The following is a 60,948-nucleotide window of genomic DNA, read 5'->3' on the forward strand; positions in this document are numbered from 1 at the left end:
AGAGAGAGAGAGAGAGATAGATAGATAGATAGATAGATAGAGAGATAGATAGAGAGAGATAGATAGATAGATAGATAGATAGATAGATAGATAGATAGATAGATAGATAGATAGATAGATAGATAGATAGATAGATAGATAGATAGATAGATAGATAGATAGATAGATAGATAGATAGATAGACAGACAGACAGACAGACATACAGATAGATACATAGATAGATAGGTAAGAAGAAAGGTAGACAGATAACTGATGGATGGTCATACGATACATACATACATACATACATACATACATACATACATACATACATACATACATACATACATACATACATACATAGATACATAGATACATAGATACAATACATACTACATACATACATACATACATACATACATACATACATACATACATACATACATACATACATACATACATACATACATACATACATACATACATGTTTTATCTTAAAAGATAAGAGACAATATTACTTGTTTTGATATTTGGTCTCGTTTTACTTTAGCGTGTGCAGTTTGTTGAAAGCAGTACCTTTCAATGTGTATATTTCTCGTGGTTTATGAAGTCAATGCTTTCTGTAGCTGTTCAGTCGTCTTTCATCGGCCGATCTGTCAGGATTATAAACACTATAGGCCCTACCTTATTTTTGAAATCATGTGACACTCTTAAAGTTAAGGGGACATCTCTTTATCAAGTAGCTGGCAATCATGAAACTAGGAAAAGGCATTGGACTTGTCATTCACTGACTCGTGACAAGGACATCTCTCGTGCCCTCGAAAATTGTTGACGTCACGGCATTTAGCAAAAACACAGCACCCGTACCCGTCGCCTGTTATGCAACCTCGGTGCGTTAAAGCACAGTCCCTCCACCAAATATCAAGGTCAAGACTATGTCACTCTGCATCGAGTCGACATGGGCAAATTCGAATAGGACACCAGCAAAGGGGCCCTTGACATATGTGTGACTTGTGGTATATTTTGGGCTTGTACTTGACTTTGAAATCACCCTCCCTTAGCATGCTCAGGGCAAAGAGAACCAAGAGAAAGTAATCGGCGATGTGGATTTGTATAATGAGTATACCGTTGTTAGTACAACAAAGCAATACATGTATCTGTTGTGTCGAATTAATTTAAACACCAAGAAAATTATTATGCTTGTTGAAATACATCATAGCATGCCAAAACAGTATCTAAAAATATCACAAATTAGAGCTACCCCCACCTCAAAAAGCAGAGAAAGCTTCCCTGGCTTCGTGGACTTAGTGATGTCATTGGATGTGCAATCACCCTACACCTGAGCAAAATACATCAACTCGACATATTGCAAGGCAATAATGGGTTAATGTGCTGACCTTGAAGAATGTTTACGGGTATGTGTTATATTGGCAAGGGTTGTGTTGAAATACTTTCAAACTACTTCTTGATAGGCACGTGCACATGGCTAGCTTAAAGTATATGTGATAGTCTGGTTCATGTAATTTCACAATTTTATCCCGTTGAGTTCCATATGGACCGATAAACACACGCATACACAATAAACCTCGCGATATATCACAAACTGTCATTGTCATTTGTCATTTGATTTGGAGCATGCGTGATAGAATCATACTCACATATGGCCAACGACCTGAAGGTGCACGGTGGCGCTATCGTTATCTATAGAAACATATTTATTTGCGTGAATTCACAACACTGTGTTCTACGGTTAATTTGAAACCCTATAGTGGACAGTTTATAAGAGCAAATATGTAAAAATGTGTTTCTTTGTTAGAAAACCTATTTTCGACAACAACAATATCAAAAAATGGCAATAGCAGGAACTGATAATTGATCGGTAAAGTTTAGACATATGAGATAAGGGAGCCGTCATTATTTACGGTCCTGATTTGAGTAACTCCCCTCTTTTACTCAGAAATTTTGACTGACCCCCGAGAAAACTTAAATACCAATACATGTATTTGTAAAATTTACAAAAAATACAGTAAATACCTTTCAAATCCTGATGTACCCTGCTAGTTTATCATCGGTTACCTCATGACGGTTGATAAAGGTGAAACCAACAATACAAAGTGACATCAAAATACGTATACGTATACAGTTATAACAGATCCAGTATCCAACCGTTTAGAATTGTTCAATTTGAATGGTATCATGACAGCTGTAGGAGGGTTTTGACTAGGATATCTAACTGGGAAGAATTTGAAAGTACAGGGGGAGAGCACGCGAGAGGCTCAGGGGGGTGAGTGTTAGACAGTGTCCCCTATCTGGCGTGGAAAATTTTGAAAAATTGATGTGTGCAATGGTGCAGTCTGGGGCAATCTGAGAGGTGTTTTCCAATTTGCTTTTTACTAGTAAAACTGTTAGAACACCCTACGCGGAGAGTGCGAGAGGGGGTGTCCCCCCTCTCGCATCGAAAGTTTTGAGAAATTGATGTGTGCAATGGTGAAATCTGAGAGGTTATTCTATTTATTTCGCACCAAAAATTGAGTAACCTCCCCTTCTTCCTCTCCACATTTTGAACAACCTCCTAAATTTTCAATTTTTTGAGTAACCCCCTCACATTCCGTAAATAATGACAGCTCCCTAAACGTAGGAACAAAATTCCAAATCTTATCTAGTAAATATACTCAATATAACTGAATCTCATCATTAAGTGTCGTTCTTGCCTGACCGTAGGATGAAAGTGTGTGATCTTTGGAGCGTATGTTGTGCGATTTCATCGATAAACACATCGCAGCTGAGATATCTTTCTTCTTGGCCTCAATACTTTTTTCAGTAGTATCCAAAACACGAAAATCAAAAGTGACTGTTATTTTTCTTTCGCCATGTTTCAGGTAAGATCAAATCAACTAAAGTTTCATCAAATAAATATCCTAGAGATCTTTAAAGATTGTCACAGAGCTCTAACTTTTACAGTTTATGTCAGAAACAAAATACACGTGCAATAATTGTAGCCTGGAAAAAAGTTTGTACTCAAATTATAATACGACAGAGAATTCATAAATCACTTGGTTTCGATAAGAAAGGACAAGACAATATGAGAGACAGATATGGTGCGGCGATCAGCAGCCATTTCCCAAAGGGGTTCTGATATTTTGTCAACTTTTCCCCATCGCTCCGCGACGATATGACGAAGTGAAATACACACCAATTTTATCAGTTCGCTAGGGCTACATTGTGCTCTTCGTGCGTTCTCAAGATTATGGGTTCTTAGTCAATACTATAGCGAAACCCATGGTGCGACGAATACCGCGTCTGACTTCACGAAAGTACACCGAACCAGAAACGAACAAATCTGAAGTAGCAAGAGGTTTCTCAGGGGAGGAATTTGATGTTTCTCTATTGTCATGCTTTTGCGGAGATTATGTGGAGAACGCGTAGAAGGTCTTTGTGTTGAACACGATGTACTTGAGATGGGCAAATATAACAGTGTGTGTAAACCTGGGTCCTCTGTGGATAGTATTGTCAAGAATTCGACTCAATATTTGAGTTGAGGCTGTAGTTTGGCTAAGAATAGGTCATGGTATTGTACACCAGTCAAGGTAACTCGTCAATTGACCTGTTTCCTTTTTTGCAGAGAGCGTAAAGTCAACATCACTTTCACTGACAAAGGAAGCATGCACCAGCTACAGCAAGTAATGTGTGATTTAAGCGGTTTAGTACGAGGAGGTCCTTCAAATGCTCCGGTCTGTCTGTATCTGTTTCGCAAAACTCGTCCTACTCGTACTCGTATAGTCGACAGATGCCTCTGCAAATTGACGGAAAAAACTTCCTTCAAAGTGCTAAGATATTGGAGAAGTCTAAGTTATCACAACTATACTTTACAAGAAACGAGTGAGAAACGAGTGCGTGGCATCACGGGAAGGCAAGGCGTGACCATCATCAAGACACTCAATTCGATGAGTCACGTTGGAACGCTGGCATGATGCAACGCATCGAGCAAGTTTGGCTCATTTGCAATATTGTATACGGTGCGATTACTCACGATAAAGGTGCGAACCGTACTGGCTTTCGTAAAGGGTACCAAAAAGACCACTGTGGGCGCAATACATCTATAAACAAAGGCTTTACAATACCCATACTCGAGCAAGTAAAAACTGTCCAATTGTTTAGAAAAATCTCTAAGAAAGTACAAAAAACATTATTTTGCGTGGAAAATAAATGTCATTATTTTCCCCACGGAACAATAGGTTTATGGACATCAAAACAAAAAAAAGCGATTTGTCTAAAAGCCGCTTGTGTTGATTGTTGTATGCGTTGGCAGAGGACCTTACAGCTCTTTGTAGAATCCCAACTCGTTACTGGTATGTAGAATCTCACACTAGCTGGAACTACAGAGCGCGTCAAGTATTTCAGGCAAAGATCTGTAAACGCAAATATATACTCGACATCGTACAGGTATACGTCCACACTATAAGACAAAGTGTATTTAATGCCAGTCCTCAGAGAGTGTGACTTAAGCACAGCACTTCACAAATTTGGTGCCCTACTCAACACGTTTTGTGTTACATTTCCAACAGAAATGAAAATTACGTGAAAAAAGACACATAGCTTCAATGAAACTTCGTTTTCTGAACTTATATTTTCACATCCCTTTGCTTCGAAAATGTGGGCCAAATTGATTGCTATCACGCAAATATAAGTAAAAAAACAAACATCGTCAACACACTATTCATCAATGTTTACTATGTAAAAAGTTGGATGAATACCTCCGATATTGACTGCACATAACAAGTTGTCTCGAATTTAGCTTTCTTTACGAAGACATCCTTGGGGTATGGACTGTTTACATGCCGCGTGTATTGATCTGGTGTGTTTTATTTACCTAATGGACGGATGTTGTCCGTGTTTTGGTGTTTTGTATGTGCAGCAGTCACAACGTCTACGATAACTTAAATTAAAGCTTGTACCAGAGTCAACAGGCAATTCGAAGAATAAAGTCTTCCTTCTGGCGTTTCAGAGATAACGAGATACGCCACCTAGGATGCTGATAACTGATATGCTGGGTACACTTGGGCCTGACCGTCATCGCAGACATCGTGGGCTTCGTATGCTTTCATCTCTGCTTGGTTGTTGAATATTTTTCTTTCATACTTTTCGTCATTCAACGAAGCAATGGATAACATCGTAATCTGAGGGCAAAATTTTTAATGCTACAACCATCACTAACACGAAAATTATTTTATTCTTTAATCATGATACATACATACATACATACATACATACATACATACATACATACTATCTTCTAAGCAACCCCCCCCCCCCAAAAAAAAAAAACCCATAAAAATCTACGAAAACAAATTTTCTTGGATTGTGCTATAATTTGACGACGCCCCGGCGATTGAATTGAAATGATTGAGACTCGCTGTGAAATACTGTCCGCTGAGCTGTCACTGCCAGGCACACTTGACTGATAGATCAAGATCAGAGTTCAATAATGTGTAACTGATTACATCACAGAAAAAAATCTGACAACGAGCAGTTTTGTATTGTATGTATGAAGTACAGTGATTGGTATGTTAACAAATAGATTATAATTTGATTTAAATGATAATTTGTGTACTTTTTACTGATAGCAGATGTAACAAATTTACTTTTGTAAACCCACCCTAACTTTGAGAGGTGTACCTTGTCTTAATAATGCTTCGAATTTACATTTCACATTCTCCGACTTTGTGACGATATAGAACATATACAATAACGTCATAATGAAAGTTCAACAGTCCTTAAAACAGCACCCCTCTGTTTGCCATCTCGTCCTGTCTTGTGTCCACACGTTCGCTGTCGGGTTCCCACGAACGCAGACAAAGGTAGCTTGGACCGGTGCTTTTTTTACCAACAAGCCTGTACACGACAAGCGTACATTCAACAAAACACGGTATAACATGTGGGCTGAGCATTCTAAAGGAGATTACAGCCGTTGAAAAGCAGCGATTAAGAAGTTCTTGATTCCAGTGTAGGAAAAATGAAGTTTTGTTAAAAGTTGCCCCGAGGAAAACCAAACAATTTCCTTGGACGATTATCGAGGAGAATAGTGAGGACGATTGGATAAGCTGGAGATTTTCTCCGTCAACCAACGTTCTGCATGGTATCCACTGCTGTTACGTTAATTCTCTCTTTGTTGTTGAACGTGAGGAAGAAAAAAGATACTCCAATTAACTGTAACGGGGAACAGCTACTACACGCTATCAAAGCGCCGCCATTGTTGCACAACAATTGCCATGGCTCACGAAGCTTGCACAGGATACCATATGCTTCCATTCAGATGCTTATGTTTTAACGACATTTGCCATTGAATGTGTATTCATGCAGACTTCAATGACTGTTTCTTTAGTGGGAAAAGCCAGAGAATATGATAAATGAAGGTCGAAATGATATTTCTGTTTCACCATTATGGTGGCGCTCTACTAGAGTGGTGATGTAGCTGTCCGTAAAACCTATGGCTTTCTGTAGCATCAATAGTGGTGAAACTTAAAACACAAGAACATTTCACAATAACAACAGTTGTATTTTAAGAACATACGTAACCACTTACATACATACTTATCCACAGCTCTACCTACCTCCTTCTCTCCCTCCCTCCCTCCTTCTCTCCCTCCATTCATCCGTACTTACACACATCCATCCATCCATCCATCCATCCATCCATCTATCCATCGATGGATGGATGGATGGATGGATGGATGGATGGATGATAGATAGATAGATAGATAGATAGATAGATAGATAGATAGATAGATAGATAGATAGATAGATACACACATACATACATACATACATACATACATACATACATACATACATACATACATACATACACACACACACACACACACACACACACACACACACACACACACACACACACACACACACATACATACATACATACATACATACATACATACATACATACATACATACATACATACATACATACATACATACATACATACATACATAGTGTTGCAGAGTACATTATGTTCACTACCATGACGACACCTTAGCTGCACACATCTGTGTAATCTTTAGCATGAGAAGCGAAATGAAGTAATGTTCAAGGCAACAAGGTTAGTATATCTTCTGACAAATAAGCTAATTGCTGTTTACTAGTATTTAGAAATATGTTAAATTTGAAAAAGCCACCTTTGGTGTGTCGCGGTAAAGTTCCATTGCGCCACCTTCACCCATAACACAGCCTGCTAATAGTGAAAGCGCCGTTGTTTACTGACAGTTAATAATGGGATCGGATGCATATACTCGTTCAGTAAGAAAAGAAATCTACACGGTAGACCGAACTGACGTAAACCGTTATCATCATTACCTATCGCATTAATCGTCCCTAGCCAATAAAACGCTTCGATCATCGTGCGATCGCAAGATTGCGTTTAAATTAGAAATCCTTTGCGCTAAACAGCACTTGGAATGAACACCTGCGTTCAATCAACCAATACCAGATTTAATTGTGTGGAAATACTCGTTAAACCATCCAAAGAAAAGATAGAGGAGGCTAAAATTTATTAAAACGTGTCAACAGCGACATTTAAGGGAGTGGAAATCTTACAGCGGGAATTACACTTCGATCGGTGCCTGAAAGGGCGTCGATCAACTGGCTTTACGGTGGTCCAATTCAGTCATCCTTTCGTTAAAGTACTGTACTTTTCAGCCAAGATGTCGGAAAGGTTTCAATGGTGGAGAAATATTGATGGAGCTCGATTATCGAATGAAGTATGGCGGTTTCACAGTCCTTTAAGTATACAGTAAGGTCAGGTGATTCAGTCTTGGATACCTGCTTGAAGTGATAGAGCTCTAAACTCTGACATTTGACACTCCTTCGCAGTCCACTAGCCCTTCAATCATCGAGCCCACCAGCCGTTTCAACGACCCTCCACGTGTATTTGCTGACGGCCACGGCCGATGGCCATCCAGCAAACAGGACAAATGACCCGTTTCTGTCGAACACTCCACCGTTGTCGGTTCAATTGTTCCCCGTGAAGAGGTCCGTGTACATTCCACTTTTCCTCGTGCTTTGAAGGAACACTCATTCAGGCGGCCCCCCTGATGAAGTGTTTTCTTTACCCGTTCAATACATGGGAAGAACATGCATTTCCAGAATACCACGACTCCAGGTGAATTTTTGACATTGTTTCGTATAGAATGGGCCCTGGGCAATTTCTGTGCACCGTGTTTTCCGCTGTCTAAACATCAGCTTAGCTTATGACCTAAATAGATTTAACGTTTGCATTGTACCGACAAATAACTTGTCTAGAACTGTTTATTAACTTCTCCCGTTGAAGTATTTCTTTCCAAACTGCCACCTGGTTTTTTATTTGACACCTGAATACCTACATTGTAAAAATATGTCGTGGACAAGAAGTTACTCAAATAAAACTCAAATAGAGCCCTTATTTTGTTTTACCGTTATCATGACCATGTAAAAGTCAAACAGCATAGAATTAGAATTAAGATTATTTATGTAAAGGTTTCTCGAAGTCGATTCGCGACTATGGCATGGGTCGATCTCCCTACCATGAATTGCTCAGCCATAACGCTGGTCGGTGGGAGGACAATACAACTAAACGCCATAGATATAATATGACTACTACTGCGAAAATGATTTGTTTTTATGGATTTCTGTTTTAATTAAGTATTGATCCTCTGGCTGTGAAAGCTTCGCAAAACTTTCATTTATTGTCTGTGTGAAAATAGTATCAGCTGGTCCTCGAGCACATGTATAATAATTGAATCTTACCGTTGAGGGCGTAGTTTCTTGAATTTCCACAAGTCAGTAGAAGCAATGAAGTTCTTTCTTTGCGTAACTTGTACGCAAAACAACATTTCCAGCAGGAGTCCAAGCTTATTAGCATGTGCCGTTTAATCTCATACACGTTAATCACAATATCCATTAGTGGCTAATGTTTTCTCAAGTCTCTAAAACAAACTGATTAATGAACGTAGCATTGCTTGAGGTTAAGGGTTAGTCAATAATTTGAAAATTCCGATTACCCCTGATTGGTTATATACACACAATACGGTAACGCTCAATGCGTTAATGAGTGCTGCTGATTTAGCGTTCTCAAATGATGAAATAATTTCACGTGCAAGTGATTGCTGATTGATGAAATAGCCTGGGACATGATATTGTAAATGAACTATGTGGGGTATCGGGTGTCATCAATGCTATCTCGATTAAGACAATTAATATGGCGAAATGAAGTGCCAACTCACAAAATACTGATATTGATATGTTCTTACAGACACACGATATTTCTAAACGAGTAAGATAGTTTTACACTAGTCAACTTGACACAGCGTAGCTACACTTTCTCTCAAATTATCACGAATGAAAGTCACGTACATAGCTGCATCACTTATGGTGCACATTTCTAAATAACTAGCCGTTTAACTTTAACTAGTTTACACCCAATAGATATTTCAAAATTTCAAATTTCTAGTTACTCAAAAAATCTCCCAGGAGAATCGTATAAGAATTTAATTTTTATGAAAAAATGAGAGTTATAAAATTTCATATAAAATGCCATACAGCAATTGGACAATGTTTCCGATTCGTTCAAAAATAAGTCGATACTGTGTTTTTAGCAAGATTATTCAGCGAACCACACGACGTTAGGTTAGGAGTAAATTCGTGTATTATTTCTAGGAAAGCGTCCCTTAAATAGTCGAACCGTTACCACGCAGGATAGCAGTACCAAGTGGGTCGACAGGTGTCACTACGGCGAAAACATTGATCATGCTGTATTATAATAAGAGTCCTTCATTTCAAAAACAATTTCTTGTACGACTAGAACACTCCAACGCTCGTAGCCGTATCACATGCGGCTAATCGTGTTGTAGAATTTAAGTGATGGAAAATTTGATTGTGGACATGATGAAAAATGGAATCAATGAATTACTAAAATAGTTACCAAAAAACTGTGACGTCTGGAGATAGCTATCAGCCTCCTTGTCTGTGACAAGAGAAAACATTTCGAATACAAAGGAGGAACCAAAGTGGCCTTTTCCTTTTTTGCGACTCTTGTAATCACAACATATTCTTCTTCAGTCACCTGGTCACGCCATTGTGGTGGGAAAAAGAATGAAAAGGCATAATTTACATTTTAACCCGCAAAATACCTGTCATTATGGGTCTGTCTGTTTTTCTCCATGTCTGTGGTTTTAGTTAGACTCTATGAAATCACCGGTGCATGTTTACATTTCTCGTACAGTGATCAGAATTGAATTGTGTTCTTTGGCACTCTACAGCAGCAACCTGAAAAGGGGAAACAAAATAAGTTTTGTTGAATTTGGATAAATGGAAATGACAAGGAAAAAAGCACCGGATTGTTTTCTTCTTCTCACTTCTAGGTCAGCATAGGTCCGAATCTTTTCCGTCTGCACATGAAAATATGCAAATCGGAAGTGATTAAATATGTTAATTACAAAAACATGGAGTAAATACTAAACAAAAACAAATACACATCAGCAGTGGAGTTGGTATGGACATGCAGCTTGGTATGGACATGCAGCTTGTCAATATCAACCATGCTACTACTTTGGAGTATGTATACATTTCAAGACTATGCAAACTTACCCGTTGGTGGCGTCTTCTGAACACATCTTCTGCCTTCATGGTTGAATCATTCTTCTCACTCTGAAGTAGCAACATAAAAAGGAAACAATAATCGGAAAGTACATTAGGTTTGTGTAAAACTAAATAAATATTCAGAAATGACATGGAAAAGAGGGCGCATTACAAGATATTTTTCTCCTCTATTCAAAGGTGAGCGTTGGTCCAAATCTTATCCGTCTTCCACCTGAAAAATATGGAAAATGGGAGTGATTAAATATGACGGTTTTAAACATATGAATTAATATTCGATAAAACAAATAAAAACCAGTTGTACAGTTGATATGGACAGCTGGCATGTACATATCAACAATACTACTAGTTGTAAAAATATAATTTTTTTATGAATACTGCAACCTTACTGGTTTGTTGGCGTCTTCTAAACACTTTTTCTATATCCATGGTTTGGTCATTCTTCTCTCTCCATCAGTGACCTAACGAGACAGAAAATTGGAAACAATGTTAATATATATAGATAGAAAAATGGAAAGACATAGAAAAACACATATCAGATTTTTTCTTTCTTCAGTGCTAGGTGGCTGTGCCTTCTATAATGTATTGTAATTATGTGACGCAAATTGGTATGCACGTGTCATAGTACATCATCCTTGGACAGAATTTGTCTGCATTATGGCTCTTGATGTACAAATTTGACAGAAGAAAGAGACATCCAGGCGGCCATATGGCAGTGGCAATACAAACCGTCAACCATAATCACTGTATGTTGGCCTTGCTGAAATCAGTCTGGACATATCTGTGTAAAGGCCCTGGACATGAAAAATGCAACAAAATGGACCCACAAACTTGCTCTTCGGTAGTCATCTCCGTTATCTCCAGTTGGTGACATCTATCCTGGCATCGGTTCAAATCCACTCTGTAATCAACCTGAAAAGTATACAGATTGGAACTGATTAGATATTAAGGTTTTACACGTATAAATACATAAAATATGCCTCTCACTCCATATGCATCAGTAACCCGAAGATTGAATAAAAAGTTTATCAGACAACGGACGAATACACCAATTGCAAAACATGTTGATATTTTGATCTGTTATGGATACAAAGGTGCGGCAGTTCATCTCTAAAAGGACTGGTAAAAAATCATTTGCTGAGTGGAAGAAGGGGATTCATAGTACAAACAGTTTGTTCACTTGTAACAGTTTTTAATTCACTTTAATTCCCAAAATGTATTACTATTTTAAACCTATGCCTGCTCATATTTGTTCTGATATTTATTCTTTATTTATATATTTTTCTGATAGTCTAGTAGACCCACATTACATGTAAGATAAGCACAAAAATTAACTCGATGACTACTTTTCACGCATAATAAAGAGTAAGTTGATCCCAGGTTAACATAACATCGAGTTTAACAAACTGACAACAAAATATGCACTAGGAATGACCAATACTATACATATGTCATTTATTTTTTACCGAAATCTGCACAAACCTAAACGGGCTAGTATAAACCTGGACTCCATCGAGATCGAACCCGACTCACAACGCCATCTATGAGGCCCATGCGTGCGCCCTCAACGAGCAGACGAGGGTTCCCTGCACTAACACAGTAACATATAGAAATAGTTCATAAAAACAGGATACAGAAATATCTGGAGAGCATTATAAGCACGACAAAGTGTACATTCCAACTACAAACTCTTTTTGATCATAATTTTTACAATACTGCAGACATAAATAGTTGTCTGTGCCATTTGTATAAATCATGATCAACGTGCGTAATCGGAGAAATTTCCGAAAATTATATATAATGTGAAATTAGTTTAGAATAAAATAGACATGTGAGAATAAATGTTTTTCATAACACTAAAACCGTTTGTTCGGAAGAACGTGATTAACATCTGCTATGGTGTGTTATCAGCTTTCATGAGAGACGCGAGACGCGGAGACGTTACGATAATTTGCTATGACATCACAAGGTTACGGTAAAATTCTGAAAAAAGCGCGTTGGAGATTTTAAATGTTGATATAATTGACCTTGACAATGTATTTCAGTATAAGGCATTAAAGGTTCATGTCATTTGACACAGGGGATCTCAGGATTATTGAAAATGCCAGGGTAAGGAAATTGTTATCCAAGGGACCTAATTTTAGGGAGCCAAGGACAGTCAACTATTCTCAGTGTGTTAGGTTTATTGAGTCATCTCTCAAGGACTTCATTCCATCCATGGCCGCCAAATATGATGTTGACATCACAACTTTCGATGAATGGAAAAGTAAGGTGATGGATGCGGTAAATGCAAATGTTCAAAAATTGAAGAAACGTAAAAAACAAGGAAAACATCTCCAGTACTTAAAGACCCTACGGCAGTCGCCTGTCTCGAAAACCTACACCGTAAATATGTTGTGGTACCAATAGATAAAGCTGCAAACAATATTGCATTTGTGTGCAAATCATTCTATATAAAGCGTCTCCTTACTGAAGTGGGTATCATGAACGGAGGGTCAGACACATACACAATATCAACAAAAGATGTGACATCTGTTATCACGAACAACATTGCAGTATGTGACAGATTTGGACTTAAAGTATCAGAGAAAGAACAAAAACTACCGGGTACCACTAATGTACTGGATGCCCAAGATGCATAAGAACCCATCCAGAGCTCGCTTTATTGTAGCATCAAGCACTTGCAGCACTAAAACCACTCAGTAAGCGGTTTCTAGTGTCTTTAAAGTAATTTTTGAACAAGTACACAGATTCCATCTGAAAAGAATATTTTACAGCAACATCAAAACTTTCTGGGTTGTGAAAAATTCTTTTCCAGTAATTGAAAAGTTGAACGTCATCAACACTAGGAAAAAGGCCAAATGCATCTCAACATTCGATTTCAGTACACTATACACCAAAATTGAACATAAGGATCTACTGAAAGAATTGTACAACGTAGTTGACTTTGTATTTGAGGGTGGAACTAAACGATATATTGATTTCTCTTCTTCTAAGGCATTTTGGCGCAAAGAGAAACAAAGTCTTTGTTTTTCTCAGGCATCACTAAAGTCTGCTATAAAACATCTCATAGTTGAAAGCTATTTCCAGATAGGCAACATACTCCTTTTACAAAACACAGGCATTCCTATGGGTATTGATCCAGCACCATTTTGGGCAAATTTATATCTACACAGGCATGAGTATAGATTCATGTCAAAACTCATTCATACCGATATAGCTCGTGCTCGAAAATTTCATGGATGCGCACGATTCATCGATGACATATGTCTTCTAAATGATGGTGGAGAGTTTTGTAGATCATACGAGCAAATATATCCTGCAGAGCTCACGTTGAAGTGTGAGCATAATGGACAACATGCTACATTTCTCGAATTGGACATATCTATAGTAGATGGAATATTCGTCTATAAACTCTTTGACAAGCGCGATGATTTCAAGTTTTCTATTGTGCGAATGCCAGATCGCGAAAGTAACATTCCCCCGTATATTTTTTTCATTTTTATTGTCAGAATATCTTCGCATTGCTTGCGCAACACTTCTAACAGAAGATTTTCTTCCAAGAGTTGCCAGCCTGTACAACAGGATGTTGTCTCAAGGAGGACAACAACCTAAAATTATCAGACAGTTTCATAAAGCTATGTCAAGACATCCTCAACTTTTTGAAAAATTCAATGTAACACCGAAAGACATCATATATAACATCAGACTCAGAATAACTTAAGGTGTGGTGGTACCTGATCAGTACTGCTTGGGGAGCCAAGGCAGTTTACTGTATTGTTTTCAAATCCCCGAAACAGTCGCCTTGGTAAATAACTGATGAACACCTAGGAGATTTTGATGATGTTATTTCTTTGCTGTATATTAATTGTTATAAACTAATCCTGCTGATGTCATATCTTCATCATTCATATGACACAATCATAGAGAACCCATAATGATCTATTGCTTGCACTTTCATGACGTTACTTTACATCATTGCTGTATTTATTTCCATCCCAGTGAATTTAAACTGTTTAACTACTTTTGACTATATATATATATATATATATATATATATATATATATGCAGAGGAACCATAAAACAATAAGATGTCCATCGAGACAAAACTATTAATTGGCATCCTTTTTCTTTCCACAAGGGAGCGTTAAGTCATAACACAGCTGAAGGCTAAAGAAATTTTATTGTAGGGAATGTCAGTATGAACAAACGTACCCTTTGACGAGGGTGACATTCGGCAAAACGTAGTTTTCACATTTGCCAATCGTATGATAAATGCGAGTTCTCAATGCATTGTTCAGGAAACGTTTTTACATCAGATCAATCCTCTTATCATTGCAATAGATCTCCCTCTATGCAATGCATAAATTACTCGTAAACCCAATCAGTTCCATGCATGTCACGGTGTTTTCTGTAAATGACACACGAACGACGTTACTGTAACAGGAAACCAAGAACACGTGTACGCTGTACAAAACAGTATAAAACAGATAGATAGATAGATAGATAGATAGATAGATAGATAGATAGATAGATAGATAGATAGATAGATGAAGAGATAGATAAAGAGATAGATGGAGATATAGATATAGATTTTGATTCTACCAGCTACAAACTTCTTATGAGCGAATACATGAGCTGGCCGATGGAAGGGAACTCAGAAAAAAAGAAAGGTAAAACTTTTAGAGCTGTAAAAAGTCTTGGACAACAGAAGCTAGAATCAGGCAGCAGCATAAGCAAACAGCAGTCACACGGTTGAAGAAGAAGATGATGATGTCAACCGTAATGGCGATGATGATGATGATGATGATGATGATGATGATGATGATGATGATGGCAATGATGATGTCAAAGAAATGGAAATTTAAAATGCAACGGTTTGTCGTGACTTCTATTTGAAGTAATTTGTTTTGAAATAGGTGGAGTGTTTCCAAAACGACAAATCGTTGCCGTAGAGTGGAAGCAAGTTAAGCGAACTATGTGATACATATTTATGTTAGCCATTGTAGTTTGTGCGAAATGATTCATTCCTCTCGTTTGACCCATATAGATGGTTTGTTATTAACCGTCAGGATCTGGTCCCGCACAAGTTGCGCATCAAACTACCTGCTACCAGCTGAGTTGACACTATGGATATATTTTCAGCGTGGTTTGAAAAGGAAATAGTCATTGATGTTCAAAAATACAAATGGTAAAAAATAATAAACAGTCGCAGCTACTTGCCCTTTAATCATAGACGGGTAGCATTCAGAATAAAGAAGGAAGCTTGATTATATTACGTCATTCTTAGTTACTTACTAACTTTACCTAAACGAAAGAATTGGGTTACATGGTAGTATAAGGCGCAGTTTGAAAGGAAGTCGCGTGCTGCATTTTGGGAAGGATTTTCAAATACGCATGTGCAGTAACTTTATTCAAATTTTTCAACGAAATTTTCTTAGGCGAAAAGCCTCATCGATATATGTTAAATATTCGTTATTTTTTGCTTAATTTTTCGTGAACCGTATTTTGTACTTTGGATTTTGAAGTTCGATTGATGTGTGCATAGATACACCGCGTCGCCAAAATGTCGTTGAGTGCTTTGAAAGTGGGCCAGAGCGTCGACATCCAACGGACTGACGGTAAAGTTGAATGTTTGCGATTCATTCTGTTGTCAATCTTATTTCCATGCCGGCGATTTTGTTTTCCATCGTGACATTAGCGATAAACTGTGAACGTTCGCCCCGTCAAGGTTTAAATATCTACATGTGATCAGAATTTTCACTAGGCATTTATTTGAGTTTCTGCTTTGAAAGTGGCTACCGGCTCACGGTATCATAAAAATAACACGGTGCTATTGACAGGTAACGTATCCCCAGCAATGCTTGTCGACGATGTCATGTGTTTATTTATGAGTCACCTATGATGTCATTGTAATTCGTAAAATGGTGTGTTGTCGTGGTTTTCATGGAGCATCAGATCGCCTCGATGAAGTCTAGCCAGTGATGGCAACATGAAGGCACCGACAACGTGGCAATGTGAGAATGCTGCCGGTTTCGTCATTCGGTTTACTGTTCACGGTGACAGCGACTTGTAGCTACCGGTCTTTTGAATGAATACCCGGCCTAGACGGGATGTTTTTTTGAATTATTGTCCTTTTCGGGCTGACAACATCCCCTCTCTCAGCAAACTTGCCGTAGCATGTAAAACCATATTTCAGTATTGATATAGACTGAAAATTATTTCGATGGAGCTTGCATGACAGTTCAAAATCCAAAATCACATGTGACGATTATAATAGTGTGGGTGGTTGTGTCGGTAAACAGCTCGGTCAATTTAGGGTCAATGCATTCAGCATGACAATGTGTATGAAATGGCCTTCAGCCTCTCCCGCCAAAAGCGAAGAAAAGAGATGTCGAACCACAATGAATAATGCTTATATCACTAACCTTCATGTCGAGAGCAAATAACTCGGACATGTCTGAACAGTGAATGTCAAACCATGGAGGTTCTTTATACCTCCATGGTCAAACATTGACGTTAGCTTGACAGTGGCCATGACTCAGTGGTATTTCTTTATGAAAAATATCTGTATAAAGTAACTTGTTTTCATGCAGTGAAGTCATTCACACATGTACAGTATGATTATTTTAGTTAAACCTTGCCAATCATCAGGGAATTGGTAGACGTGTGCTGTCTTTGTTGCCAATTTGTCCTCATGCATAGAGAAACCTTGATGATCATCTTTTAATTGTTGAATACAGCTGCAAGCTGTATGAGAATGGTTTCACTAATGTACACAGTTGCAAAGAAATGCCACCTATACCACAGAAGTTTATCCATCGTGTGGTCAGTTTCCTGGGACACCCAACATTTGGTGTAAAATATCAGTTTAAAATAATGATATGTGTAAGTGAAGGACAGTTTAACTGTGTGAATAGCACTGTTTACACGTTATAGGGCATCGTTATCATATCAATGCAGACTACCAAATTGTTGTGTGGAATTCCAACATGTTCTGGATGTATGGTTAGCCAGGACACACTTCATGTCACCATTTGGTCTACGCAAGGATTAGGAATAGATGCAAGAATGAAAATTCCTGATTGTGATAATTTGTTGAAATAATTATCAACCCTTTCCCCTCTGAGAGATTTGACTACTGACTTAGAACTACCATATAAAATAATGATCTAACTGATATACATGAACAGCTATGGTCAGAATTTGACAGTTTCTTGATTATTACTGTAACAATGTATATCTTAGGTTTTTTGTCACTACAGTGGCTGTAAGGTGTAATATATACCACAGGTGATATCTATTTCATGTATGACACAAGGAGAAGGGGTATCGTTCACTCACAAGTCAGACATCTGTTGAATTAAAAAATATCCTAGCAATGACTTGGCCAGTTCACAGACTATCTGTCTGTGAACTGGCTGAGTCCATATTGTAGGCAGTTCTTATACTATTGCTTTTGAACATAGAATCAGGAATTGGCAAAGCAACTAACCCAATCTCATGGAATACAGTCTACAGTACCATGATATTTTTTATAGTCAGGCTGGTAGCTTTTTTCCCAACAGACAAATGAATTATTCAGTGAACGAATGAAATGTTGACTAGTGGGCGATTGCAATCAGGGGCTTGGCTAGTGATCCGTTTTGGATACTAGCCCATAGGCTGGTGAATCTGACAATGATGTGCTCACCCCAGCATTGATCAATGGGACAGGGAATATAGTCCACAATACAGTATTATAGCTACTGACTAAGTTTTTATCATGGATGAAATCTTAAATTTAGACAAGGTCATGAAGTAAAGTTTCATTTCCCTTGTGATTGAATGGCAGTGACTCTTCCATCGAAAGTAAATCTCAAGTCTGGTCATGAGGGGTCATGTTGATAAAAGACAGCTGTTTCCTCATAGACAAAGATCATGCACCATAGAAAACAAAGAGGACATCATGCTGTCTAATCTGAATGATGTCATGGGGTCATGTAAGTTCACCTTTATACACATCCTCAGGGTCAAATGCTCATCTGATGTGTGTATCACTGATTAATATGTACATGTATCTCTTTTATAAGAAAAGTTGACAAAATACAGCCATAGAATAATCACAATTGCCTATGACGATTGTTATGTTCTATAGTTTTAATATTCTCATATAATATTCATAAGAAACAAACGTCTTCAAGAAATTTGTGGGGATATTATGCAGTATAGGAACTATACAACATTCATTTTTTTTCTTTATATTCCAATTTGGTATGCTTTACATTAAATGTACTTTATGAAGTTTTGTAGATGGGTGACTTTGATTTTTGTCTCAAAATGGACTAACACAATCTTTTTTAAAAAAATTTTCAAAAGCAGTGTCTTAAATTATAATTTTTGTGAGAAGAGAAGTATATTTTTCACAATTTCAGTGTAGATTTTTTTAGAGAAAATTCTGTATACCGTATCTGTATAATAGGAGTATAGTACTGAATGAAGATCTCATGTTAAATGTAAAGGTCGTGATTCATCAAATGGTTCCATTAGATGTTATTTGAATAACAATATTGAATTAAATTGTATAGTGGAGAATATTTAATACAAAATCAATAGCTTTTGTCATCCCTGGAGTGTCCATTGATATCCTGGATCAATTGGTTTTTGTGGGATTTCAATAATTGCAGAACAAATAAATGTATCTGTGTGGTTCCCTGTTGCAGTTCATTTAATGAATTTTGTTGCAAAGTTCAAATTTCCTACACATTACTACAACAGTAGTTGTGGACACATAGGTATGAAATGGAAGGAAGTGTGTTCATCACAAAATCAGCTTTCCTGGGATATTTGGATAGTACAATGGTACATGATTAACCCTTTTCCTTTGCCTGCTTAGTTTTGTAACACTGAAAAGTAGCATGTTGAGAGGGAGGGGGTTCAATGACCTGAGTGTGTGTGAAAGTACATGTAGTCCCTGGTATGTGGGTTGTGGACATTGGTGAGAATCCACATGTGCACTTGTGCTGTAGACATTGCCGCTGACTTCTCACCATTACTCCAGTTGTGGCTATCCATCATGTGGAAATCTTCAAGTTCATGATGTGATCTTCACAATTGAACAGCTGTATCTGTACAGTTGAAGTAATTATAATTTGAAGGGACAACAGCTGCAATATCTAATAATATTTTCATTAATTTTGTTCAATCAAACTAATAACTTTTTAGCTCCGCTGTCAGCGACGCAGGCTTATCAAATAGGTTGATTTTCCGTCGTCGTCGTCGTCGTCGTCCGTCGTCGTCGTCCGTCAACAATAGCCTTCTCCTCTGAAACCGCAAGTCCAATTGCTTTGAAATTTTATATGCAGTTCACTTGGGGTGACCTCACTTAAGTTTGTTCAAATCATGGTGAAATTTGCATATTTGTATTTTTGGGGCATTTTTTGCTGTTTTTGGTAAAAAAATCTTCTTCTCTGAAACCGCTTGTCCGATTTCTTTGAAATTTAATATGCAGTTTACTGAGGGTGACCTCATTTAGATTTGTTCAAATCTTGGTGAAATTTGCATATTTGTATTTTTTAAGGCAATTTTTGTCATTTTTGGTAAAAAATCTTTAAAAATCTTCTTCTTCAAAACTACCAGTCAGATAGCTTTGATATTTGGTACATATGTCCTTAGGGATGATCTTTTTCAGATTTGTTCAAATTGTGCAGAAATATGCAAATTTGCATTTTTAAGGCAATTTTTGCCATTTTTGGTCAAAAAATGTATTTCTCAAAAGGTGCTGGTCTGATAGTTTTGAAATTTGGTATACAGGTTTCTACAGATGAGCTAAGTAATATATATTGAAATTATTGTGAAATCTGTAATTTTGTATTTTTGGGGCAATTTTTGCCGTTTTTGGTTAAAAAATGTGTATTTCCAAAACTACTCATTTGATAGCTTTGAAATTTGGTATACAGGTTCCTACAGATGAACTAAATTATATTTATTGAAATTATGATGAAATCTGCAATTTTGTACTTTTGGGGCAATTTTTTCCGTTTTTGGTCAAAAAATGTGTATTTCCAAAACCACTCATCTGATAGCTTTGCAATTTGGTATACAAGTTCCTACAGATCACTTTAATGATATTTATTGAAATTATGATGAAATCTGCAATTTTGTAATTTGGGGGCAATTTTGCCATTTTTGGTCAAAAAATATGTATTTCCAAAACTACTCATCTGATAGCTTTGAAATTTGGTATACAGGTTTCTATAGATTAACTAAATGATATTTATTGAAATGATGATGAAATCTGCAATTTTTATTTTTGGGGGCAATTGTTGCCATTTTTGGTCAGAAAATTTTATTCTCAAAAAAACTACTCATCAGATAGCTTTGGTTGACATGTTCTTAGGGATGATCCGATGTGATATATTCAAAGTATGATGAAATCTTCAATTGTGTATTTTTGCAGCTATTTTAGCCACTTTTCTCTGGCCACTGCATTGAGCTATCAAAGATTTCCACCTTCTTCATCAACATGTGTCAAAAATAGTTATTCTCTACATAAACACAACGGAGCTATATCGGCACGCTAGGTCGCTTGTTTGTACTTCTCTTCAATGTTGAAGTACAAAGTCTTTTCCATGCTGATTTGTGTACAATGCCATTGTAGGAATCTTTATCCAGACTAAACAATAACACCATCACTTTTGATGTTATGTATAGGGCTGTGGTGTTGACAGGTTCAATGCCAGCCATTTTGACATCAGTTTTTGGAGTAGAGCAAAAGAAACTACTTGAAACAGCATGAAAATACTGGCAATTATATCATACCAGTATATTGATGATGCAAATACAGCGATCTAATTGGTCGAGACACGAAAAGAACCATGGTATATTTGCGATATACCATGATTGGCACAAGCACGAACTTTCGGCAAGAGCAAAAATCTTATTTTTTTGATGTTCCATGCAAGAATTGCAATATACTAACTGTTATGATATAAATAGCAATAAATCACACCCAGAGAAGGTATACCACTCGGTTTTGACCAGTCCACTTCATATATGCACCCGCTGTGCTCATGCATATGTGTCGTAAACTGGTCAAAATCTCCTGGTATACCGTCGCTGGGTGTGCCTTATTGCTTAAATACATCGAAATGTACACCTACTGGAGTCTTTACACCTACTGGAGTCAATGTAAATGTGCACCCTTTTCCCTGGTAATACATGTATTGACAGCTGAGCAGTAGGTCAAGTATTGAAGTAGCCCTTTTATTACTCTGAATGCTAATATTCACTGCTGAAGTATGCACAGGCTCTAGTCTCCTATAAACGTCTTTTAATGATCTCTGACATCAGGGCTTAGGCCCTTACTCCACTCAATGTAGGTCATATAAATTGTGATTCATAATTGGATCATATCCTGTTCATGCAAGATAGCTGATTATTTTTATCATTTTTACACATCTAACTGTCTTTTAGGACTGATTTCTGCAGCTACATTTGTATTTTTGCCAACTGCACCCCATCTTTGATTCATCAGAAATTAAAATATGTGCATGCCTATAAATTTATGTTTGCAGGAAGTTTTTATGAATAAGACAGTTCACTGTAAAATTAATGTACATATACTTATGCAAAGTTGTTGGATACTGTTACAAACTTCAAAAAGGTCACACTAGTATAGTCAGGCATAGTAAAAACAGGCCTGTGGTAGACCTTTGGTATCCGTTGTGTACCGGGCAATTTTTTAGCTCCCATAGCCATATGTATATATGGCAATGGAAGCTATTCTTATAGGCTAGGGAAATGTCTGTATGTATGTATGTCTGTATGTCTGTATGTCTGTACGTCTGTATGTCTGTATGTCTGTATGTCTGTCCGTCAACATCAAAAACTCCAAAACCGCTGCATATTTCATCTTGATATTTGGTGTGTACATGGATGATGGGCTGTAGATGAGATTTTGTTCAAATGAAGTTGTCATTGCCAAAAATATGCAAATTAGTGCCAAAAAAGGCGTTTTTGGTAAAAAATCTCAACCGCTGGTCAGACAGCTTTGATATTTGGTATACAGGTCTCTAGGGATAACCCAACTTGGATTTGTTCAAATTGTGATGAAATATGCAAATCTGTATTTTTAAGGAATTTTTTTGTCATTTTTGGTCAAAAATTTATTTCATCAAAACCGCTTGTCTGACAGCTTTGATGTTTGGTATACAGGTCCCTAGGGATAACCCAACTTGGATTTGTTCAAATTGTAATGAAATAAGCAAATCTGTATTTTTAAGGAATTTTTTTGTCATTTTTGGTCAAAAATTTATTTCATCAAAAGCGCTTGTCTGACAGCTTTGATATTTGGTATACAGGTCCCTAGGGATAACCCAACGTGGATTTGTTTAAATTGTAATGAAATAAGCAAATCTGTATTTTTAAGGAATTTTTTTGTCATTTTTGGTCAAAAATTTATTTCATCAAAAGCGCTTGTCTGACAGCTTTGATATTTGGTATACAGGTCCCTAGGGATAACCCCAACTTGGATTGTTTCAAATTGTGATGAAATAAGCAAATCTGTATTTTTAAGGAATTTTTTCTCATTTTTGGTCAAAAATTTATTTCATCAAAACCGCTTGTCTGACAGCTTTGATATTTAATATACAGGTTCCTACAGATGAACTGAATATGATATACGGAATATATGATGAAATCTGCAATTTTGTATTTTTGGTGCAATTTTTGCCATTTTTGGTCAAAAAATGTGTTTCTCAAAAACTACTTGTCTGATGCCTTTGATATTTGGTATACAGGTTCCTGGGGGTTCTCTTAGTGTGATATAGTGAAATTTGATGAAATCTTCAATTTTTGTATTTTTGGGTCAGTTTTTGCCGTTTTTGGTCAAAATATTTGTTTCTCAAAAGTTACTCATGTGATAGCTTTGATATTTGGTATACATTTTTATACATAATTATGATGAAATCATCAATTTTGTATTTTGCAGCTAATTTTGCCATTTTAGGTCAGGCCATCCTGAAATGAGCTATCAAAGATCTCAACCTTCTTCATCAATACATATGTCACAAAACGTTGCTCTCTACATAACACAGCAGAGCTCTGTCGACCATTGGGTCGCTTGTTAGCTCTCATAGCCGTATGTATATATGTTTACTAGTTTACATTTTATTGAAAATCTCAATAGCCACTGAGCAGATTAGATGAAAAATTAGCATGTAAGTACTTTGGGCTGACCTGAAATGATTGTGCACATCTTGGGTCAGTATCTTGGACTTGCTATTTTTCATGAATTTTTTTGTAATTTTCTCCCATTTTTGGTCAAAAAATCTTCTTCTCTGAAACCACAAGTCTGATTGATTTGAAACTTGGTATGGAAGTGCATAGGAGTGACCTTTCCCAAATCTGGGCAAATCGTGGTGAACTTTGCATATTTGCATTTTTTGGCTATTTTTTTCATTTTTGATCAAAATTTTTTTTTTAACTCTGAAACCACACGTCCGATTGAGTTGAAACTTAGTGTAGAGGTTTTTACGGGTGACGTCAGTAAGATTTGATCAAATTCTGGTGAAATTTGCATAATTTTATTTTATTGGGGGAATTGTTTCTATTTGTGATAAAAAAATCTTTTAGCTTGATTTTAGCTTGTTTTGATAACTATATGGGAGCGACCAGTGACATTGTCACTATTTTTTTGTTATAGTGTTTGTGTATCAGTCTCTGATTCTCAACGTAGTGTAAATAATATTTCATGTAAAAACCATGTCATCATTCATTTTAAAATCTACTTATTATTATCTGGCAATACCTATTTTTAATAATATGTACATATTGGCCATGGCTGATATAAGCATTGTCCACTTCTGATATTTTTTTGACATTTATATGCACATATAGTAGGAAACATTCAAATTTTTGAAAGGTAAAGTCGGTAATGGGGCACTAGATCATGATAGATTGATTACTGTGTATGTTTACAGGTGCATTTTAAAAACTGATAATTGGTCATTTTTATTCAGACCACGTGTTTAATCGACTTTTTTAAACTCTTGTGCACAAAAGAGATTAGTGAGAAGCCATATAGGCTTTAATGGACATTTTAATAAAAACAAATCAGTTTTGCCTGGAAGATAAATGGGTGTCAGACTTGCATTTATTTGAACAGGTTGACTGTGAGGTGAGGGCAATTTGCAGCTGTAGTGCACTTCATAGTTCATATACACTTGATGACATTGATACTTCAGACAGACACATTATTGAACCTTCACTATATACTCAGCAGTAGTGATCATTTATACATTATGTGGTAAAATTAATTGTAGAAATATAGAGTGTATTGAAGTCGATGACACCTGTCTGCAGACGGGCAAAAAGTGTGCGTTGTTTGTGTTTCGCTTAAATTTAAGGAATGTCTTGTTCATGTTTTAATATAAGGTGATAAGATAGTATTGATATTGACTGCTAGCAAAGTAGTTCTTTTACTTGCATAATCTGTGATGTTATCATGCTTGCACTGTATACGTAATTAATCTTTCTTCTTGACGTTCATAAATTTTTCCATCACGTGGCTAGGCCATTGAACTGATCTACTTGTAAAGGCCAAAAAAATTACATTTTATTGAATGTAAGTTTAATGTCCAACACTTATGCCACAGTCTGTGATGTAGCCCACATCAACAAGAACATCTTGTCTAACCTGGTTTCAGATTGAATGGAAGTAAGTACAGTGAAATGAAATTTCATAATGGAGACAAAATCCAAGATCATAATTCAAGCACAGGGAAGGCTTCACACAGGAATTACTCTGTGCCTTCAAATTCAGTTTGGAACAGCTCTGTAATGTATCAAAACAGTTATAATCTTAAATGCCAAATGTGTATAATGATATCATTTTATTCCCAGGAAAATATTTTCATTTAAATAATTCAACTTTAAAGTTCTGTGTCATGTACAGAGTAGTGCATCAGTAAGGCACAGGCTTTTGAGCTTTGTGGGTCATTGGAGGTCACATAAATCTATATTACTTGCTTGTCACAACTTGCCTGTCTGAATGTTTGGCTCTTCCTAAGACAGAGCTCACAGTCATGAGTTTAAATATTAGATTAGTAGTTTGTCAGATTACATTGCAGTCTATGTACGCCTGCATCTGTTATATGGTAATGCTGGTACGTTTTGTCCACTACCACCATGCGCCGTGTGTACAGTTTGATTGTACGATTTCAAAAAGTAAACAGACGTTGTTGTTTCTATGGAGATGTGTTTAAGGTCAGCTGGCTGTGTAGTTTATGGATAGTTTATTGGCATTGTGAAGGGATCAATATCTCAGTGTGTTTTGACTGGTTAGAGCTACATAACTTTATATCCATGCATATTCTGCCCATATTTCCATGAACAGGCTCAGTTATCACCAGATTGTAGACACCGCAACTGTTCTATCTCATTCTAGATATTTGAGAGTGATATCTCAAATTTGTCATCAATTTGCTAATTAACAAATCATACTAACAACTTAGATCTTGAAATTATGATAAACGTGTTCATGTTTCCCTGCTTTATGAATTATAATCATCATTATGTGCTAGACTCTGAAAGCGAAAAGTTGCTGGTTTTCAAAGTCACATGCAACTGATATATTTCAAAGGGTCAGAGTGACCCTCTGTTACATGTATTTTCAATTTTGAATTATTCTTCAAGTCAGCTATGTTGAGCAGTGCTGTGGAACAGAATGGTGGACAAATCTTTCCAATTAATAACTCCAATTATTATAAATAGGTAAAAAATCAGGGATAGAAATACTTTTTTATTTCTTGTGGCAAAAGTTTGCTACCGGATACAAAATCAGGTGGCAATTATGAAAAATCTGGTGGCAGTTTAACACATCATGTGATCAGTAAAATACAACATTTTGTCATTGCCACATACTCATTCTAATTTATAAATTCTTGAAAATATATGGTGAGTACACGTCACAAAAAATCAACCCATACTGCAGGCCTCGAAAAAAATTTTTCAAACTTACCAACCGTGGGACACGTGAATTTCACTTGCCCGACAGGAAAAATTACTTGCCATAAATTTCTAATAACTGTACTAGTAATTTGTAACAGAAAGCAAGAGTTTGGCCATATGAAGTGAATTCAAAGAGGGAAAAAACAGATTCAAACATGAACTACATTCTTGTTAAAATGAAGGACTATTACCAAATCTGAAATGTCGCAGAAGAAATGTGAGAATACTTTAGTTTTTTTCTGTAGATTTGGCCATCTAGAAAACATCTTTGAATTTGGAATTTTTCCACAACCTAATCCAAATTAAAATCTTTGCATAAGAGTAATAAGATTGTGTGATTTACAATGTGCATGGCTGGCAGCTGCTCTTTATTATCAAGCTGAGATCACAAACAACTGCTCTGCTAGTGTTTATCTGCCAATGCATACGCACATGTACATCTGCAACCCTTTTACCTATTTACATGTTTACTCACTGAGCACAGCCGTCTTTCAAAGTTTTATTTTGATAAATGTATTCGTCAAGAGAGCAGATTCAAGTTTCGTTTTCGTTACTCTTCAGTGCAGATTTGTTTTCTGTAAGTGAGAGCCGATCCCTAACAACCAAGGTCACGTAATTTGAAACTGTCTGCATCTCACGCACTACGTAGCTGCATATTAATGTGGCCTCCTTGGTCGACTGAGCCCGTTTCGACTACGATGTAAACTTGTACTTTTTCATCTGGGTGTTGATTTACGTTTAACAGTAAGCATTGCCGAGATCCATGGCTTCGAATAAGTTTACATCCGTTTACCAAGCACAGGGTGCAATTACACTATCGCGTGAAGCCGATCGACTGTCATACGACTCATGCTGCACTTGCACAAAGAGAATGGCAACCACTGTCAAGAGCATACCACTTTACGGCACACATACAAAACAGTGAGTTCACTCCGTGTCGTCGGAGATAACATGTCGCAAAACTGTATTTTTACGACTTTTTGTGTTTTACAACAGCAAGAACGATTATTTTGCGATGCCTGGCGGATTTTCAAGGGTTTTCAGAAAAAAACTTTTGAGAGTTGAAGGACTTACAATGATTGTAGGCGTGTACAGACTATATGAAATACGTTTTCAAGCTTGAATTTTCCAGAGCTTAGTAACTACATGTAGTTAATTCAACCGCTGGTGCACTTGCCCGTCGGACGGGAAGCATATTGATTTTACTTGCCCGAACGCAAAATCGTCCCTAGCCACGGGCGTCGGGCGATAGGAATTTTTAAGCCCTGTACTGGCTAACGAATTGCAAGTATTTATTGTTATTTAATTCATGCAGGCTGCAGTTTGGCTTTGTTTTCAAAATGTCACAACATGCTTTTATCTTGTGCCGTATGACTGCTGCATGCGGCTATCACAGAGGGCAACAACATGTCCAGTGTACAAAAGCTGCTGTCATCGATATGGAGATTAGCCAATCAAAAGTTTGGATTCATTCATGCCAAAATGTCGCAATTAGTTTGGGGTTTTTTTTTTGGCTAAAGAGTTTTTTCCGCCGTCGGACAACGTGTGTTCCTTCAGACTAGTGTTCCTTCATTCAAGCCGTAGGATCGATGACATGATGACCCAAAATTTAGTGGCAGAAAAATACCACCAGAAAAAAATTTTAGTGGCAGATTGACAGTTTTTGGTGGCAAATGCCACCATTGCCACCGATTATTTCGATCACTGAGGTTTAAAAAAAAGGCAAAATGTCTGTCCAGGAATACATCACGCTGATGAGCTTATGACTAGTTCTAATGAAACAAACCTAGGTAGATACTAGTACATTTACAATCAGAACATGCCCTTGACTGATCATATACCCATCGCTGTCATTTACCACAAACTTCACGGTTGATTCTAAAATCGTATTCTTGACAAAAAAATAACCAAAATAGTGCAACTTCCTATGTTCATATCTGTTCAGAGCTTTTTACCATTCTTCAGACTTGCTTCATAATATAACTTGCTATAAATTATTCATAATTACTTTCTCAATATATAAGTTGAACTAATTTTAGATGCACTAAATCAGGAACTGAGGTTGAAAGCCTTAAAATGTTCAATAATTTATTTCTGCAAATGAAGAACATGCATGTCATGATATATAAAATTCATCACATTATCAGTTCTAATTATTGACAGACACTCATTACACAGTGTTGTGAATATAGAAATATTCTGTGCTGTGTCATTTTCATCCAGTTAAATTTTGATTAATTTATTATTTTTTATTTGATGGTTTATTTCTGTACAGGGCGTGTCCATTCAGCTGTCATCAGTGGTGTCAATGAAGGCAACCAGAGTGTCACTGTGGAGTGGTTTGAAAGAGGTGAAACAAAGGGCAAAGAGGTAAAAACCGCAGTGTGTGTACCAGAGTGTAGCTGTGGGAGTGTGGTGCTGTATCCATGTGTTTGTGAATGGATGCATTGCTCAACAGCCTCAACAGTTATTCTTTTGTTTTTTGTGTTTTTGTTTTGATGTGGTTAATTAGCATAACTGTTTACCTAATAGACTATGACATAACAGTATGGGTGCTATGAATACAACAACCTTTTCCAAGCTGTATCCAAGGGAAGAATTTGCAGTCTTTGAACAGATGTTGTACGTTGTTTTTGTAATACTGTTTGAGAAGTTAGTTATCTTATCCTTAAATTATACATGTAAAGTTAGTGACTGATAGGACATGATCTGTGATTTTCCTCAGGGTTAGTACCTCAGTAAATGTACAAGGGTTCCTCAGTCAGGTTACTGGGATTTCCTGCTAATGTCCCAGTGCCTTCATCTCTTTGCATTTTTCCATACCCAATCTTCAAAGAGGTGTTTTGAATTCCCATTATTGAGCCATGTTGTCTTTGAAAATATCCCTGTTTATATCATTGGTGATTGATTTGGTCAATTAAATGCAGGTGCTGACGTATATATTTGCAGCACCAATATTTGAGTTGCAAATTGAAAATTATATAGTTGTTGAAATCAAGTTGAGCATTCAAGGCCTACATGTATGTTTGAAAGACGTATTGTAGTCACACTTTGGTACGCTTTTTTATACAAGTCGAAAAAATGCAGTGCTCCCCACAGCCCATAAAGAGGGACAGCCAATTTATGTAAGAATATAGAATTTCCATATTCTTTTGTTGTGAAGATGCATTATGTTGTGTTGTTATTAACATTTAATAGAATTCTACAAAAAACAGACGGGCGCCCTCCTCCCTCCCCACTAAAAAAACAAACAAAAAACAAAAAAAACAAAACAAACAAAATAAACAAATCCATAAACAAAATAAAAAAAAAAACCTTGTGAAGAACCCTGCAAAAAGATACAGTTGACGGGGCTTTAATATCAGTAGACCCCATTAGAGGACAACAAAAACTATACCGGCCTTCCCAAGCCATGTACCTTTGTACTTACCCTAAGCAAAGATGCATACGTTTGATTGTGTTAAATATTTTATGATAGACAAACATCAAAAACAGCTTTGTCTGTTGAACTTTTCAAAGCATTTAATTAGTCCCCACGGACACCGTCCCGGGGACTTATAGGTTTGGTCATGTCCGTGCGTTGCGTGCGTGCGTCCGTCTGTGCGTCCGTCCGTCCGTTCACGCAGATATCTCAGATACGCCTGGAGCGATTTCATTCAAACTTGGTACATAGATTACTTCATATGTCATACATATGCACGTCGATTTGTTTTTTGATACGATCCAATATGGCCACCAGGCGGCCATTTTATTACGATTTTTTCATGTACAGAGCCATAACTCAGGCATATCTAAACCGATTTTATTCAAATTTGGTACAAGGACATTGACTATGTCATACATATGCACGTTGATTTGTTTTGTGATACGATCCAATATTAGGATTTTTTCATGTACAGAGCCATAACTCAGGCATATCTCAACTGATTTTATTCAAAGTTGGTACAAGGACATTGACCTATGTAATACATATGCACGTTGATCTGTTTTGTGATACGATCCAATATGGCCGCCAGGCGGCCATTTTGTTATGATTTTTTCATGTACAGAGCCATAACTCAGACATGTTTGTACCGATTTTATTCAAAGTTGGTACAAGGACATTGACCAATGTCATAGACATGCACGTCAATTTAGTTTTTGATACAATGCAATATGGCCGCCAGGCGGCCATTTTGTTACGATTTTTCATGTACAGAGCCATAACTCCGCATATCTCAACCGATTTTATTCAAAGTTGGTACAAGGACATCAACCTATGTAATATATAGCACATTGATTTGTTTTGTGAAACGATCCAATATGGTCGCTGTGTGGCCATTGTGTTACGTTTTTTTTTCATTTACAGAACTATAACTCAGACATGTATCAAGCAAATTTATACAAAGTTAGTACAAGGAGATTGACTTATGTCATACATATGCACGTCAATTTGTTTTGTGATATGATCCAATATGGCTGCCGTGTGACCATTTTGTTATGATTTTTCATGTACAGAGTTATAACTCAGGCATATCTCAACCGATTTTATTCAAAGTTGGTACAAGGACATTGACTTATGTCATACATATGCACGTTGATTTGTTTTGTGATACGATCCAATATGGCTGCATGGCAGCCATTTTGTTACAATTTTTTCATGTCCTTAGCCAAAACTAGGGCAAGTCTCAACCGATTTTATTCACCGATTTTATTCAAACTTAGTAAAAGGACATCAAAGACCAAACTCATGAAGAGGACTCTATCCTCTCTGAGGACTTGTAATCAAAATACCCATTAACAAGTGGGGACTGTGTCATCTACGATGACTTGTTTGTTGATATGTCCAATCTAGTGTATTAGGGACATGGAAGAATTTAGTAACTGTCATAACACGTGACACAAGCCTACATATAGGTGTCTGTGTGTTTGGTAGAGATTGCACATAGCGGTGTATATACATACCTTGTCGGAAAGGGGGATTTAAATGTTTACTGCTCTGACAGTTGTTTACGCTGAACACTTAATTACAATAGTTGACATGCTTTCAACTTTTCACCTTTGGTTAATATTTCAAAAATGGCAATTTAAACGACAGGCTCTTGCTTTACACGTTGTCAAGAATTTGGCCACAATCACAATTGAAAGAACTGTTTTATCAGTCTGTCTCACAGATATAGCTTTGATACACACTCTGACTCAGAGTTTGTGTTGGAGATATATCTGTGACATGCCCAATAGTGCTTATGTTAGAATGTATGAACATGAATCCATAAACCATCAGTATGCTTCTGCTGGTGTACCATATGGCAGAGTTTGTCATCTACACTTTGTCGTTCCTTTCTCAAATTCTCCACTTGGCTGTGCTATCTAATGACAGCAAAAAAAAATCGAGAACTTAATGGAATTGAATTCATTCGCAATTCAATAACATTAAAATTACATTTATTTCTAAGTCAGTTGTTAGCTTTTTTATGCATACTACATTGCATTGCAAATTATCAATTGGAAACAGTCATGCCAGTATATGAGAGATATTAACACGTTACACCCATGATTGGTAGTGCCATAGTCCACCCAGCATGTCTTGGATCAATGCCCAGTGAGTACACACTTTGGTTGCATGGTATTAGTAATCCCAGCTGTTGCTCTGTATCTCCTGATGCTTTGCTCATGCTGTAGCGTTTAGTAATTAAAGTAACAATGTTATGTCTGTGTATTATAATACCAGTCTCACGCTTTTGTGTTGTAGTTGTGCCAACAAGTGCCTGCTGTACAGTGTTACTGAACACCAATAATGCTTTTCTGTCAAATTTTGTGTGAATGTATAGGATATAGCTTTCCAAAGATTTTCCTTGATTATTCAGTGATTGAGAGTTAGTGGCATTGTCTTGCTTCATAAGACAGGTAACTTTCATAACCAAGGCAGTAGTGTTGTGTTATGTGAGAGGTGAATACATTTGATGGACCCCCTGGGCTCAGCATAGAGGTACATGTAATCATTGTAAAGATGGTAGACTGGTCATGGAAGACCTACAAAGACATGTACACGTATTGTCATTAGAGCAATGCAAAAATATTCTCTTTGTTCTGACCAATATTTACTTTTCAACTTGTACAAAGATTGCTGTATGTCATGATTCTTCTATGTAAGGCCTGTACTGACAGAGGTCATCCAAGAAAGTGTTAAATTTTCAGTGTTTGTGTTTCATTCTCAAAAAATTGTCATCTTTTGATGATTTCACATCGTATTCATTTAAGTGATTTGTATCGCCATATGTATACTCACAGTCCATTCATTTATATTCCATTTATGGTATTTAACATTATGATTTTTGTTCTGACTTTGCTATCAGATCGACTTGGACGCCATCCTCTCCCTGAACCCAGAGCTACAGATGCAGAAACCGCCGCCTCCAGCCAGACCCATCAGCAAGAAGAGTGGCCGGGGCGATGCCAACATCACCACACTCGAAGACAACAAGCCATCAAAGCAGGCTAGGCATGAAAGTCGGAGTAAGTGAAATACATGGAGTAACAATATATGCCCTTTGGCACCATGCACCACCTCCCTATATGCACACAGACCAGCTGGTACAGCTATCATGTACAATTCAAGTGTTTAGGGGATTGAGGTGATACAGTTTAGCTGGGTTCATATCTCCAACATAGCACGTTGGGACTATCATGAGTGATATGAAAAAGTATGCAACAGTACACCCTCTCCAAATATAGATTTTTTAAAACTCTGAGTCAATTTCCAAAATTGTCTGATTTTTATGAGTCAGCCTGGCCCCATAACTGTCAGATTAAAATACGTTGAGAGACGTCTAATGAATCAGTTGTGTACCATTTCCATGTTGAGTTCACATCAGTGCCATGTTCCAGACACTAATAAGTAAGTTCTATTGTTTCTTGTATTTCATCTGTACTGTATTTGTTGGTATTGTTTGGTTGCCATTCATACTTGAGGACATCTGAGATAGGAACAAAGGCAAACATGGACTGTAGATTACAGCATTGCATTTGTAACGTACAGTGTACTTGATCTTAATCCTTACCTCCAGATGTAGAGTTCATGTTTTGTCAAAGCAGATCAGACTTGCCAAAGCAGTTTTGAGTATACAGGGTATAGATTTTGAAACACACACTATGTTGGCGTATAATGGAATAATCAAGAAAGTGTTGCATGTATGAACAAAGGATTTCCATGTTATGGATGTGTATGTACATGTAGCAATATTTGTGATGACAGCATAATCCTAGTTTGTGTTGCATGACTTACTTACATTTTCAGTTCCCTGTCAGAGAGTAGGCCGGCATGTTTTATCAGGTTTAATAGCATGAGGAGATTGTTATTTCCAAGGTCATGTTAATGAGCCAATGTTTGCAATTTAGCAAACATTAGTGTGTTGCCTTGATTTTTTCCAACCTCAGGCCACTTGTGAAGATTACGCTGCTTGATCAGCCTAGAAACTCAGGAATCTTTTGTTGCAGAAGCTGGCAAAACTCTAGTTGTTGTTTCCCGTCAATTTATGAGTATTGCTGTTATATGGAAATAGAATAACTATTGCAACAAAAAGGAACAGGAAGGTCAACAGCAATATCCGTATGAAAGACGATCTTTCCGGTACATTGAGATTTCAGGGACATGCCAAGTGTACATGTAATTCACTTGGCCATCCAAAAAGGGACACTTTCTAATCTGTGAAGTGGAACTTGGAAAGTTTTATCCTCTTCTAGTCAGTTTGACCATCTTTGAGAACAAGTATCTTCCAGAAGGGAGCCAAATTTGGATTCACAAAATTACAAAATTATGCCAAGTGTAATTTTAATGTTTCACAACTACCCCTTGATAGTCAAAGTACTGATGAATTTTTGACATTGGATAGATAACATACATGTACATGTACATGTACATAGTAAATGGACTTTGCTTATTGATAACTTTGGCTGCAATTTCATAGAGTATTGTATAATAATAGCATGCTGTGTTTTTGTCCAGCTTACAAAGTTTGCAATGGAGAAGAAGATATTTTTGGCTTAATAATTGCCAGGAACAAGAAATTCTCTGTAAATTTGTCATTACATGTAGCTCTGCTGTAGTAAAGACCATGAACTCATATGGTATTTTTGTGCATTGAAGGACTGAAGCTAAACATACGTGTATATTTCTGCCATCATTTCAGATTTGAGATGCTCAGAAAATAGTGCTTGTTCAAGTTTTCTCATTCTCCATGTCTTGTCGCCAAAGTCATTATCAGAAACTTAGTACCATATGTACATGTAGCTATCGTCCCACCAAACGTGTCCTTCCCAAACTTATTCATATTCTAAATTTATGAACAGATTGTTATCAAGGGTACCAAGACTACCTGCATGAGTGTGCAGGTTTTTTCACCACATACAATGACATAAACATGTTTCATCTCGGCCATCTGAATGGGTTGTTAAGGAGGTACGCTACCATTCCAAAAAATGTTGGGACATTCTTGAAGTTGACTTTTCTGAAATAATCTTTATGAGTACATTGCAAAGATATGAAAAAAATATGGGGTACCCATGCAAAATTTTTGAAAAAACACATGCCAATATTGACAGAAAACCACTAAATCTCCCATTTTGCGGAATTTGCACTTACCAGCAGAATCTTTATTTTATCGCAAACGATTAACAGATCCCAGTGTGCATACCACATTTTTGCATTGCCAGGACAGCTGCATTAGGACAATCAACTAAAATTTTTGATGTCTTGTCTTAAAAATAGTGACAATGTCACTGGTCGCTCCCATATAGTTATCAAACAAGCTAAAATCAAGCTAAAAGATTTTTTTATCACAAATAGAAACAATTCCCCCAATAAAATAAAATTATACAAATTTCACCAGAATTTGATCAAATCTTACTGACGTCACCCGTAAAAACCTCTACACTAAGTTTCAACTCAATCGGACGTGTGGTTTCAGAGTTAAAAAAAAATTTTTGATCAAAAATGAAAAAAATAGCCAAAAAATGCAAATATGCAAATTTCACCACGATTTGCCCAGATTTGAGAAAGGTCACTCCTATGCACTTCCATACCAAGTTTCAAATCAATCAGACTTGTGGTTTCAGAGAAGAAGATTTTTTGACCAAAAATGGGAGAAAATTACAAAAAAATTCATGAAAAATAGCAAGTCCAAGATACTGACCCAAGATGTGCACAATCATTTCAGGTCAGCCCAAAGTACTTACATGCTAATTTTTCATCTAATCTGCTCAGTGGCTATTGAGATTTTCAATAAAATGTAAACTTGTAAACATATATACATATGGCTATGGGAGCTAACAAACGACCCAATGGTCGACAGAGCTCTGCTGTGCTATGAAGAGAGCAACGTTTTGTGACATATGTATTGATGAAGAAGGTTGAGATCTTTGATAGCTCATTTCAGGATGGCCTGACCTAAATGGCAAATTAGCTGCAAAAATACAAAATTGATGATTTCATCATAATTATGTATAAAAATGTATACCAAATATCAAAGCTATCACATGAGTAACTTTTGAGAAACAAATATTTTGACCAAAAACGGCAAAAACTGACCCAAAAATACAAAAATTGAAGATTTCATCAAATTTCACTATATCACACTAAGAGAACCCCCAGGAACCTGTATACCAAATATCAAAGGCATCAGACAAGTAGTTTTTGAGAAACACATTTTTTGACCAAAAATGGCAAAAATTGCACCAAAAATACAAAATTGCAGATTTCATCATATATTCTGTATATCATATTTAGTTTATCTGTAGGAACCTGTATACCAAATATCAAAGCTGTCAGACGAGCGGTTTTGATGAAATAAATTTTTGACCAAAAATGACAAAAAAATTCCTTAAAAATACAGATTTGCTTATTTCATCACAATTTGAACAAATCCAAGTTGGGCTATCCCTAGGGACCTGTATACCAAATATCAAAGCTGTCAGACGAGCGGTTTTGATGAAATAAATTTTTGACCAAAATGACAAAAAAATTCCTTAAAAATACAGATTTGCATATTTCATCACAATTTGAACAAATCCAAGTTGGGCTATCCCTAGGGACCTGTATACCAAATATCAAAGCTGTCTGACCAGCGGTTATGAAGAAGGAGATTTTTTACCAAAAACGCCTTTTTTGGCACTAATTTGCATATTTTTGGCAATGACAACTTCATTTGAACAAAATCTCATCTACAGCCCATCATCCATGTACACACCAAATATCAAGATGAAATGTGCAGCGGTTTTGGAGTTTTTGATGTTGACGGACAGACATACAGACATACAGACATACAGACATACAGACACACAGACATACAGACATACATACATACAGACATTTTCCTAGCCTATAAGAATAGCTTCCATTGCCATATATACATATGGCTATGGGAGCTAAAAATTAAATATTACCCCTAAATTTATCATTTAACTGTAAAATTAGTCGTTTTTAAAATATAAACTCATATAAATGCACAAAATAATTTTCAAAATGTTAAAAAGTACAGCAATATCTATCAAACAGACAGTGTTCTTTGATTTAGAAGCAAAAAAAGTTGGGGTCACCATGCAAATTTTCTTACTAAACAGCAAAAAGTGACGAAAAAAGGTGAATTTTGTTAGACCTGAGATTTGACCCTCTAGCTTACTGATATTATGTCAGAGCTACAATTGTTAATTATTCTCTACTGATCTTTCAAAATAAAAAATAACTGTCGATTTTTCAGTGCAAAAATATAATTTCGGTTGTTTTGATTCATAAAAACTTCTGAAAGAAATATTATAAGGTCACTAGCATGATTTTTTGCCATTTTGTCCCTGATATTCACGCTCACCAGGTTAGGTAGTCTAAAAGGAACATGTACAATCTTCTGGACAAAAGAGGGCGCTCTCCTATATAGAATGGTAGCGTACTATGTTAACAAACATTCTATAAAATGAACCAGCAAAAACAAAATATTTCACAGACGATGAAGTTAGTGTAGGTAGACCAATAATTGCCCCGCAATGATCATGAAATGAATAATTACAGCCATATCAGAGGATGAGATCATGTCTGCCAGTGTATTATTATTGCTGATATTGAAATTCTCTTGTCCAATAGCATATGGGCACAAACTGCAAATTTTGGATCCTTTCCAATAACAGGTAATGTTTAAAAAAAGCAAAGGTGCCAGAGTCAAAACAATGATGCCCTGGTTGCTTTTGTAGTGTCTGGCAAACAAAAGATCTCGCTGTGTCAATACATGAACGTTGTACTCGGATGTAGGTAGAGTAAACCCTCGCTATATGCTATTTGTGAGTCACTCCAAAAGAACCACCCTCCACCCACCCAACCACTATCTTTATCTGATTGTCACATATGCTTACACAATATAATTAATGAGCTCCTTTGTTTGAGATACTATCATGCAAATACGTGTTCATTAATTTCTTCTCAGTTGTTCAAAAATGTGAATTTCAGAATATTTGATTGATTAAAATCTTCACGTCGTGAAAAAAATTTGGAAAAACATTAGAAACCTTCCAGAACAGGAAATAGCATTTGATGAATTGTTACCATCATGTAATCTGATACTTTTGTAACAATGATTTATTTCCATTTATTTATTATCAAGGCTAGCCGCTCATATCCAGCCCGTTATTTTGTTGTTAAGGGTACATGTAACTTGAAACAGAGCAATTACATGCTATGTTACCAAATAGCAGTGAACTTCCATTCCAGTGTTTCTGTAAGGCAGCCACTGGTACCCCAGTAGTTCATTCACATCATGTCATACTAAAATATTGTACCTTTTCATAGGAATAAATTATTTGATTTGCAGTTGTGTGTTTTCACAAATTAGCAAACCATAATGAGAGCAATCATGGACTGATCAATGATGTACTTGCGGAGTGTTACTATTTCTGTAGGCAGAGATGCATGGATATTTGACGTTTTTAGCGTGGTGAGACCATGCAGCAATTGATACTGGCTGTAGGTGTGATTAATAATGCTGCAAGGATTGCCATGCTTGTATGGCTTCCTTTCAGATACGGTGTCTGAATAAGTGTGCCATTTTGAGACTCATGTTCCAAATTAAAGATGCTGGTCCTTTGCAGTGTTCACTTCCTCTCACACAAAGGTAAAAACCCTAGGATTATGCCCAGCCATTAGTTGAATATCTCATACAGAACCTTTTAATTCTCAATAGTTGCCGTGAGTCAGCTTCAATGTAAAGTTGTTTTACAATTTCTCCTTCCACAAACCCTCTTCCTTTTTTGCTGCTCCCATTACCGATACTCTGTGATTACATATCTGTGAAAAACCGACCCCTCCAAAGTTGAACGAGACCACTTTTACAACTTCTTCAGTGTCATTGTGCAGAAAAAAGTTTCACCTCTGCTGTTGTAATATGTAACCTTTTTTTCCTTCCATTTTGTAAGTCTATAGATACATTTGTATAAAAGAGCACTGTCATTGCCCCTGGCATCTTCAGTTCAACCAACATTAATCCAGCATATTGAAATAATGGACCAGCCTCCTTTTGTCATTTGTACTCTGATCTGAAGGGCTCCTTAACAGGGTCATTTGGTGTGGGTGTATTTTGTACCAGGTACACAAATCAAACACAGTGCTCTTGACAAAGACGACACTTGTGTTCTGCGATGATACATTGTCAGTTCAATCCACTTGTCCTCTGAAACGCTCTGCACTATGAATACAGTCTTGATGCATTGCTAAGAGATTGTAGCCACAAAAACCCATGGGATCGCACGGATAGCATTTTCACATCACAGAATGTAAACAAACTGTAGATTCAAATAATTTGTTACCTGGAGACTTAATCTCATTTTATATTTTTTTGTAATTCACTGATTCCCGTAATTTAATATTCAAAATTGAGGAGGCCAGTGTCATATTTGATCAGATTAGTTTAATGTATAACTAAAAATTAGATAACAGAGATACCTGTTCTGGTTCTACTGATAGATATGTGTTCAAAAGTGGCATCTTCGAAAAGAGTATGGGCTCTCAAAGTCGAGCAATTTTTTGTATTATTTCTAAAGAAAGCAGCAGTTTATTAAATCAATTGAGAGGGAATTTTTGCAAAATTTATTTGGCACATGTACTTTGTCATTTATTATTCCAGTGTCTTTTGTACACTCATTTGACCATTTTACCTCTATGTGTTAAAGAGAAAATGGAGGTTGGTGTACCTTTGTGGTACATGGTCACTGTTTGTGACCGCAGCCAATACATGTACAGGCCTACATTGTACATGTATGCTAACAGCTTTTGACTGTCTGCAATAAATAGGGGACATATCAATGGAGTCTTTTAAGCTTAAACTTATCATTGGATAGTGATAGTCTAGAAATTGAATCGTATATGCTGTGAGTGAAGAATCAGACATTATCAATTTAATGCCTCATTTTCAGCAATTTGCTTAAAAACTGCATCCATCATTACACAATAGGTGCATAGTACATGTACATGTACTGATTTGCTACACATACTTCCTTATACATGCATTGTACAATATTTTGGGTATGTACACTGAAATAAGCTCAGTAACATTTCTTTGAAAAATTGCTTTTATTGTGAAATACATGATTTCTGCTCTTTTGGTATAAAGAATTAAAAGCAAAAAATAAGTATTGTCCATCAGACATGTTCCAATTTGTTAACACAGTATATTTGATGTGTTTGGTTTTTACTGTGTTATTGTTTAATTTTTGAAATGTCATGTGAAGATCCACAATGGGATCTGTGAATTACAGCTTGTATCATTGTAGAGAAGGTTTTGAAAAGGATCTGAAACTTGTACATGCACATGTATGAGGTAAATCAGGCATACAGCCATTCATATATGTGCATTATACTGCATTTTACAGTAAGACTAGTTGTCCTGATTCGGTTGAAACATGTCTGGTCATATCAGGGTTTTTTACGAGCCATTTTGCGTTGTACAATGATAAGCAGAAAGCACACTCCCACAGACATTCATTTCATAGTCAGTACATAACCCCAAGATCAACAGCCCACAACAACTGAAAATTCACAAGAATTACAAGCAATCCCGCTGGATTATCAAATGAGATGAAAAATAATGATAATTCCTTAAATTTCACAAGCAAACAAATGCACTCAGTGTACTTTTTCATCATAACAAAATTAATCACAGCACACCAATATGTAAGATTGATATCAGATACTTTAATTCTAGGTGACTTTAGAACTAATATTTCAAACAGGTATTAATGTTTTTGTTCATGTTGTCTGTATATGTTACATATCACTAGTGTTACATTGACATATTTAATACTAACCGTGTTTCTGTCTTTTGTTTTCATGTTTGTTACCTCAAAAAAATAAAGATGATTATGGTAAATGTTTTAATCTTTCGGATGTTTTTAGTGAAAATTATTGTGGTGTTTAAGGGAATATTTTCTACCTTTTTCAAAGTGCATGCACCCTTAATGTGGCTGTAAAATGTAGTGGCCATGCACTGTGGCAGTATTTAAAGTGCTTATGTGTGTGTTTAGCAGATGTTGACCCCTCCCTTGTCTGATATGAAGAATTCTTGGTGGCTTTAAAAAATCTAACATGTATCCTTTGCTTTGAGTTTATATGTTTCTTATGATCTTTGTGTAATACTTTGAATTATCTGCAAATCCAATATTTCAAAATGTTTTTTTTCCTGTGAAAGGTGAATCTGTAAACTCCATTTGCTTTGTACAAGCTAAGAAGTTGATTTGTACATGTATCTCTGAGACAAAGACAAAAAATCACAATTCTCGTACCGTCCTTCAAGTCTGCCGTAATGTTCCTACAATCTGCAAAAATGAATATCAAAATATCAAAATGAAAAATGGTTTCGGTTAAACTTGACATTGTCAATCACAAGTTCATGCCAGTGCTAATATACTGTGTGAGATTTACCCGTGAATTGCTGGTGGATAACAAGGTGTTGCACTATCAAGCTTCCAATGTCTCATATGCATGCTCCCAGGCTTTCACTGCTGAACACTGAGTTTAAAAACCCAGTCAAAACACTTTGTGGAACTGGAAGGGAGCCAAGAGAAGCTGTAATGGCTTTGTGCATGAATAATTATGGTAGAACCCACTGAGCACTGCTTTTGTCTTCTGACTTATTGAAGTGGTTCTCTGACTATGCATATTGTCTGGTGCTAAATGTCATGCAGTCTTCATATTTAACAGGTAGCTTTGTAAATTTAACCACAGTATGAAATGCATCTGTATCATATAAATATTGTTAATTGTGTTTAAATCTAATTGAATGATTTTTAATATATTTTATGTCAAATGTGTAAGGTGTATCATGTGGAATCTATTATTATGAATTTTGAAAAAGTATCATTTTATACACACATGAGTAATAAATTATGTATGGAATTTTCTATTTATATATATGTCCTGTGGTAAAGTCTCTGGTGTTTTGAAGCTTGTTCCTTTTTATGTGAAAATGCTTTCTGTGTATCACAGTTCTTATTGGTGTCAGTGATTCTCTACATGTGTATCCACTGCATACGTGTATACACAGTCACTTTTGCCTTTATCTTACCTTTTTATGAACATACAGGAATTATGCCAAGTGCAGAATGTCTTGCATATTGTTTTTTCTTTTTTTTTGTAATTTTTGTGCTGTGTATGTGGTGACTTTGCCATATGTAGTTTCTTTGATGCTGTGTGTAAATTTAATTTGCACTCCATGTTATAATTCCCTCACCTTGAATAATAAAACATATCTGCACATTAACATGTGGATGTTTTGAATATTCAGCTCCTCAAATGTGATTAATAGTCTTTTACTGTAATACCTTTCTATTAACACCAACTCTCAGCTTATGCCTTGTAATCTGCACGTGTAGTATTTGTATGCTGCTCTCTTCATAAACACATCATCAACCCTTCTCTCTCTTGGTTTGGTTGTTGCCACAACATTTATGCTACTGTGAAATGTTCAAAGTCCTGTTGATTCGGAAATTTTAATGTCTATTTTCCTGTTAAATTATTTATGAATATTGAAGACCATAAGGTTTTATTCTACACCCATTTCAAAACACATGCCAGTGATGTTGTAAGCCTTTCTAACACATTCAATAGTGACAGTCTTTTTCTTGTTTCTGTGCAGTACCGTCAATTCGCTCCCGTCCCAGCGTGTCCCGTCCAATGCAGAACGGAGGGGAACCACCAGCGCCGGCTCCTGCGCCAGCACCAGCGCCAGCCCCAGCAGTACAGGCCTTAAAAAAGGATTCAGCTAGTGGTAAGTTTACAGTTTACCGAGGCTTGAATTTAATGTTATTGATAAACATTTGCCCAGATATTTTTATGATCACAGTTTTACCAAGAATTGCCTTGGGACTACAAAATAAGATGTGAAACATTGTGATTACACTAATATCATACTTGTCTCCTTTCCACACATACCGCTATGGTAGTAATATTACATGTATGTTGTACATAGCTCCCCATAGACTGTAGTTTCATCACTCCCATGCTGATTAACAGTTGGAGCAGACAAGACTCATCTTTTACAGTGTGTGTTTGAGTGTGTTTCCCACTGTGGAGAATTCAGCCTAATGTCATTGGCCTTTGCGCCATGGTCTGATTGAACAAACCTCACTTTTATGAGAAAGTTCACATATTAGTATCAAAAGGTGTGTGAGTGAGGACCTAGCAGATGTCTCAGAGGGTGTGTTGTGTCTCACTGTTATTAAAATGCGGTGGCAAGGTCTCTTTGCAGTGTACTTTGCTCATCTACACATTGTATTGTGCTCTCTTTAGTAATGCCATGTAATATTATCCTCAGCTGGCCGCCAATTGAATTGAGAAAGTTCTATAGGCTGCTGGTTCAGTAAGTGAGACAGAAAGGGGCCAGAAAACCTTCAACAATAATGCCCTTCTAGACTGTCATAGCTGCATTGTGTTTGGTCTCTGTTTACCCTCGCAGCTGACCTCATTTTGGAACACTAAGTGCCGGTGCCAGTAGCTTCTGACCCTTGACCTCAAAAGTTTTCACCAACAATGGCATCCAAAGGTACCCTCACTAACAATGGATGTGTGTTCCAAATGCACCAGAGAAACACGTCAAATTTAAGATGTGGGAGTGATCTTTCTATTCAAAACAGACAATTTTTTTTTTCTCTTCTTTGTTGTTCAGCTGCTGCAGCAAGGAGAAGATCAAACTGTGTCAAAGAAATTGAAAAACTTGAAAAGAATCGTAAGGAAAGACGGGCAAGAGCTAAAGAACTGTTGAACCAAAAACAAAGTGTGAGTGGACCCATTAAAAATAAAATGGCGAAATTCTCTGGGAATCAAAGAGGATGTTACATTATGTACAGGAGAAGGAGAAAGTGTTATCAGTGAAAAGAACAGGAAAAATATTCAATATCAACTGAGCAAGGATTTTAAAAAATGACCTAATTTGCATTATGGAAGGCACACACTTGACCACATCCTCCTCATGGCAAAAAAATCTGTGCTTGTGTGAGGGTGCCTGTCATGATAAATAGATACAAAATACCCTCCAAGAAAACCGTGAATTTCAAGTCAGCTTTGTATGGGCCCAGCATTCCTCAGTCTTGAACATACTTTACAAAGACTAGAAGCTGTAAGTTTTTGATGATTTTTTCACTATTTATGTTCTTAATGTCAATCATGTAGTTTCTCGTTCTACTCCCTCTGAAGCTTGTTGAGATAAACTGTGTTCTGTTTGTCAACTCAGCCTGTACATAGATTGCAGCGTTATTGTTGACAAGTGAATTCTGGTCTGGACTACATGTAGAATTCAAATGTGAACAATGACATTGCAGTTTACACGTATACATGCTGTGTTGACAAGCTAAACAGTAGGTGCTTCAACATGCTTTTTAGAGTACAATAAGATCTCACAACTGACACACAAAACAAAAATAGTGAAAAAAAGAATGTCAAGTTCAGCTACTGGCCTTTGAATTTGTTTTACATCAGAAATAAAAAGGAAAACTTTATAGAGTGTATTTCTGACCCTTAGCTGCTTTCATAACTAGCTACACATGCCATCATTTTGTTTTACTACAAAACCACTGTACATATAGCATGTTAATCAACCCTTTGATAATTTCTATCATTTTTGTATGCCTATCACTTCTGTAGGATCCAGATGGTGACGGACCTAATTATGACTTTTTAAAAATGATCCGTGAATTCCGAGAGACTGTGGAATTTCGGCCACTCAGTAACGATGACCCGGTAAGTGTGTGTGAATTTCCATGCACCGTGCAATCATAATTAATGAAGTGAAATGTTAACAGGTTTGAAAAGCATTTAATACTATATAGTTGAAAGAATTGTAACAGTATTGTCATAAGTAGCATCAATAATATAGTCTGATAGTGTTGAGCATAAGGTAGCAAGTGATAACAAGTCCCGTATCTTCTTCAAGAATTTCTTGGAGGGGCAGTCATTTGCGAAAATGGATGCATATGAAATGTAATTCCTTTGTTAAGTTGGTAGGCGGTCAGATACTTGATCACATTCTTGCAAAAAAAGACATGCAAATAAATGGCAGATAAAGTACAAAGCGATGCAAGACAAGCGCAATGATTCATCATGGTATCTGTCATGCTGATGATCAAATATGTTGCACAAGTAAGCCAAGTTCATACACTGTGTATGATTAATGTATGAAGTTGGCATGGTATCTGTATGAAAGAATGATCATTCACCTTTCCAAGAAATAAAGATATTATGATGTTTATATGTCTTTGATGTCCTTTAGGGGTGGGAGGTCAGCACCAGTGAAGGAATCACATTTTGCATTTATGAGTCATTGTGACTGATGACATCCCACTCGGAATACCGATTTTGAAACTCCTTTGGTTTTTTACAGCACAAGTTTTTGATTTGAAAATTCTCATCACTGTCAGTACAAAGGAAGGTCTTAATGCCTTGTCAAACAGCAGTCATCATTATTTTAGGTTTTGCAAAACTTTCACACGTTGCCAAGAATAGAACAGGGTTGCCTCAATGGTGACAAATTACGTACCCTAGCCCTAGCAGTCACTGTCAAATTGATACACACACAAACACCAACCTGACAACAATAACAGCAAGTACAATACAATCAAAGACAATTGTTTGAAGTCAACAATAGTATCATTGTCACAAAGTCAGTAGCCTGGCCATTCAATCTCTGTTTCTTTGTACCATGTATTCAGCTCTTGCCACACCAGAAAGTATGATTTATCCTTCACCCCAGTGTTGCCATCCAACTTGTTTTCAAGGAATAGTTGTAGATGGTCAGATGTGGCCCATGTCACACTTTATCCCTTTGGTTCTCCTCTTTACACTGTGATTGTGAAGATACAGACCTCATAAAAGATCTATAAAGAATTCACAAAACACTCAATTTTTTCTGATGAATGAAGTTAGTGTTCTTTAGCATCACAGGTGCATAAGCTCTATGATTTCCTTTGGGTAATGGAATGTTTGGTTTGAAAGTCTTAACATATTGCCTGAGTCTTTGCAGTAGAACAAAATGTTTTGATGGTAATTTCTATTTACACTCTACAGGGAAAAGTTAAAGAATAATTTTACAATATTTTTTATAGTGAAGGGGTTACACAGTGTAACACATTCCTATGAAGATGAAAATGAAAAACTACCTGAAGTGTGCTTTAATTTGAATTCAATACAGTGTAGATGAGACTGTTTTCTGATTGTATCAACATGTTTCATGCTTTGTCAGACATCACCAGCCATTGAAAGGCACTTTTCCATTTCAGATTGAAGACCACCAGATATGTGTATGTGTGCGGAAGAGACCTTTGAATACAAAAGGTATAAAACAAATTTTAAATTTACATCGAAAGCATGCCATGCTAAATGCTCAAAAATGCTTGTTTGATTCCAAGTGAAACCAATTCATGCTTAAATCAGGCAATTATGAGCCAATTAACTTCAAGAAAACCCCAAATAAGCTTAGAACATTCTGTTGGTGAGTCTAACTATGATAGATGTAAGATGATTCAACAATAATACTGCGATGTGAAGTCTTTGCAGAAAGGCTTGGAGAGGGTCATCGTAGAATATTCCCATATTATTGAATATTATGGATCTTAACATGGCAAGAATATCTCTGCTAATATAAAGTTGGCATGAATTAGTTGTAGCAGTCTTGACTTTGGAAAACTGATACAAAGATAGTGGAATCGTGGACATTGTCAAATGAAATAATTAATATAGGACATGTACTAAGGCCAGATGAAATAAAGTTGTATGGTCTTACCAACCATCCAGATGTGAAATTATTTACAACTGACCCATACTGCATGTAACTTTATGCCGCTTTGTTGATTGAATCATGGAAGAGCTGAATGGAATAACAGTAATATTTATTTCAGTAGATGAAAATTACAACATCAGCAATAATCATTGGAATTTTTCCAAATGCGTAGATTTGTCAAAAGATGCATGCAGTATCAGTATTTTGTTACATTACAGACAGGAAGCTTAATAATGTTAGTGAAGGTGGTGAGGTATGATGCATTACCTCACTTCACCTTGATAGACTAGATTACAGTGGCCATGCGCATAGAAGAGAAAAATTACCAGAGTTTCCATATTGTTCTCCAATTTTTTTCAAATCACACATGTAGCACAAATACGACAATACCGTATGCACAACCATGCCAATTTCTTCTGTGTTCCTTTCAATAACAGAATCAGGAAGGAGAGAAATTGACGTGATTACGATTCCACACAAAGACACAACCATTGTACATGAACCAAAAACCAAAGTAGACCTGACCAAATACCTAGAGAACCAGAACTTCAGATTTGACTATTCCTTTGATGAAAATTCGACCAATGCGATGGTTTACAGGTAAGAAAGCCAGACAAATACCTCTTCAATGTACTGAGAGGTGTCTGTGACAAGGAATTCTGTAGTTATGGCTCTGCCAAGCATTGTAGTGGGCACAATTATAGAAGTGGTATCACCACTAACTGTTGATGTCATACCTGCCATAGACTAGGCACAATAGTCTGATAATAGTAGTGCTAGCTGCAATGTATTGTTAGCACCACCTCTGTAATGGTGTCTTGTAGTGTACTCTACTGTGGTGAGAGATTTTGTCGCTGATAAGTTGAGAACGCAAACACTAGGGATCGATTGAATAGATTTATCATTAGTAGTACAAAGAAAAAATTATTCTGCAAAGAAAGAATTTATCTAGTTCTAATAGAATTGTGTATGTCTTTGCAGGAATGTTTCAGAGCAAAGAGAAATAATCCTCATTCTGAGAAAAAACTACCTTTGATAAATTTTATACATGTATACTGAAAATATGTGATGGCAGTGTCGTTCTTATACATGTAGTATAATGATACAATTGCTGAATGTTTTTACTAAGTCAGTTTTCCCCCTTTTTTGGCACAGATACACTGCCCAGCCTTTAGTAGAAACTATATTTGACCGTGGTATGGCCACCTGTTTTGCGTATGGCCAGACTGGAAGTGGGAAGACTCATGTAAGTTGTATTTCAAATTCTGAATTACTTCTGTCTTGTATTTTCGTAATGCGAAGACTTGAAGGACCTACTCATGACTGAAACTTCTGTGCGAGTCAGAAATGTATGTCAGTACAATGTTGATGACTGAAAAATTGACAGCCAATTGCAGCAGCAAGTATGCTGTTACCTGTTATCTAGTCTGGTTCCCTGCCCCTTTCTACGAAAAGAGTCAGGTATGCGCCATTCTATTCACGGCACTGATTGGACGACACTATGGAACATGTTGATTTGCTAAGGGGAGCACCTGCGTCTGCTGCGTCCGCTGCCGCAGTGTTATATATTGTTTCAAATTTCAAAAACAAACAAAAAACTACCTTGATTCTGTCATTCAGATGAAGTACGCTCTTTCACAAATAAATCACCTCGTACGACGTGTTGTATAATGAAACAGATTGATTTTTGAAGACTTGTGTTACAGTAATGTTCATGTAACTGCCCTCCCTGCTTTGTTACAGAGTTACTGTCAAGGGCGCAGTCATTTCGAACATTCCAGCCTGACATCACGCGCCACACGCATCTGCTATTTTGCCCAAAATCTGGGCGAAATGGCTGCCGCATTCCTGACCCTTTTCGTTAGCACAGCACAGCCAGCGGTAGAAAGTGGGCAGGGAACCAGACTACCAGTTATCAAGTCCCTTGCCTTTGTTTCGTGTACCAAACACACAGATTTTTTACTTCACCAATCGATAAATATTATGATAATTGTTGATGCAAAAAGCAGTGAAACATCCATATTTTTCCTCTCCAAATTATTTTGAATTTTAAACAAGTGGCTGTTGACATTTTAACGCTGGAGACCTTGATTTACCCCATCTGAAAATGCAATGCAATCAGTAATACTGATAACAAACCCTTGAGATGTTTCAGTGTAGACATCTTACATAACCTAGGTAGTTTTTTGATAGGATTTGGATAACTGACTAGTCTGTGATATTCACCATCGTGTGCATAATCTCTATCTGATTTTGAATCAAATGACGCGGAATAATGCCAAACCAAAAGTCAGATTTTGCGTCAGAAGCTGAACACTAGCTTTGCAATCATGCTTGTGATATTCCAAAGCAAGAAACATACTATGAAGTACACATGATGCTATTCATTTGTGAAATATGTGCAAAATCAAATTCAAGACAAAGTTCATTCCTTACTAGATTAGGTGAAAACTATAAAAATAAAAGCATAGTCCATATATGTGTACCAATGGCATCGCAGCTATTTAATTTATTCTAGATAATTACTGCAAGTAGTGTGCACTTGACCCCCACCTTTTATTCTCTGGAAGGTCATATTTTATGTAGTAAAATTTTGATAAGTATGAACCATAATTCCTGCCATCATTGAATAAATGATGTTGTTGCCTGAGGGAAGTTTTGGAATGTTAAACTTTGAATATATTCACCGGTAGATTGTCTTTGACGCACCTTACAAACCCTGGGTCCAATCCTGATTATGAAAACAAGGTTTTCTTAGGGGCCTCCAATAGCTTTTTGAAGCAACTGGACCACCTAAGATTATGTCAGTTTGTAAAAACTTGTCCAGTGTAGGTCTGGCCCTGTTTAATGTATCTTATACAATATGCAATGTTATTTTTGACCAATTAATTCGAGAACTAACTACAATCTATTTGTCAACATTGTAAAATATTGAGCTTGCATGTGTACAGGCTTTGTTGACAACATGAACACCTGGTATGTTGAGACGGTTTTCGAAGGAGTGTAAGAAATTCTAGTTTGCAAGCAGAACACATCTGGAGTTAAAACTAATGGAGCTGTAATGCATGGCTCAAATATTACCGGCACTCAAGGATGTCTTGTCTTGTTTGTTTGACAGACAATGGGTGGTGATTTCAGCGGCAAGGGTCAACAGGACTGCAGTAAAGGTATCTATGCACTGGCGGCCAGGGATGTCTTCAAGCTAATGGCAAAGCCACAGTTCAAGAAAGACCTCAATGTCTGCTGCAGCTTCTTTGAAATTTACAGTGGAAAAGTAAGTGTACTGTACTTTGACACAGAGCATTGAATTAGCCGATATATGCCAAGTCTGATAGATTCTTGCATTTTGATAGAGCCTGGAGTTTTGTGCCAGATACATGTACATGTAGTTCAATTGAGTGCAGTGTTGTAAAAAATAGGAAAAAGCTGTAAATTATCAAATGAGATGAAAAAGTCTGTCAAAACCTATTTTTAGCAAAAACATTTTATCAGTTACTAACGTTGCATACTCTGCTATATGGGAATAATAACTTGATGATAATTTCATTATTTTTCCTTTAGAAAATAAATATATATCCTTCTCCCTTTAAGAATCTTGAAATGCAAAGTACGAGTCCTGCAAACTTAACTCATTGTGTACAATATCCAAAATCTTAATGTGCATAAATGAATTTTAGTGCAGACTAAAATTCATTTGACAAGAATGACATTGGACAAATACGCATTGTAAGCTGTATTTACAAGTTGAGTACTAGACATTTCAACATGACTGTGGGATGAGAGCATGAAACTATTTTATAAACAGTAAAAAATATGGAAAATACAACAAAAATTACGGCTAATGGAGCTTTTAATCAAGGGTAAGATATGCATACTACATTGTACTAAGATTGTTTGAGTTACTATCATAATTCTGGTCTTACAGTCATAAGCGATCTGTTCACTTCCAGGTTTTTGACTTACTGAACAAAAAGACAAAGCTACGAGTGCTTGAAGATGGCAAGCAGCAGGTCCAAGTGGTCGGCCTACAAGAATGTCAAGTTCAAAGTGTTGAAGATGTTCTCAGTCTCATCCAGCATGGAAATGCAGTCAGGTATGTTTTGATGGATTTCTTTGTTGACGCTGTTGTAACAGGATCATTGAAAGTAAGAAAAACATGAGAGTTGTAATGTTTGGATTGTATGCCAGGACAGTGTTGTTTTCTTAGTTCTAATGACTGCTGTGTTTTGCCATAATCATGAATAATTTCATGCTCCAAAACATTCAATTTTGATAATTCAGTGTCACCATGAGAGAAAACACACACAAACTTTTTGACATGCTTCAGAGTAACATGTGAAGAGTAATAACCAGGTGTTTCACTGTAAATTCAAAGGTGTGAAGGACCAGTAGCTGTAACTTGACGATTTGATTATATAGATGATTGACCATGATTAACGATTTTTCACATACAGGACATCTGGTCAGACGTCAGCCAACCAACATTCCTCAAGGTCCCATGCCGTCTTCCAGATTATCCTGAGAAAGAAGACTTCTAAAAAGTTACATGGAAAATTTTCACTTATTGATTTAGCGGGTGAGGAACGTAAAAACTTCTTTGATCAAATTTGAACAGCATGGAATTTTAGTTAACTCACATGCATCATTTGTGCACTAATACCTTCTCCGATCTTTTATCTTGACTGTTTCATGGCAGTGCTCATATGGTGAAAGAGCCAGGCTTCATGTCCTCAGTCAGGAAAAACTTTTTTAGTATTTTTCCATCAATAGGTAAAGGATGGACATTTAGTGAAGTCCAGCAGGATGATGATCAAACTTGAAAAAATGTATGAAAATAAGAAAATAATTGCAAACATGCTGCTTTTGCAAAACAAGTGATTCAACTTGAAAAATTGTGGAATTTTTACAGAAAGGCAAGCTGTTGATTTCTTCCCCCAAACTTCTTTAATCATGAACTGCAGTCGCATTTTATGAGAATGTGTGAAGTTTGCAATGTATTTCCAAAAAACTCTTTACATGAGATCTGAAAAATTTGTGACAGCGCCCCCTGTGTTGTATGTCCAGGTAATGAACGTGGTAGAGATACACAGAGTTCAAACAGACAGACCAGAATGGAAGGAGCCGAGATCAACAAGAGTCTGCTAGCACTCAAGGAGTGTATACGATCACTGGGTAACAAGGGAGCACATGTACCGTTCAGAGCCAGTAAATTAACCCAAGTACTGAGAGATTCCTTCATAGGAGACAAAGCCAAGACATGCATGGTGAGAAAACTCAACACTGCGGTAGTTTCAAATATCTGAAGTCAATGATTGGATTCAGTGCATGTATTAAAACAGCTTATAAGGGTGAGAACTGAGTTGTCATGATAGACAATGAAGTGTCTGTCTACATTTTATATTGTTTGACCCACTTTTTGTCAGCTCTGTGAGCTATGAATGCCAGCAGTGAAGAATACAATCATTAGGGTCAAGCTGTTATCATAATGTTACATCTTGTTATATCTTTCGGAGATGGGTGAGAGAAATTTGATTTTATGGCAGGTATAGAAGTTATTGTTTCTTGCTTAATACATGATAATCAGTGTGTCAATTATAAAGTCTTGTGGCTGTAATTCCTCACTGGAGCTTTCCTGAACAGCAGTGAATGAGTATCTGCTACAACATGTGATTTAGGATTTGTGCTGTTGTCATCAGTTTCATCATCAAATAAACTGATGACATCAGCCATTAGTTGACTTACTGCGTCACCCTACCTCTCAGATGCATCCATGACTGGAAGTCAAATTATCTAAATGATGCAAAAGAGAAAAACAATGATGGTATCTTTGATTTCTGACATCCTCACCAAGCCTGTTGTTGTTTTTTGTCAACAGATTGCCACAATATCACCAGGGATGGGATCCTGTGAACACACCCTCAATACACTTAGATATGCAGACAGGTAAGTACAGTTTGATGGCCTGTGTTGAAGTCCACAACCATGTCAGCATTTTGCTTCAAGTGTGTCACCGTGAGACACTGATGGGAAGACATCAACGGAGCAAAATCATGTCCATAGTTTTGTTTGACTGGAAGTTGGAGCTGTTATGTGAGAACTTTTTGGCGTATATCCTCTCTTGTCCTCTTATGTTTCCACCGTTTGATTCCTTTATTGGTGGCAGTAATGGCTTTTGTAATAATCCATGCTGCAAAAGAGAGGCATGTCTGCTATTGTGTGTTAGGTGTGACTCTGTCATACATCAAAGGTTTGTGTTTTCATTTAGTTTCATTCTCAGTCCTTGCAATGGGAGGACTTTCCACAAACTACAACAAGGAAAATTAGTGTGACCGGCCAAGGGACCTTTATGTAAACCCAAAGTATATGTATGTAATACCATTTTTCCTCTACTCTCTACAGAGTGAAAGAGCTGGGCCCAGGTGACCCCATGGCACCTTTACCTGAGAAACCACTGAGTCCAGTTGCAAACTACAATGGTAATTTATCACCTGGAGGAAACAGTGACCTTGCTCTTCTTTGCACAGCAAATGTAAGTTTGTCACTCATAGATTGCTTGTTTGTGTTCAATCATCCAGTCATTCATTTCTGAAGTGATCACTTTCATCATTTTTGATCGGTGCGCCCCTCAGTTCTATGTGTGTATGACTAGTAAGTGCAATGGGACCTCACTCAAGTTTAGTGGTACAAGGATTTAATTGACTGAGTTGAAACAGTGCCCTTCACTTCCACAATTGTGCTCTGCCCAACCAAATGTGATTTACCTTTTCAGATATACCTATACTTCTCTGTTGCTTTTAAGAAACCTAAGGTAGACAACCCTGATACCGAAACGTAGCAGAATATGAAAGGCAAAAAAGTTTCAAAACCAACAACGGTGGTGAAAATAATGTTACTTTCACACTCCTGTACAAACATAGAGTTTCAATCAATCAGTAAACAGTTGTATATCAGGAAAAAAATAAACCCTGGCAGAGATAAAAACTACTTGAAAAGAAAAAAGAAAAAAATTTTTAGATTACTTTAAAAGTTTACAAGTTCATAAAGTTTCATCAATCTCTTCATTTTAGAAGGATCTTCTGTGCTACATTCATTTATGTAAAATTTCTTTACCTCCTACACTGCACATGTGTCAGTTCATAAGGCAGGATACACTGTGTAAATATCTTCTAATATATTTCTGTGTTTCTTTGGTTGGTTCTTGTCTGTCAGGAGGAGGAAGTGTCAGCTGACATGTTTACGCTGCATGAAGTGATGAACCAGCTACAAGAGCTGGAAGAGCAAGTCATAGACGAACACAAGAACAGTGTGGAAGAAAGCAAACAGATGCTGGATGAAGAGATTCAGCTGCTGGAAATGACTGATGAAGTAGACTACGATGTTGAAGGTATGTCACATTTACGGTAAACCCCCCTCCCCCCACATTTCTGTACATTCAGACCCAGCATTGTAGTGGAAACAATTTGTCATGGCCAATTTGTTTGACGGTTGTACAGGTCAAACGGATGCTCCCAGGCGTATGCGTTCATGCACGTAAGTATGTTTACAGACTAATGCATCAGTATACCCATGGGTTCACTGCACTATAGTACTAGTGTTGAAAAGGCTTTGTTTTTGTGACCTTCTGACACTTGCTCCTCACTTACCTGACCTGTAATGCTCATCAAACTCATAATATGTTGACAAGCTAGGTGGGGGACAGACCCTGTTGATCCAATTTTCAGTATGAGTCTATGACATGCATACATCTACTGCATTCAAACTGCAAATTCTTTCAGAAAGTGTCGACTTCCAAACTCATACTTTTGTTGAGTATTTTTCACAATCAGAGTGTGTTGATTGGTTTAGCTTCCATGTACTCTTTCTATATGAAGTATGGACAACAGTTGGGATAAATCAGAATCCGCTGCCTTTGTACGCCATTCATTCTTGCCATTGCCCTTCCCTACATGCTATCATGTCACCCATATACCATACATGCTGCAGATAATGCATTCTGATTAATATTTAATAAAAATTTCCATTTCAATATTGTATATTCTATGTACAAGTGAAGCAGACTGTAGCACACTGTCAAGTGCCACCAGTGTTAGGTTTTGTAAAATTCATATTGCAAACTAAATTTTAAATCACAAGCTTTGTATTCAGTTTCATACTTTCTGCTGACAATATTAATCTTGGTAATATTTTCGTAGTTTTTGTTCTATAAATATGTCAAAGGTTGCTCTCCCTGAAGTATGATGAAATACAAAAAATATTAGAATTATCAATGCATTTTCTGTGTAGAATATACAATGGTGTCTTTGACAAATGAATTGTAAGTCCCATCAATTCAGTACACAGTGTGGATAGACAAGTTGAACATGAAGGGTTTTTGCATGGTTTGGGGAGAAGAAAAATTATTTTTTTCAGACTGACCAAGAATACTGGAAATTGTATCTAGAGTTACAGCTGTTGGAGCCATGAGTATATTATTTCTCTGTCTGACATTGTCCATTGTCCATTTCTTCCTTGAAATTCTGCAGAGTACGTGACAAGATTGGATGAGATCCTGGAGAGGAAGGTGGAGCTCTTCACAGACCTCAGATCCAAGCTTGCCAACTTCAGGCAACAACTCCAAGAAGAAGAAATCGCCAGCAAAAACATCAAGAGGCCTCCAGATCTTTAAGTCCACCCCACCAAACAAAACAACAACAAAGCAAAAGAAGCAAAATTTGAGACGTGGTATTTCCTATAAAAGAAATTTACAATACTGTGGATTATTTACCCTTGTTTTGCACCATTTAAAAGAGGATTACTTTATATTATTTCTGTTTGCATTTCCATGATCGATTTCTCTTCAGTGAGCGAGCTAATTTTCTACAGTGGCTAGAGATATATAGTAGAAGGTGGTTTGATCAAGTCTAAAAGACGGCTGCTGCAGTTGCTTTAAGTTTAACCGGGCACAAATTTTTAATGCAAAAATATATTCATAGGTTGTGAGTTAAGTTTGACAAAGAGAATGAACTAACTTTTCCCTTGTTGTGAGGTGGCTCCTCCGATCTTCATAGCTAGAATTTTATACATAACGTAACGACAAGGGCTGAAGAAGGTCCTCCCCGTGTACATACTTGTAGGTAAACATTGAAATGTGCAGCAGAGAGAAGTTATTCCAAAGGCAGAGAAGAAATTTTCTTATAAAATTTATTTAGCTCTTTAAGATATTATTTTTGTGTAAAAAAAGAACTTAACAAAACTGACCACAGACTTATGTTTGATAATGCTGTGACGATTTTTTTTACGATGCGTCTGTTACGTGTACTCCCACCTACCACCTATAGTAAGCAGATGAACAAAAAATGACCAAATGCCCTCAAGCGATTCTCAGAAATGAATGTGAGCAACAGGGTAAAATAATAACAAAATGACAGGTGCTGCTGACAAAAGTACAACTTGCCTGCTTTCTTTGTGATCCTTCAAGTGGAAATCTTTCTGAAATACTACGAGATGACCAAGGTGGCTTATAGATGTAGAATTAGATGTGTCAGATTACAAACCATCACCTTCCGAACGAATCACCTAATCGCAGAGTGATATATTTCGTAAACAATGGCAAACACAAGAAAAAGAGTAAAGAAAAGTGTGTAGAATTTTTTAAATGAATTGCGGGAGTGCACCTTTTTGTAAATACTGACAGCTGAATTTTTTTGTGATGGATTCAAATACTTGTATGCAACTATGAAATAATAATTTCCGACCTCAGTGAGGTTGTCTCTGTAGAAGGTGTAGCGTGTAGTAGAAGTAGATATTAGATACACTTTGCCTGTGAATGTTTGCAATTGTTTTGTCCAGATGGTGGAACTCAACTTGTGGTGGCTCCGGTACATTGACTCAGTTTCATGTAAGAGTTTGTAGTTTTGCCATGGCAGAAGGCTGAAAAAACTGCGATTTACTCAAATTTGATATCGGCAACTAGATTGTTGTCATTTGTGGATAGACATGTAGGCAGGTTAGATTGCTAATTGTTGCAGAATATGTGTTGTAGACTGAAGGCAAAACTGTAGCTCTTGAACAAGGAGTCACTACGCAGTGGTTATACTTTTTCCGAAATGAAAATTCTTGGAAACTTCTTGGAAATTTCTGTTATTGCCAAGTTGCATCTTCACTGTGGGAAATATGGTAGGAAGATGTGGGCCAAGTGTGATCTATAGTTTGAATAAGATATTCAGCCCCAAATGTCACATTTCGTCACCACAGTTATTCAAAGCATGTGTCATGTTAGTTGTAATGCTAGCCCCAATCAATGCAAAAGTCCCAGTGGGTTGAAATAGTGTGAGCAAGTTACCATCAGCCGAGGGTCAAGTCTGGAAAAGTGAAATGGATGGTAAACCAGTATTATGGAACTCAGCATTTACATATCTTGCCAGTGAATACACTTCTTATGATGACCAAACAACAAATTTAGGTTGCCTTGTATAGCCCATGAAGAGCAACTAGTATGTTCTCCCTCCTTGCATATGTGCTTTGTAACCATACCAGTTACTATGCTGAAAATTAGTTTATTGAAACATTGTACATAAACTCAGAAGAGTGTGTTTAGGACCTATCACAAAGTCATGTAGGTAAACCACAAGTTGAGTTCTAGGCCATGCCATTGTTGTCCCGTCAATGCAAAGTACACAGTCAGGTCTATATCATGGCCACAATAATATACTCCACACACCAGCACTACATTATAGATATAGGTGTTCAAAGTATGATTTATATTATATGCACAAATTTGTCTTTTTCACTTTCAATGATTTGATGGGTTCCCTGATGTCACATGTCATAGACATTTGAGGTCAGGTGTCAAATTGTTTATTTCAGAAAACAATCATTATTTATACTTTGTCTTGAAACTTGTTCAGTGTTTTTGTTTGTTCTTGATTTCTTGCCCTGTTCCTTTTTTTAAGTGTATTTGAGTGATCTTGGAGTCGTGTGGGACAAACTCATGCAGTGCCTTTTTTGCAATAATACATATTGGCTGTGTACATTACAAGAGTTTTAACGCAAGTTTTGCACAAAGTGCGTGCAAGTTAACTTTCATATCCACTCTCTAGTTTCTAGAAGTTGAACATCGTAACCTTACCAGAGTTTGAAATCATGTTATCATTACTATTTCGTTCAAGTACTAGCCTGCAAACGTGTAGTCATGGTAACTGCGGAGTTCATCTCGTACGCATCCATTCAGGTTATTTCCTTTCAAAGAGGTAAAAAAAAATTTTCACAAAGATAGCCCTTGCTGCTACTGGAATTCCAGATCTTACAATAATTCTCTTTCATTCAGTATGTCATACTTTTACTGCATCCGGAAAATCCCTGCAGACAGAAACATAAAAGTCAAGTTTGATATAAACTATATGACAAGTTTATCAAGTTGATGAAAGTCATATGGATATGATAGTTCATGATGAAAACGACTTATACCTTGTGATTCATTGCAACTCCATTTACATGAAACTTGGTGCCACCTACAGAAATCACTGATTCTCCCATTTAGAAACCATAAAACTTGAAGTAAAAAAGACCTCTGCCTTGCAGATTCTGTTTTCAAAAGACACACCGACCAAAATTCAAATAGTAGCAGTATTTGTAATTCAAGAAAGTGGCTATTCTCTCCTTGCACTACCAGTGAGTGGTTGAAAATGTTCAAAGTTTGTGATGACATGTCTTTTGTATCTGTCCCCAAAAATGTCTCCACTCCACATGCAGGAGAGAATGGCTATACTTTGAAGCCTTGCACGTTTCAAGAAAAATTCCCATGGAAGTATCCGAACTCCAACTCTAAGTTATAACTCTTCTTGTATCTTACATATTATTCAAAGTTGTAGTCGTGTTTACTTACAAACAGGTGCCACAATAATTACAAACAAACAATTGTCAGACAAGAGAGAAGGTTCAATATTTATTGCAAGTTGTGATTCTTCAGTTGTAATTCTCCAACGTGCTGCTGTCCTGTGATTTTGTACATTTTAAAACTTTACTGCCTATCTTCTGTGTTTTCCCTATTTTGTAAAAAATAATATTTTCACTGTGTGTATAAAATATTTCTGTTCAGCTTAACAGTAGAAATTAAAAAGAGTCTGATGTGTGCGATATAATAATTGTCATCTTGTCATTTTTTCTTGTAAACTTTCATACCAATGTCTCAAAGCTGTGGGATCCATGGTTTGACTTTTAATAGCGTTGATCGCGATTTCGGATTTGTTACTAAATATAGCTGCACGCGTGCGACTTTCGGACAAATATGCTGAAATTCGGACAAATTTTGTTGTTGCATGCGCGGCTGCTGTTGCAGCTTGTAGTCTCAGTCATCAATTCATACGAATAAGTGTGACGCTAAATATCTATTCTAACACTCGCAGGTTTTATTTTCGTCGTTTATGCGGAAAATGGGAGGAAATGTTTACTTATGCATATTAATGAGATAGAACAGTGACGTCATTTGCGATCAGCGCTATTGGGTTTGGTGATATGATAGATAGGTCAAGTGGAAAAACTGTACAACTATGTTTCTCAATCTTGTCCTCCTAGGGATGGTCTTTTTCTGCTTCTCTGCACATGTTGTCTGATTGACGGCTTCAGAAAAGGCTGCTTTATCATTGTGTTTGCTCGAAGTGCATGCAATAGAAAGAATGAATATATATATATTGATTGGGAAATTTTGTCTCCCAGAGATACTGGATTAAACTAATCCTTTGATACACAAAGAAAGGATTTCCAGATGTGACACCAGCCTATCACTAAAGCTACATGCAAAGTAAAGAGTGGCAGTTGCTGATTTGGGAATCTTTCAGTATTATCAAAAGTCAAACTTTTGTAAATTCGGCGCGTATAGGTCACAGATTTGATTGGGCCTACATTGGTCACACCTGCATCTTGAGGCAATACATTCTGTGCCTGTTTTTAAGTATATTTATTCATATATCTCACTGTTACTATTTGTGAGAAAATAGAACTATGCCCACGTTTGTAAATGCCACCATTCTGCTGCCAGATCATGCATGACAGAGGGCAACAAAGATGATAGCAACTATTCCAACTATCTTTCGCCAACTTTATGAAGAAGGAATTTAGCATCTAAACTCTTGGGGGCGCCACACCACGTCCACTGATCACTGTGACTTTTCTTGGCTTCAGTGTTATCACACCAATGTTTGGCTAGCCGCTAGAACCAAGAAACCTAACGGAATACATAGATGTGTTGTTTACTGTGTCTTAATGAAATGTTGCAATTTAATGTGTTACAACATGTAGACTCCTGCACTAACATGCAATGAAACTTGATTTGTTTTTTTCAACAGCATTACTGCCTGTAGCCAAGCTAACACACGCTGTCAGTATGGTCGTATTTACCCCTTCCCCTCCACCATCTTGAAAAAGTTTCCCAAGCTTTAATTTCTCAAACTCTTGCCGAAGCAACTTGGAACTTTCCAATGTGGCGTAAAAAGGTGACATAAGGACAGGAACAATTGAATTATATTTCCTTTCCTTTACCCTGGCCTGACTTGAACCTCACCAGGTAATCTATTACTGAATATGAAACAGATCAGGATTGTGCAACTGCAATAATCGATTATTGTTTCAGTATGCATATCCAGAGATAATGAATTATTATCAGTTGAGAATATTGCACAGATTGTTCTCCATACATTCCATCATGTTGAAGGTCTGGCAATTTTTCAAGATTTCATGTCAAACGTGGATTTACCTAATGGTACATTTTCTTTTTGCTTTAGCTTGCAAAAATACAAACAATATATAAATAAATAATATGGTAAAGTGTGAGGAAGAAGAGTGTTCTTTTTTGGAAAAGTTGAAATTTATACATTAAATGAAACTTGTTTAGCCGATATGTTCACTTTCAAGGTTAAATGCCATCTCTCCATAACTGTAAATAATTTTAATAAAATGGATACAAAGGGATCAGAAAATGGAAAGTGTAAAGAAAACAATTAGTGTAATTTAAAAGAAAGACTGACTTCAAGGGACATCCTTTTGCTTCAAGTTTCACTAGCCTTTAAATTCTAGC

At 36.7% G+C, this 60,948-nt stretch overlaps 1 protein-coding gene across 1 annotated transcript; it reads left to right on the forward strand.

The window, feature by feature from the left end:
- Window positions 1-16,008: 16,008 nt before the first annotated feature.
- Window positions 16,009-59,020, forward strand: LOC139139263 (kinesin-like protein KIF2A). The gene is made up of 17 exons (XM_070708111.1): window positions 16,009-16,250; window positions 28,895-28,989; window positions 32,955-33,114; window positions 42,765-42,896; window positions 43,794-43,903; window positions 44,768-44,863; window positions 46,399-46,453; window positions 47,336-47,498; window positions 48,054-48,144; window positions 50,017-50,172; window positions 50,849-50,991; window positions 51,353-51,474; window positions 51,963-52,162; window positions 52,774-52,841; window positions 53,298-53,427; window positions 54,108-54,282; window positions 55,421-59,020. Exons 1-17 carry the CDS (start codon window positions 16,196-16,198, stop codon window positions 55,561-55,563), a joined length of 2,094 nt encoding a protein of 697 aa, XP_070564212.1. The 5' UTR covers window positions 16,009-16,195; the 3' UTR covers window positions 55,564-59,020.
- The last annotated feature ends 1,928 nt before the right edge of the window (window positions 59,021-60,948 follow it).

This window comes from Ptychodera flava, chromosome 8, assembly GCF_041260155.1.
Source record: "Ptychodera flava strain L36383 chromosome 8, AS_Pfla_20210202, whole genome shotgun sequence".
Lineage (NCBI taxonomy): Eukaryota > Metazoa > Hemichordata > Enteropneusta > Ptychoderidae > Ptychodera > Ptychodera flava.

Excerpts from the sequence above, each read along its gene's own strand:
- LOC139139263 (XM_070708111.1), top strand. The coding sequence starts at position 16,196 with ATGTCGTTGAGTGCTTTGAAAGTGGGCCAGAGCGTCGACATCCAACGG. Across the intron at positions 48,145-50,016 it reads CTGGAAGTGGGAAGACTCAT|ACAATGGGTGGTGATTTCAG; the intron begins GTAAGTTGTATT and ends TTTGTTTGACAG. Across the intron at positions 52,163-52,773 it reads ACAAAGCCAAGACATGCATG|ATTGCCACAATATCACCAGG; the intron begins GTGAGAAAACTC and ends TTTTGTCAACAG.